Genomic DNA, 71225 nt, shown 5'->3' with positions numbered 1-71225 from the left:
CTTTTCTTTTGACAAAGCAAACACTTAGGGCTGGATCAGATGACCCTCCTCCCCTCACCCCAACCGGTCGTGTTCCTCCCTGAGTCTGTTTCTGCTCGAGGTTTCTTCCTGTTAAAAGGAAGTTTTTCCTTCCCACTGACCACAGGGCTTGGTCATAGGGGGTCATATGATTGTTGGGGTTTTCTCTATTTTCTATTATTGTAAGGTCTTCACCTTACATTATAGATCAGCTTGAAGCACCTGTTGTTGTGATTTGGTGCTGTATAATAACACTGAATTGAATTACAGATACAGAAAATTTGAAAACATTATATACTTATCCATATTCATTTATTGATACTGAAAAACTGGAACCTGAGACTTACTTGAGGGTCTTGTTAGAGGACCAGGACAGGTGTAGCTGCTGTCAGGATCCAGCCCACTGGAGATGAACTGCACAAATCCTGGCTTATCAAAGTGAATGCGGGACTTGATCCAGGACTGGTAACGGGACACTCTGGAGTAGACTCCTGGCAGATTGGGCTGAGCACAACCAAAACCAAAACTTACAATTCCAGACTGGACCCAAACAGAGCCCTGTTTACTCACCATTGGACCTCCGGAGTCTCCCTGTAGAGATAAAGAGGACACATCTGAGAATCTTTGAAACACCTGATTATGTAACCAAATGAGATGAGGAAGCCTACCTGGCATGAGTCTTTGCCTCCTGCCAGAACACCAGCACAGATCATGTTGTCTGTGACTGTGCCCACTCCATTCAGGCAGTTACACTGTCTGTTTCCCAAAACTGGCACCTCCACTTCTTGCAGCGTTTGAGGGAAGGGTAAGGCCACTGATGGGATGCAAGACAAGGAGCTGTTTACACACAAACCAATGAACCACAGACCACATGAACACTGAAACACCAACAACAGCCTCACCTCCCTCCTTGACTGCACCCCAGCCAGTCACCCAGCTATCAGTGCCATTGTTGAACACACTGCCACTCGCTGCCAGGCACACAGGTCTGATGTAGTCAGTGAATCTGACTGGTGAAGAGACTCTGAGCAGAGCGATGTCGTTGTTGTTGGTCATACTGTCATAGTGTGGGTGCAAAATTATTTTGGCAACATTTCTGGACACCTTATTTGGATTTGCACCCTGCAGACTCTGAAGACCAAGAGAAACCTTCAACCCAGAAGGACTTGAACTAAAGTTAAAAAAAAAGAAAAAGAAAATATAGAAGTTTTGATGAAAAAACAAAACAAAACATTGAACTGTAAACATTTGTATTCATGCATGAGCCAGTATTTTAACATTTATGTTGATGAAATGTTTCAGGAATGCTGGCAGTTTCAGTATTCCCAATGTGATATTTGCCTTCCTTGACAAATATTAGTCAAAGCCCAGTGTTCTGCGATACTGCAGATTTGGTATCAATCTGATATCAAGTAAATACAGGGCCAGTATTGCCGATACCAATACCGATGTCAGTACTTTTAACCTATATAGACAACTTTCTTAGGTTCAAGTTTCTTGGTGTGCACATCTCAGAAGATCTCTCCTGCTCAAAGAACACAGCATCCCTGGTCAGTAAAGCCTAGCAACAACTTTACTTCCCCACATACTGAGGAGAGCAAGAGCTTCAACCCCCATTATGAGTGCCTTCAACAAAGGCACTGTTAAGAGTATCCTCACCAGTTGCATCACTGTATCTAATGGCTCCTGATTGGGTCCTGCCAGAAAAAGCTATATTGAGTAGTGAGAGTAATAGAGAGGATTGTGAGTGATTCGTTTCCCTCCCTCCAGGACATCTATTGCACTCACCTCACCCAAAAACTCCTCTGCATTACAGATAACTCCCCTCATCTGTCAAACAGCTTTTCCAGTTTTCTGCTATCGGGAAGGAGACTAAAGAGCCTCTGCCCTGGACCTTTATTCACCTCTTCCCTCTGAAACACCCCCCCCCCCCCCCCCCCCCCCCCCCCCCCCAGACATAAAAATCTCTGAACCTCCACTTTTGCTATTCACTGATTCCCCCACCCCACCTGCACTTGAACTTGTGCCCACAAACACAAAGTATCGATTTGATATGAATGTCAGAGTTGATATCAGTACTATTGATATTTGGATCGATCTGCACACCTCTACCCTGTTCTAGCTGGATCAGTTTAGGCATAAAGATTAAACAGACGTTTGTGTTACACACCGAAAGAAGCAGTGAGCAGCAGACATCACCCACTCTTTGTTGACGAGGGAACCGCCACATAAATGTTTACCAAATAGCTGCACGCTGACCTGCCACGGCCAGTATCCAGGTGGAGCATCTTCACCTCCGACTATCCTGCTGCTGTGTGGAGCAGTGCCACATACTGAAACAAAGATCAGCAGGATCAAACTTAAGAAGCAACGTAAATCATTGTGAAATATGGAAAACATTTTTTTCCCTTTTTGTATTGGATAATAACATAAATAATTAAATGAAGCAGTTTATAACTTTTATGAATTTTTTTTTTTTACTCAGAGAAACTCTTATTTTTACCTACCATCAAGCTGAGCATTTGATTCTGGAAAGAAACACAACAGGATCAGTGATGTTCAAGAGAGGAGATCCTGAATTTATATTTGCATACAGTTATGTTACATGCAAATGTTGGTCTGACTTACCTGCAGACAGGAGGCTCACCAAAGCCAATAAATGAATCCACTTCCTTAACACCATTGTGTAACTGCACAGTTCTCGTGTGTCCCCCTTTTTATACTTGTGAGCCAGCTGTCAGTGAGTGGCAAATATATAAACCGTGTGTCACTTTTATATTTGCCCCTCCCACGTGCACACCCCACAGCCAGAACAATGAAACATTTCCTTCTTCCTTTAATTTCTGGGACAAAGGCTACAGAACTCCAGTGATTTCTTTTAATGTCCAGAGCTTAAAGACCAGAGTGCACCTTAAAAAAAAAATTATGTGATTTTTTATGTCATTTTCCATGACAGACTTCTGCCCTTTTCACAGTTCAGTAATTCTTGCTACATTAATATTAATTTCAAAGTCAATGAAAAACCTACCTGTGGACTTCTCACTTTTAAGATTGGGATGAAATTCTGTACATGTGTCAGTTGTCATTGATGTGTCAGTTGTGTGTTTCGGCACCATGATTTACTATTTAGACATAAAATTATATTTTAATTAAAAATATTTACTGGTACTGTCAAGTGTCTTAATGACTAGCTAGTATCATGTTGCCATGATTCGACAACTATTCGCACTGTATTCGGAAACCATTATGACTCATTCCCTTTACACCCTAAAACTAAAATTGTTTATTGTCAAATTTTTTTCCTCGTCATGAATCATTCCATACTTTATGGGTAAAAAACAGGAACATATAATCTTTAAATGTTTGTAAAGTATTCAGACTATTTAAAAAATCACCTTACTGACTTAAATTAAGTCACTGATATACTAAAACTACCTGAAATCAAAGATTTATACAGATAAAGGCATGTTAATTTATTTTGTAAGATAACCAAGCCACATGCAGGTGAAGAACAAATTACAAACCATGAGACCAAAGCTGCTGTCTGCAAAGCTCTGTAGACAGCAATAATAAAACAAACTTTTCTAATGAGGAATGCAATTAAATAACTGTACAGTTTACTTAAAATTTAAAATTCATAAATAACAACTATATTATATTTTAGCATTAAAAAAAGCTTGATTAAGAACTTGTAAATAGCAAAACTTCACAGAATTATTAATTATGTATTTAATGTCATTAAAAAAAAACTAAATATCATTATTGCATATTTTATAAAACAAAAATCTTGACATTTCTGTGATACAACTTGAAACTTTTATCCTGAGTAAACTGATTTACAATGTCAGTAAAATACATACCTCTGGGTACTGTATGGAGGCCTGTCTGTAGGCTGCAGGTTAAGCAATTCAACTGAATATTTATAAGAAATTTTAGAAAGATGTGTTAGATGAGAGAATATCTTTTGGAATACATGTCATCACTGCAGTAGAGCTTTAGAGAATTTGAAAATTAGTACTTTTAGTAAACTCTCTAATTAAACATGTGGACATATGTCATTGATAGAAATAAATAAAGATTAATATTAATATCTTTAGAGTACAACTCATCACTAATATGTTATCTGACAAAGATGGCATGCACAATAAACAAAACTACACATTCATCCAAGAGTTCATGTTGCACCTGTTACTTTTATTATTGAATAAAACGAATAATATCTTCTGTCTGCATGTCCAGATATGCTTTTCGACTTTTTCATGACATTTTAGAACAACTGAGCATACTCAAAGGAGCTTGCAAAGAAAAGCGTCTGGACTTCTTTAAGTTGCTTGAAGACGTTTCACCATTCGCATGAAAAGGTGGGGCCAGGTTTCACAATGAGCTCACCCGAAACCCTGGCTGATTGGGACCCACACCCAGTTTCACATCTTGGCTCAGGCGATTAGAGGATCATCAGGGGGTCCTTTTGTCCCTCTGTGGGGGGACACTCCCACTAGGTTTAAATCTGGGACTCTCCACCATTTGACCTTAGAACTGAAGAAGCTTCTCGGATGAGAGGTGAAACGTCTTCAAGCAACTTAAAGAAGTCCAGACGTTTTTCTTTGCAAGCTCCTTTGACTACGATGACCTGGATGACTGAGAACCTTCACAGACATACAACTGAGCATACTGTTTACTTTGTTAATATTTTTCTAGCTGGTTCTTGTTTAACTTCTGTTAACATTCCTGCTTGGAGAATAAGTAAAGTAGTTTGGTATTCATTCAGGTCAAAGCTGACTGACTCAACGGTCAAACATAAACTAACTGAGGAGGGCTGTTCTTAATATAGACAACCATTCTGAGATAGTTTTTTCAGGTCTATCTCATTTTGAGTTTTTGTGTGTATCCAGTTTAGTTGTATGTAGTGCAGTGTGTTCTGGCTCATTCAAGTGTAGTTTTGGTTTAGTTTTCATTTCTTTCAGTGTTTGTTTTTGTGAATTTGATTATTATAATGTGGAGAGTATTTGTCCGGGTCAAGCTTTAGGGAGTTAATTTTTTTTTTTTTATTACAAACACAGTAAATCTTCAGCGTCATCTTTTAATATAGTTTTTCATTTTAGTTAACTATAATAACCTATATTCTAAATAACTGTTTTGGATAAGAGAGAGTAAATGATTAAATGAGGTATTGATTCATGAGAAAATAGAGCTCACTTTCTTTGTTTTTGAGCTATCTAGTCAGCTGTTATGAACTGCCATCTTTTGAAACCTGGCGTAGGATGACACAGCAACATTATTTTAAATGACAATTTAAAGAGACAGTGATTTAAATTCTACAAAATTTAACACACTGAAAAGATATGCAGACAGTAAATGTTTAATATGAAACTTTGGCTTACAGTAAGTTGGAGAAGAAAGATCTGTGTTCTCATATCTGACAGCATAATAATGTGTTTTATCAGTTCTCAGCTAAATCAAGAAACAGAAACAATTAAACGTCAGAAACTGAGGTGTTTGTTTCATAATTATTCCATTCAATAACAGTAAAATTATTGGTAGATTTTCATAGTTTACCATATTAATTTCCTTTGATTGTGTGCAAGTGATGTGTTATATGAGGGAGGTGGGGGGAGGGAGGGCTGGTACATGTAAGACTGGAAAGTAGAGGACTGCTCCCTGAAGCAGAGAACAAGCAAACAACTGGCTCGTTAGGCACTCCCATTGGCCATTTTTAACTACTTTTGATTTTCCCTCCACATTTCACCTTTAAAAACTATTTACTTTGCCTTGTTTGGTATCATCCTTTTCAGCACAACCTCACATGTCTGAATTTACAGTTATGTTTTCATTTTGACATACTGTATTAACACAATTGATCTAAAATCAGACAAAAAACATAAAATCCGAGTAGAAAAAGTTATATTTTTTACTGTGACAACCACAAACATGTTTAATGAATCATATTTCATAACTCTAAATGCAAATATAAATTGTCAGTTTTAAAATCCTATGCACAAGTTTTGCAAAGAACAAAGTTATTTGCATCCATTTACCTTTTACCTTAAATTTTTAAATAACCATTTCAAAGTATTTACAGAACAATCAGCTGTTCTGCATTCAATAAGATGTCACACAAATTATTTGTGCCACTCCAAAAAAATACTTTCTGTCCACTATAAAGGAGAACATCACAGCCTGATACCTGCCGGTCATGACAGCAGGTGTATCACTCCTTTTTCTACCTGGAGACAGCAGTCGCCTCATTGTTCTGACACACAACACAAAACTATCCACAACACTACACACTAACTACACAAGACAACACATTAACTACACACTCCAAACATGCTAAACGTCACAAATCTCTCACGTCTCAAAACTCGCTCTCTCTCTTTTTCTGCTCTCTCTCTCTCTCTTTTTTCGGGGGGGGGGGGGGGGGGCTCATAAGCAGAGAGTGCTTACTAGCGCTGTCCTTAGACAGTAAACGTGACGAAACTATTGAGGAAAAAATGTCAAGTATATATTGTTTATCATGACTCTGGTTTACTGGCCTATCAACACAATTTAAAAACTGGTATTTATCACCTTGTTGCTTTGTCTTTAAGTGGTCATGTGATTGCCTTACCACGACTCCTTTATTCTTCCTCAGTCAAACAGCAGCACTTTTGCCCCCTTAGCTCCAGGTGTTGTGCTAGACAGTGATCGTGATTACCGTCCGCGGGAGCGCGCGCAGCTGCTTAAAGCTGTAGCGTCCACATTACTTACGTAGACAGCTACTTCCGTGCAACTGATATAAGATGCAGTAAGCTGAACACAGCTCCAACCGTCTGTTTGTTGAAAAATAGTAATGGGCTGCATTTTCTTGTTAGTAACTGTAAGGGCGTTGTAACGATAGATTAGATTACTCGTTACTGAAAAAAGTAACACCGTTACTTGTAACGCCGTTATTCCCATCACTGCCCCATGATATGATACCCAAGGCATAGATCGGGCATCTCAATGTGGGTTGACCCACCCTACCCTTTGAGGTGGCCAATGGGGCACAGACTACCCAAGGAGGGATCAGCCAGAGATCAGGAGACTCTTACTCCTGAAAAGAAAAATTTGCTTTATTGGATAAATGTTACACTTGATTCATTTCAGAGAAGTCCAGTGTGCAGGCTTTTAAAACTGCCTTATTTCTTCATATCACAGATTCGACAAAGTGCTGAAAACACTGAATTTCTTCTTTTTCACCTTTCATTTTTAAACAGTGGGAAAAGTGTATCCTGAACCAAATTTCACCAAGGAAATCATTGGTGGAGAGTTTGCTTTTCTGGTTTTACTCACAACATGCCTGCATAAGGTGAAATAGTCTGCATATATACAGTTGTGTGAAAAAGTGTTCACCCCTTTCCTGATTTCCTGTTTTTGTATGTTTGCCACACTTAAATGTTTCAGATCCATCCATCCATCCATTCACTTCCACTTATCCTTTTCAGGGTCGCGGGGGACGCTGGAGCCTATCCCAGCTGTCATAGGACGAGAGGCGGGGTACACCCTGGACAGGTCGCCAGTCTGTCGCAGGGCCAACACACAGGGACAGACAACCATTCGCACTCACATTCACTTGCACATTCACACCTAGTGACAATTTGGATTATCCAATTAACCTATCCCCACAAGCTGCATGTCTTTGGACGGTGGGAGGAAGCCGGAGTATCCGGAGGGAACCCACGCAAACACGGGGAGAACATGCAAACTCTACACAGAAAGACCCCGGCCTGATGGTGGAATTGAACTCAGGACCGTCTTGCTGTGCGGCAACAGTGCTGCCTATGTTTCAGATCATCAAACAAATTTAAATATTAGACAAAGATAACACATATAAACACAAATTGCAGTTGATAAATGAAGGTGTTTATTATTAAAGGGAAAAATTCCAAACCTGTGTGTTAAACTGACCTGAAAGACTTGCTGTGGTAAATGAACTAAATTTCTTGAAAAAAAATGTCTGGTTATTTGTTTTGGACCTCAAGCTGAAGCACATTTGGGTTCTGCAGCAGGACAATGATTCAAAACACGCCAACAAGTTGACTTCTTAATGGCTTAAGAGAAACAAAAAGGACTTTGGAGTGGCGTAGTCAAAGTCCACCAAAGGGAATTGAATTTAATCTGAGGAAATTTTCTGAAGAAGTTTTTCAATCTGAGTTAAGATTGGCTAAGGTTGGCCAATAAGCTAGGTCCTGAGCTGTGGTGCATGTGAGCCATGGCCAAGCATTGCAACAGCAAGGGAACCTTTTAGCTGTTGTAACATAAAGGAACTTAAATGAAATTAAGGTTGTTCGTGAATCACAAATGTGTTTATAATTCCAGGGACATGTTAACTGTCTACTTTTGGCATATTAAACACAATGAAGCTTGTTGAGTTTTGTGGGTTTTGTTGTAGCAGTGTATTACTTCTAAGTGCGTCATTTCTTTCTGGTTTAATGATTCAATATGTAAATCTGTCTGGCTTATTGTAGGTTGCTAACTGACTTTAGATCTTGAGTGTATCTTGCATTTTGGTTTATTTATTCAGTCTTTGTCTCCATGTTCAGTGTTTTTCTGTTACTTCCTGTTTTATTTTCCGAGTACCCTGTCTCATTAAATAAAACAAGAAGTTTTGTTATACTTAGTTGAGTTTTACTTCCTCACAGTTATTGTCTTGTTTCCACTGCTCCTCCTCACCTCCTGTGTGTACTCCAAGCCTCAGTTTACTCATGTTTTTTTAATTGGGTCACACTGTGTTCCTGTGCATTCTTCTTATCTCTGCAGTCTATATTTGTGTCCGTTTTTCCCTGAATATTATGACAGAAACTTACAAATATGTCATCGTCCTTTTACTTCATGTTTAACAGTGTTCAACAGAATAATTTATATTGGACCTTTTTTTTTAAAAAAAAATAAATCTTGATAAAACCATAAAGAGCTGCATTTTATTAAATTTCCATCTCTTAGATATGTCATTTAACACTCACACATGCACACACACACACACACACACACACACACACGCACACACACAGAAAGACTTACAAAAAACTGATGTGAAACTTACACTTTGGATGTGGTCAGATTATTGGGTGTTAGGCTGGGTTGACAAGTTAATTTTTATCAGTGGTGCACACTTGCAAAAGAGGTGACTTCCTGAAAAGCAGTTTGAACTAATAAGCATGCAGAGATGTAATAAGGCTTCAAAAGTACTAGAGCTGGCTGGTTAGTTATCCAGCAGCCAGGCAGCATTCAGAAATAAACTGCTGCTGAAGATGTTTTTCTTAATAAAGGAAAGAATTTGCAATCATCCACTTAGAGCAGAATAGAATGGAACTTTATTGTTTCTGTACACGTACAACAAATTGTTGTACTCTGTGGTCTTTTAGGCTTGTTGGTGTTGCTGAGCATTGATATGCACACTGATGCCTCATAGAAATGACAAAGTACACACATCACTTGAGCAAAACAACAGATACTTGTGTTTAAAAAAGTCACGTAAAAGGTTTTTATTGAAACAAAAGTGAAAAAAAGCAAGTAGCTCTGAAATGTCATAAAGTAAAAATGAAAAAGTAACTGTATGGACGCTGCTTGGACATTTACCATTTTTTGTGCAAAGTTAACTGAAAGTCTTTATTAATATTATAATAAAATAATATCTCCTACTACAGACTTTTTCATCATAAATTATAATGAGCGTAAACGGGCAGAGAAAAACAATGGCAATAAAAAAATTGATCTATTTGCTGTTGCCTACATTGCAGATGTTACTGCTCTAGCCAAATCTGACGTGTGTCGTCTGGTAGGATGTGAATAAGTTTCATGTAGCAGTGTCACTTGTGAACCAGGGTTAGAAATGCATGTAATCAAAGCAAAGAGAAAGCCACACAATTTATATGGTTGTTCTTACCAGATGTCACTTTGTGTATGAATTGTGTTTTTATCATTTAATTGTGGACTCGTCTTTTGTAGTTTTAAAAATCTGGATGACAACATGTTAAAAGTATTGAAGAATCACACTTTTTTCACCATAACAAGTTTGAAATTACTTCACTTCCCTCCTGTGAACTGTTTGATGGTTTGATATACACTACAGTCAGTATGCATCCACATCTACACAGGAAAATTAGGCTACATTCACACTGCAGGTCTTAATGCTCAATTCTGATTTTTTGATCAAATCCGATTTTTTTGTCTGCTTGTTCACACTACAAATAAAATGTGACAGCAAACGTGCTCTAGTATGAACGGTTTATGGCCCTCAGAAGACGTCACACACAACACGCTCTGTTTACGGAAGTAAAAATGGCGGCTACAGAGCTAGTAGGTGTTGTTGCAGCAGTCTATCAATTTCTGCACAGTCATAACCGACAGAATTTTGACAAATTAATTAGAGAAAGAAGGACACTGTGAAAAAAGAGAGCCCGTGCTTTAACAATGGCTTTGTTTGGAGCAGTGGCTGCTACCTCCATGCAGAGGTATATATGGACACGGAGTCGTTTAGCTTGAATAGAATTGTCTCCCCATATGCTAATCAAGTCCAAAACCTCCGTTTCTGTCCATATCGCTCCGTCTCCAGTTTCCGCCGCCATGCTTTCTCGTTTGTCTACTCCAGCGCTGATAATTGGCTTCTGTCTTGTGTCAGTGATGAAAAAGAGGGATTTAATGCGACATGACCATTCAAACAGCAGTCGCTGTTTGTTTTTTGAAACTGAATTTTATGTCAGTTTTGAGCAACAATAACTGCACACAAGAATCTTAAACCAAAAGCAACAAGCTTGAAAAAGTAAGGAGTAGAAACTACATTTGTGTTCAAATCGGTGGAGTAAAAGTAACTGATACTACTGATACCTGAAAATTCTGCTTGAGTACAGTAATCAAGGATTTGTACTTTGTTACTTTAACTGCTTAATGCTACAGTCTACCTGAGTCCATTCTGTTATTATGAAAATGTCCCTGTCTTCTGATGGCTGCTTCCAGCAGGATGACACACCATGTCAAGTCCAAATGATTTCAAAATGGCTCCTGGAACATAAAAACAAGTTCACTGTAGTCAAACGACTTCCACAGTCACCAAATGTCTCATGAATCTTACACGTTTGGGATGTAATGGAACAGGAGTTTCTCAACATGGATCTAAATCATCGATACAACACTAGCTTAGTTAAAGCATTAGTCAGACACAGGACATGATCTTGGGGCATCCTCCTGATAGGAGATGCCCAGAACACTTTGCCAAAGAGGCATCAGAATGCATCCAGATGTCTCAGCCCTCCTGTCAATATGGAGACCATAAGTCTAAGGGAGAGTCTAGACAAACTATAGAGGAAGCTTTTTTCCTCTGTATATATCTGTGATCTCAAACTTTCAGTCACTACACACTGCTCGTGGCCCTAGCTGATGTTAAAAATGCAGATGCTTTTGTGGTCAGCTCTCTCTACATCATAACAAACTGGTCCAGTCTGGTCAAATCAAATAACTTTATTGTCATTCTAACCATGTGCAGTGGTAAAGCACACAGTGAAATGAGACATTCCTCCAGGACCATGGTGCTATATATGATATGTAACAGACAATCAACACGGGACTACATAAAATGCAATGTGCAAAATTGCAAAAATACAAAACAAAGACAGTGCAACACCAGACAGAACAGAACGATGCAGACACAAGACAGTGCAGACACAACAATGCAACAGAAATGTGGAAAAAGTAACCTGGTGTATGAACGTGTTCATGTGTGTATGTATGAGATTGTGCAGATAAGTGCTTGGTAATGACGTGTATGAAGGTACGCGCGTGTGTGTGTGTGTATGTGTGTCATTCCAGTCACTGAGTGTTCAGGAGTCTGACGGCTTGGGGGGAAAAAACTATTTTGCTGTCTGGCAGTGAGGGGCTGAATGTCATGTCCAGACTGTCTGTGGTGTTGCCATCAGAAAGTCCAGGATCCAGTTGCAGAGAGAGGTGTTCAGGCCCAGCAGGTTTTCTCACCAACACGTCTGAGCCTCCCAGAAGCAATGGTATAGCATGGTATGATGCTATACATGGTATGATAGATGGTATGGTATCCACATTACTGCAAATGTTGTAAAAATCAGTCTGTCAATTTCTCGCAGAGAATACAAGATTCTTAAGAACTGCAGTAGGTGCAGCAACTCCTTTCTGACCCGGAGTTGGCACTTCACTTGTTTCAGTCTCTGTTAACCATCAGGCTTAGCAAAGGTTGCACATTCACAGAGTCAGGCTTTAGTGCACACGGCATCAGTTTCAGTTTCTCTCACTGAAATAGCTTATGAAAGAAAACACATTTGAAAAGATGTGAAATTTTGCACCTTGGATATGCTCAGAGCATCAGGTGTTATTTTGTGGTGACAGAAATATATGTTAACACTGGTGGGAAGTTGGCGCAAATGAGGATGACTTCATGTAGATTGCAACCTGATCAACTCAGTATACAACCGGAGTCAGCTGGTTAGTCCTCTACCAGTTAGGTGAGGTTTAGAAATTAATTATTTTTACATACCCAAAGTAATGCTGAACATTATAAATAAAATTACACTTTTGGTAACGTTTGCACGTCAACAAGATGTAGGTATATATTTAATCTCAGCATGGAGATCAGGTCATGCCTTCTTCAAAAGTGGCACATTAGCAAACTTACTCACAGATAGTATGAAACCATTCAGAGGAAGTCAGATAAAAAAGCAGAAACTGACTTTTTATTTTTAGATTTTTTTTCAAGAAGATAAACTTTTTACTAAATAATTTAGTTTTACACCAGCAAAGAAGAGCGGATTTGAGAGAGGTTTTATTTTTATTATTATTTTTTAAAAAAAAATAATATTCATGATTACACAGATTTTATCTTGTTGCCCTTAAACAAATAAACTATCTAATGTGTTTACTGTGAGTTTTACTATTGTTTATTTTTTTTAAAAAGTAGTTAATTCACATTAATGGATTGCATTTATATAGCACTTTTTCTAGGCACCCAAAGTGCTGTACAATTCCACATTCATTCACTCTCACATTCACACACTGGTGGAGGCAAGCTACAGTTGTAGCCACAGCTGCCCCGGGGCAGACTGACAAAAGCGAGGCTGCCATATTGTGCCATCACCAGTAGGCAAAGTGTCTTGGCCAAGGACACAGCAACAGTGACACAGAGAGAGCAGGGGGATCGAACCGGCAACCTTCCGGTTACAGATGAGCTTCCCAATACTCCGAGCCAAGGTTGCCCCCACATTAAACCATACCACCACAGTGTGGTGTAGCATCAAACAGACACTGCTGTCAGTATTGTAGCTCCTCCTACTTAAGAGTTCCTCTAAATGAACCTCTTACCTTTGAGCAACTGTCTCATGATTTCTGCTTTTTGCTTTCATCTCCTTCTCTGACACTATCAGCAGAAGTAATACTGAACTCATGTGTCATTTATGTTTTTTCATGGGAGTAACACAATGAACTGCATAATTAGTGCTACACTATTCTTGTCAGGTAAGACAACTTTGTGCATTCTGAATTTGTCTTTTGTTCTCTAATGATAAGTTTTTGTAAACAGTGAAAATATGATTTTAGTGTTTCTACTAAATAAAGCACAGTGACATTTTCAGTAAAAACAATATATATTTCTTCTGGTATTAACAACCAGCAGGTACTACATATTAGAAGTGAAACCATATCATTTAGATTTACATTTGCAATGGTCATTTCTTTATTTACATTTCTTATCTCTGAATCAAACTACCTGCTGAACTCTACAATCAGCTTAGTTTGGTTGTAAAAACAGCTTCTACATACTAAAGTTTTTCGTTTTACTATTGTTGAAGTGTACTGAGTAAAAAAAAGTGTTTCCTAAATAGTCATACTGAAAGTAACTGAAAGTAACTTTTTCATTATTCATCAAAAACAAACACAAAAATCCAACGACATAAAATCCAAAATGATTTTTATGATTTCATGTGTTCATTATACATATCTGTTTGTTTTGTTCAGTGCAACTGAGAATTGGAAGCTTTTCACAAAAAATGTCACATCATACTTTGATTCAAGTTAATCTGTCACTGCATCCACCTTTGCTACTGTTGGCTATTGTTTTATATTCTGGAGGTGTGTTTGGGGTCATTGACCTGTTGAAAAAAAAATGATGATCCAACTAAATGCAAACTGAATGGGATGGGATGGCGCTGTAGGATGCTTTGGTAGCCATGCTAGTTCAGTGAGCCTTTTATTTAGAATAAATCCCCAACAATATCACCATCAAACCTCCTCCTCCACACTTCATGGTGGGAACCATGCATGTAGAGACCATCCGTTCACCTTTTCTGTGTTGCACAAAGACACAGCAGATGAAATCAAAGATCTCAAATTTCGACTCATCAGACCAAAGCACAGCATGTTCATTCCTTGTGTTTCTTGGCCCAGAAAAATCTCTTCTGCTTGTTGCTTTTCCTTAGTCATGGTTTCTCAGCAGCTATTTGACCATAAAGGCCTGATTCACACAGTCTGCTCTGAACAGTTGATGTAGAGATGTGTCTGCTACTGGAACTCTGTGTGGCATTTATCTGGGCTCTAATCTGAGGTGCTGTTAACTTGCGATTTCTGAGGCTGGTGATTTGAATGTATCCTCAGTAGCAGAGGTGACTCTTGGTCTTCCTTTCATGGGGCAGTCCTCATCAGTGTTGGGTAAGTTACTTTAAATTAGTAACTTAGTTACATTACTAGTTACTTCTATCAAAAGTAACTCAGTTACTTCAAGTTACTCGTTACTTTCAGAGTAACTAGTTACTAGGGAAAGTAACTTTGGTTTTACTCAGAATTCTCTTGTTAATGTGTTGCTTCCGTAGCTGGATACCCAGCAAGATTGCCAGTCTTCTAGCTTGCTTACTTGCCACAAGTGCACTGTGCCACCTACCAATAGAAAGGAAAAAATAATGTGCACATTTCCACGAGAGAAATCCCACGCCTGATTCTATCCTAGCCTGCTTTTTACATCCAACACAAAAACTGCAATCGTGGTGCTTTCGATTGTACTCAGAACTCGGTAATTCTGCCTTCTGAATAGGAAGATGTAGGTAACACCAGACTGCAGACGAGCTGCATACAGAGCTGGACTGGGACAAAAAAATCGTCCCAGGCATTTTGACTAGAGACCGGCCCATCATTATAGGAAAAATCATAAAGCCTTTGAATGAAAATAAACACTGTTGTGACAGTGATGTACACTGTTCTGATGGTATATATGTATCAATCTATCAATTGTTTGTTGTAAGACTCAGATAATTATTTTTTTAAAAGTGAGACATTTTAAATGAGAATAAGAAAGTATTTCCTTGTGCCCCCCTTTCCCTTTTAATGCCCTACATGGACCCCTGGCAACACTTTGCTAGATCCGCCCCTGCACAGTTACCAGCTGTCAGCTACTTAGAAAAGGATCCTGGGTTTATTTGTCTCTCAGAAACAGTTCATAACTTCCCTTCAACTCATTCATGTTAACTAAAAGGTAAACCTGTTTCTCCATCACAGCTCTGATGATTCAGTAAGGACATCTCCTGGTTTCATCTTCATGTTTCCCTCTCACCACATAACCAAACCGATATCATGACCAGCAGGTTTACAGCTGTGGCTCCAGCAAACATCAGCTGATACTAGAAATTAATATTAAATAAATTCTAACAACAGCTGATCAAGCTTAAAAGTGCTGTTGTTGTTTACCGCGACAGCCGCTGGTTTCCTCTTTCTGGCGCAAAGTGGGCGATAAATAAACAAGAGAGAAAAGCTGATCAGCTGATCATTGATCAGTTTCATGATTGAAGTAGAAACAGAAGAGGAGAGAATGAGAGAAGAAGAGGAGAAGAGGCAGCTGACAGCATAAAGACGCAGAAAAACTCCAGCTTTGTGTCTTTTTCCATTCTAGCTGAAGTACGGGACAAACTGTGTTCCTTTTCACCTCAATACGAAACGCGTAATATTTTCTCTGAATACGAGACGATTCCGTTTTTTATGGGACGGTTGGCAACTCTAATAATTAACCGTATGAACAAAATAAAGTTCAACATTAACTTCATAGCACCCACCCAGCTGTATAGAAACTCCGTCATGCTAGTGTTACGGATTCAAATATTGGGAATGGATACAAGAGGAAAACCAAAATAACAACACTGGTCCGGCCGGGTCAAGTCAAACGATGATTTAATGAACACACGCGTGGGAGATGGACACCATACACAGACAGCATCAGATCTCAAAATGGTGGAGCCTTGATCAAACTCTTATAGCCTCTAGTGGCCCCCACCTAATCATCAGAGCCTAAACATTCTTTCTCACACAGCGCCTAAGCTACGACCTTGGCTCCCTGTTTATCTGCTCCTGATGAAATGGGGCAGTATGCTCTGTTCTCTTCTAATCAGACAAATGAGACGATGACTTTCTGTGAACAGTATTTCTTATAACTCAGCAGTATAATGCATCATAAAACAATATCATTCATTCACAATAAATCAACAGTCTAATGTAATGCAAATCAGTTTACCAAATGTAATAATTATCACCTTCTTCTAGTTCAGGAGCATAATGCAAACTGAAACTACATAATAATTCACAATCTTTAATTAGGGGTCTAACATGGCATAAAATAATATCATAATCCCACAATTCCCCCTGATGAGCTCTTTAGACATAAAGAGCTCACTTACACCCTGCAATCCAGTGTTGCCGGGTTCATTTCTCCTTACTCCTGAGGCCTTTTGTCCCCCTGTTGGGTGAACCATATGTGAGATGACCTCTGTGTTTACGCAGTTCAGATGCAAGAAAAACTTTTATTACAACAACAACAGTAGGTACAGATGATACTCCCATCACTCCCCAGTTCTCCCACAGCTTTATTTCGGTGCTACCTTATACCCTCCAAACGTACTCGGACTAGAACCTCTGTCTGAGGAGCTTTTAACCTTTATTTTATTGCTGTAGGCACCAGTGTCTTCCAGTCGGGTGATCCTCTGCTCTTGTTTCCTTCAACCTCAGGGGTTAGACAACCCTTCAGTCGTTGCACAGATCAGGGGATTATTCTGCCCCGATTTCAAACAATGATCTGTGTATTCTGGGATCACAGCTGTGTTCCCCAGGAAAAGGAACAGAAAGGTGTTCTCCTTATGACCAACAGCCTCTCGAACGTCGTTGGTGTGGTGTTCCTGGATTTCCGTCAACCCCTTCGTGGTTATCGCTGTGTTTATTTGATCCATCCTTTTTAGGTGACTAACTGGAGCCCAAAATGCCATGACACTTGAACCCAGTTGATGTTTCCGCAGTCACCGTAACTGTCTCTGCTGCCAAGGATCCTCGTATATCTGTGACCTCGTCTGGTGTCTGTTCCTTTCTCTGTAAGAGACAGAAAACCAAAACACCTCTCTTCCTAGCTCTAACAATCTAATGTTGCTGTCTACTGATCTTTTGGTGATTCAGAATTGGTTCAGAACATTCAGAATGTCCCAAGGACTTATCCTAATTTAGTGTATGTGTGTGTAAGCGTGTTTGCATTTAGCCTGCTGCACTCAAGGCATTTCTTACACTTTATCAGTCCGGACTATCGCCGAACGAAGCTTATGACCTTCAAAAGACCGAGTGCCAACTCATTATAAGCACATTTGCAAGATATATATAAAAATGATTAAAACCACTCATTCTAATAAAAGACATAAAAAACAAATTAGCCATTTCTAATTCTAACATGTGTCCATTCAATTAAGCTAGAAAATTAAAAAAAGGTTAGTGACCTCATATCTTAGAAAGTATCAGACTTTCTCCTATCCAGTGTCGTTGCTCCAGTCTTGTTATTCTGTGTTAGGGAATGAAATCAATTTAATTGTCATGTTAGATCTGTTCAACACCTGGCTCCGCCCAGAGCCTGCGTCTTCACAATCGTCTACAAACAAAACCTGTATTATTATGAACTTCACTTCAACATGAACTTGTTGACTACTTTTGACACCTGTAGATAGAAGATTAACATGGGGTTATAACAATCACTGTAATACAAATGTTAATATGTCAATAGCTTCAATAAATGTTCAATGCAATGCTTGTTATATGATTCTGATGTAACAATAATGCTGATGCTAAAATAACAGTAAAACACACCCTTTTTATCCCTTACTGACCACAGCAGGGGCCTCTATGTTTTGATTCAGCCATGAAGCTCACCTGATTCATCACTGAGCCCCACCGGCACTGGCATCTGACAGGGTGGTGCTGCATATTCTTCCTTTAATGTCACTATTTTCAATCTGTTAATTAGAGTGCTTAAACATGAAGTAGACTACATCCACTACAAGTCAATACAACTGTGAATGTGGCCAATTATCAATCTATTACCAATCAATAACAAAAAATAGCTTTTATTTTATGCATGCTTTTAGTCAACCACTCACCCACAGGATCTCCAATCCCAGAAAATTCCTTCTCCTCATTTAATAAGTCTGTCCTCCTTCCATGCCCTGGTAACTGGTCCATCCAGAGCTGTATCATTATGAAATATACATACAACAAGCCAAACCACACCTTGGTCACACCAACCCTTTTCCGCCCTGAAGATGTCCAACGCCATCTTAGTCTGGACTGTCAAAGGTGATTTTAACGCTGATTGTTCCGACAATCCATTTATAACATTTCCTGGTCAGATTAGCCAATCCCTGCACACTGGAATAAACATAATCAACATGATCAACATTTTTCCTGCGTGTTTTTTCACCATCTTATTAATTCCAACGCTCCATCCTTATGTGATTTGTTACATTATGTTTATCTAGAACTCCACTCTGTCTCTAAATGTTTGAAGAATTTTTCATGTTTGGGGTCAAGTTTTAAGAATTTGATCATACGTGAAATTAATGGTGTTATTGTAACATGGTAGACTAGTGTGCCTGTGTTAATTCAGCTCCATATTATTGTGTGAAGTTGCAATGGGTTGGGAGTGGTTTTTTGTGCGTGTGTCACATTTTTGGTTAGCCAATGGCTGGAATGGGGTTGGACTAATTAGAGGCAGGTGTACTTGATTGCACTGATACACTGGTCTACTTATAGCCCACACTACAAACACTGCTGTGTCATTTTGTCTCTCTGTGCAGGCCAGGGCCTATTATATGCCACAGCCTAAAGGCAGCATAGTTGCACAGGTTGGAGTGATCACTGGCTATATGCTTGCAGGGTAGTGGGTCTCCAAGGACAACTTCTACCCCTGTTAAAGGCAACATGTGGAGTGCAACTGGCCGTGTGGCATAGCTGGCTCTGGCCTTGGGACTGTGTGTTTTTATTTGATTCATGAATGGGACACTGGACTGTTTTATCTTTTATCTCTTGATATTTTTTGTCACTAAATTATCTTTTAGAATTTTATTGACTGTCATCGTTTTGCCCACGACTGAGATGGTTGGTCAGACCTAAAATCTTTCTTTGGGTGTGTTACATTATCACCCCCATCGGGGCTTACCTTTCCCACTTCTGATGATATTCCTCCCTATTCTTTGCAAGTACCCGCTTTTGGTGGCGAGAAACTGTTGGTGTGGTCAAGTGGGCGCTGTAAAAACAAAAGCTCAGGACAGAACAGTTATCAGTCATGTACTTCATACAAAATTAGCATATATTGAATTTCATATTGATCCTCTGAGTGTAATGGTACATTTTAATTTTAATTTATCAAAGCTAAACACAATAATTTTTCTTTATTTTGCTCTTGTTCTTGTGCAGCACCACATGCCCCTGTCGGTTCTATCTTACTTTTCTAAATTATTGACTATTTCAATGGAGAACCTAAATGACGTGGACCAAGGTTTGTCATTACATATCTCTATTTTGAATGTGACAAGTCTATCATTCCCCTATAGGTATCAATAGAGTTTTTCCTTGCTTTTTCTATCAAAATTGATTGACTTTTTACAGTGGCCCGCTATGGTTAATAATAACACGTTCAGTCATGAGTGAAATCAAAGCTTCTCTTCACTTTAGCATTTAACATTCCCAACAATATAATGTGCTGCATTAATCGAAACACAGCTAATAAAACACAATTTTCTTGATGGAAACATCAGTAGCTCAAAATTAGCAACCAAAGGGTTAAGTCTGCAGTTCACACTCATGTGAAGCTACAGCCTCCCCCCTAGTCTCTGTCCTCCTACTCCTGCAAAAACAAAACAAAGCGAGACAAAACATCCACCCTTCTTTTACAAGCTGGGTGAATTGTTTGTAGACATGTACTAATCCTAAAGTCGGTATCGTTTTTGTCTCAGTGTCAAGTCAGTTTAAACATTTAGTCGTCAGTCCATCACAGTCCAGTCACATGCATACATTCACACACATTCATACCAGATATTGCTGATAATGGAGTCTCACACGCAACCTATTCGAGGCTCCATCACCAGCAAGATGACGTCATCATTTTAAAGGAAAACAGTTCCTTGTTTTTTTGGACTGGATTGACTCGCTGCAATCCTTTTAGGCTCAGGACTTCTCATGTGATCAATGTCCCATATAAGTGAATTTCTCCAGAGCCCATTATAATTATGGAGAAAAATACTTTGCGACTGTTTCTAGTAATCATGTTTTATAGCGCTTTAAAGTTCAATCTCTCAGGCCTGGATTAAAGAGCTGATTTGTTAAATCAGGAACTCACAAAATACCAAAATATCACCACCGGTGGATCACTCCTCTCAGATGTTCTTATTTCAGTGCACTGTAACAAAAGCAAAGATAAACGTAACCAATAAAATACTCATATAATAACAAATACTGGGGCCCGTTGGAAACATGTCCAAGCATAAAACCATCTTTCTCTCTCTTAGAGAAAGAAAACAATCCAAACCTCACTGATAAAATCAACCTAGTGTTAAGCAAAACCCAAAATCAACCAAAACTTCACCAGAAAGTTTTTCTCCGTCCCGGGACAATATTGTGTAAGCATACAGGTACCGTAACTTCTTTTTGCACTGACAAAAACATGTTGGACTTATTTCAGTCAATAGTGGACACTAGTTGCACACAAATGTTTTGCTTTGGTAGAAACTTAAACAACTGAGTTAAATCAACACAACCTTTTCATATTCAGTAAACCTGTGCATTTTGAGTTCATATTACACGATTAAGACATGTTCAGATGGAGTAAGTTAAGCTCCTGGAATATTTTAATCCTTCACAATTCTGTCATTTTTTCAACACTATTCACTAACTTTTATCCAAATTCTACTTGGTCCCTTAAATACTACATGTTGTCTTCATATTGCCTACGGTTCAACAAAGTCTAAATTCTGATTACCATAAAAATTGAATGGGTCTACAACAACTACCATCCTCCTATCTTTATCCTAATTGCACGAGGGCTGGGAAATAACTCTAAAGTGATAGGTTACGAGGCAGGGTGCACCCCGAACAGGTCACCAGTCTATCACCTAAAAACAAACAACCATTTACACTTACATTCACGGATAATTTAGAATCATCAATTAACCTAGCTCTAATAGCTTCATGACTTTTCACTGTGGCAGGAAACCAGAATACCCAGAGAGAAACCACTGCAAACTAGCCAGACTGTGGACTTGCACCCAGGACCTTCTTACTATGGAGCAACAGCACTCACCAGCATGCCAACAATGTAGGAAATACAGGGAAGCTATGATTTCCTGTTGAATTTTATACAAATCTTTAAAGCCTGAGGCAATTGTGTTAAATACATGTGGGATGCTTACATAAATCCAAGGGCTGGCCCCCTTTTCTTTTTTTTCTTTTTTTTTTTTTCTTTTATTTATTTATTTATTTATTTTTTCTTCAGTGTGTTCCTCCTTCCATTAAATCTCAATCACAAACATGTGACTCTCCGAAATAAGGCTCACACCGTTAATTCATCATTTTCACTCTGTACCACTGCTCCTTATCAGGCTGTGTGAAGCACAGTAAACAATTCAGTTGAGGCCTTGAGCCATAAACAGACATCACTCACAGACATTGTTTTCATAACCAAACTGCTCTAGACCCTGTCCCCTAAATCTGCACAAATGCCCTCTGGGTGACATGAAATGCATTTAACCAATTAACAATCAATGGCTTCTTGTTGTTGTAACAAATTCTGTATTTGGACGTTTGTGTGCAGCATTTTGCGTATCAGCATAGCATTTGTTAGTAAAGCATTCTTCATTGCATCAGCGTGTGTGTATCACTCTTCATTGCACAAACATGTGTATGTGTGTGTGGATCACTTCTCCGTGAATTGAATCAGCATTTTGATTTGTGTGCGTGCGTGTGTGTCATTTCTCAGTCAATCAACAAGTGCATATGTGTTCATATGTGTGTTTCTCTTGATTCTGAGTCAGTGTATGTAGATGTGTGTGTTTGTGTTCATCACTTTCCTGTTCTGGTGTTCTGGGTAAACCATGGCCTGAAGCGTGCTCTGGGGTCCTGCTCTCCTCCTTTTCAGTCCGTTTGGGTCCATTGGTGCTGCTGCCCAAAGTTCTCTCCATACTGGTTCTGGCCCCAATTGAGGCAGTCCTTTTCTCCAGTGTCCTGCATCTTCTCCTTGTCCAGCTTCTCCTTAACTTGACCCTTTTTGCTTCTGTAGGTCCTTCAGGGTTTGCTCCTGCTGTTGGAGCTTCTCGTCAGGTTTGGCAACCTCCTGCTCCAGCAAGCTCCGGGCTGATTTCAAGTCCTGTATCTGGGACTCTAAGCCTGACTGATGGGTTCGATTAGCAGCCAGCTCCTCCTGAGCCATGCTCAGTTTCTGCTCTGATGTCTTGAGCTCTCACTGAGGGCAGAAACCTCAGAGTCTTTTCCGTACACGTCAGATTGAAGTTTATTGATGTTTTCCTTGCTTTGCTCCACGGCCTTCTGCAGCTCTGCTGTTCGGCTCTTCTCAGAGGTCAGCTCCTGACCGAGCCCCGACACCTGTGCCTTCAGCTTATGTTCTTCTGCTGCTTTTGTCCAATCTGAGGTGCCTTCTGACCTCAGTTACTCCTCGTGTCTCTGGCACGCCCTTTTTGCTGCCCGATCCTCCGTGTTGGTCCATCACTGTCCTGCACAGTTTTAATGCAGAGTTGTTAAGGTCAGCATTCTTTTGCTCGGCCTCACTTTTCATCCGGGCTTAATAGGCGTCTCGTCACAGCTCTGTCAGCTGAAGCTGTCTGGAAATCTCCCCCGTGTAGTGAAACGGGCCTTGGATTTAACGTTCTCCGTCTCCGCTGCATGAGATCTCTTTCCTGCAGCACTGTTGACATTCTCAGGCTGTTGTTGTGAGTCCAGCTGCTGTAGCATTTAGTCAGGGTCACATCAAAGATGGTAGAAGGGAGAGCAAAGATGGTAGAGGGGAGAGCAGGAGTCCAGGTCAGCCTCGGCTTTCCGGGCCGACAAAGCAGCCTGTAATTAAGCATAAAGAGAAAAAACAAAAACAAAACAAAAACAGACGAACAGGAAAATGATGTTGTTTTGGCTGTGTTATTCAGAGAGGGGCCAGGCCATGTGTCAGCCTTCTCCCCCCCTTTTTTTGTTTTTTCTCACTATATAATCAACTCATAACCCACCAAGTTGACAGGACAACACAGGTACACGTTAAAATTCTTAAGATCATGTTTAATAATTCAAAAAAGGAATTTTATTTCATTCAGTAATCTCTTGTATTATTCAATCAGAAAAAAAAACATGTCACAATTCGACTCTTTTAACCACTAAATTTATTATTTCATCACTGGTTTGTGATTTACCAGTGTCTGTCATTTTGAAGTCAAGTTGTTGTCCTGCAACCCAGAGAGTTTAATTGTTAGTAGTGGATAGACTTTATCATTTAACATCAGGTGTATGTTAAGTTTCGCTGCTTTAAACTTGCTGGAAAATTTTCACGTGTTCATGAGTGTAAGCTGTTTCTTCATTGCGTGTATGTGCGTTTGTGGGTGGGATATTTTAACTTTTTTCTCAAACAAGGCATTTCTCTAATTGTGTATGTTTTTAATTTTGTTTCCCAAATTTTGATTTCCCACCTTAAATAACAGCATTCCATGTCTTCAGCCAGGAATTAGAGCTTGCTTGTGAGATTCAGGGACACATGGTGCCAAAAACAATTCAGTGAAAAACTTGCCTGAAAATTTCCAGTGATGGTAGCCGATAACTGGAGGAGAAGATGTCCTTTAAGCTTCTTTTTCGGGTGGGGACAAAGTGATAGGTCAACCTGTAAAATTTTGAGCCAGAGCTTGGCATGTGTGTCGTCCCAATTTTATTAATCTATCCTTTTGCTGCTGTACTCAGGTCTCCTGGTTGAGAGAAATCCACCTGTATTAAGAGACTAAAACATTCATTTACTATTTTTCTTACAACATCCATTTAATTCATCCACCTAGATTTTACTCTCTCTCTTGGTGCATAGTTCACACAGTCAGGCAGTTGCCTTTTATGGGCATGCAAGTTTCCGGTCACTTACCCCCAGCAGCTGCGAAGCCGTCTCTCCCATATCAAAACTCAGCCAAACATCAAACATTCACCGTAGTCATTCAAAACTTTATTTGTAATATTATAATCAGCAAAATCAGCGTTTTAATTACAGGCATGTATCATTAGTTGCAAATTATACTTATAAAACTCAATAACACGCTAAACAGGAAGTCCTCTGTGGGCTTCACAGCAGCCACCTCATTTGCATGTTCACACACTATCTAAAAATAGCTTGCAGCGCTGCAGCGCGCTGTCGTCACACACAGCCTCGTTTCACACTCAACTCTCTATGTTATTTTACAAAGACGTCTTATATTTACAATCACTCTCAGGCCTGAAAGTTTTAGCGCCTACACAATTTTGACAAATTTAAGATAACGGGTCCAACCGAAGAAAGTCCAACTTTTTTGTAATCAATTAACCAGTATCAGACTCTAACTGTATCTGGCCTCATCTCTAAAGTCCCTAACTCAATTTAAAGTGTCCAAAAAAGCGCAGATAAGGAGACTCTAACTCCTAGCTTGTTCCAGGATGCCCTGTACCCCACAGTCAAGCCAACTGAACTAACCCTGTTCGCCGACAGGTCAAGGTCGCGCGTCCGCGGCCAGGAGGGAGCGTAACCTCCGGGCTATGCGCCTCTTAGTGGACTCTAACCACCGTTCTAACAAAATTTATAATACTTTTAAACAACAGACAACACCCAAAAACAAGAGTATGACTGAGGCAGATGCAACGTTATGGACATTGGAGACTCTAACTCGCAAAATGACCAACACAGATGCAATCTTTAGACCAATGGAGACTCTAACTCACAAAATGACCAATTCCCTATCCAACTACCTGAGACTCTAACTCAGTATTATTTTCCTTTACCTTGGGACTCTAACCCAGTATTATTACCTTTACCTGAGACTCTAACTCAGTATTTTTACTTGTAACCTTACTTCAAATTTCAACACTCATGAGATTTTTCTTCAAAATCAAAACAGACACCCGCCGGCAACTTTTACTGAATAGACATTTAATTTCATCGTCCAATTCAGCACACTTCGGATAAAATCAACAGGCCTGTGCCTACCTCTTTTATAAAGGCGCCTGTCCACTCAGTTCGATTGCCGGATAATGTCTGCCCGTCTGACCACCTCGGACCGTCCAAGCCTCCAAAACTTCCATCCCAATACCACAGGACGAGCCCCCAAAACTGTTACGGATTCAAATATTGGGAATGGATACAAGAGGAAAACCAAAATAACAACACTGGTCCGGCCGGGTCAAGTCAAACGATGATTTAATGAACACACGCGTGGGAGATGGACACCATACACAGACAGCATCAGATCTCAAAATGGTGGAGCCTTGATCAAACTCTTATAGCCTCTAGTGGCCCCCTCCTAATCATCAGAGCCTAAACATTCTTTCTCACACAGCGCCTAAGCTACGACCTTGGCTCCCTGTTTATCTGCTCCTGATGAAATGGGGCAGTATGCTCTGTTCTCTTCTAATCAGACAAATGAGACGATGACTTTCTGTGAACAGTATTTCTTATAACTCAGCAGTATAATGCATCATAAAACAATATCATTCATTCACAATAAATCAACAGTCTAATGTAATGCAAATCAGTTTACCAAATGTAATAATTATCACCTTCTTCTAGTTCAGGAGCATAATGCAAACTGAAACTACATAATAATTCACAATCTTTAATTAGGGGTCTAACATGGCATAAAATAATATCATAATCCCACACTAGCTAGCACGCAGTACGAAAAAGTCAGCATAACGAAAATAAACTCCATCTAAACTTGGTTCATATCTGACCCAGATAGACTGCAGGTCATAACTTCTTACCTGAAGTTCAGTTCACCTGACACTCTCGGACCAGCGGCCGCTTCGGGTCTCTCCTCTTGCCTCCCTTTTTCTTCATCCACTTGCTGGCTTCCACCACTTTCTAATGTTATTGAATCTGTGGAAGCTCCGCGATAGCCACCACACGAAGTAACGAATAACGAGCCCATCTAAATCCCAGTAACGAGTAACACGTTCCGGTTTTGGCATAATAACTAGTTACCGTGCTCGTTACCACAATAATACCGTAGTTACTGTAACGCGTCACTTAATAACGCGTTAGTCCCAACACTGGTCCTCATGTGAACCAGTTTGGTTTTTATGACAGCACTTGGGGACACCTTCAAAGTTTTAGACATTTTCCGGACTGACTGACCGTCAGCTCTTAAAGTAATGATGGACTGTTGTTTCTCTGTACTTAGCTGATTGGTTCTTGCCGTTATATGAATTTTAACAGTTGTCAGATAGAGCTGTCAGCTCTGTACCAACCTGACTTCTGCACAACACAACTGATGGTCCCAAGCAATGTTCCCTCTAATTTTTCATGTGTCTGAGCGAACACACAAACTCCCTGAGCGGTCCCTTGGACCACTGTGAGCAACAGCAGATGTGTGCAATGTGGTCACGCCAGCATCTAATCCATCCAAGTTACATGGTTTATTAAAATAATCAAATTACAGCATTTACATTTATGTTAGACCACTTTTAATTAAGTGCTTTAGCCCACTTACAATGAAAATGTAAAACAAAAATGTAATTATTGACCTGTGTAGTATGTTAACACTATTGGAAGTAAAAATAACTTGAACTCCAATTTCGAAAACACAACTTTCTTTTTTTTTTTTTTTTTTATAAAGCTCTGACTTGTATTATGAGTCTGTGGTCTGGGAGAGAGTCCTGTAACTCTGTGTCTGCAAAATACAGTATATAAAGACCAATGTTGGGCAATTAATTATATAGTTACTTCTTCAAAAAAGTAACTGAGTTTTGCAAACAACAAAGTTTTTTGCAACAATTTTTTTAATGCAGTTAACAATCAGCTGTTCTGCATCAAATCTGATGCCACACAAATTATTTGTGCCACTCCAAAAAATAATTTCTGTCCACTATGAGATAAAGCAGAACAACAGCCTGATACCTGCAGGCCTGACAACAGGAGATGTATCACTCCTGTAACACCTGTAACATTCAGCAGTCGCCTCATTGTTCTGACACACACAACAAAACTATTGACTACACTACACATTAACTACACAAGATCTGTGCTAAACGTCTCAAAATTTCACATCTCAAAACACTGCCATCACTCCTAAAACTTCCCCCCTTTTCTTAACAACTAGATGCCATGTTGCCATATCATGTTTTGACTGGTCGACATGGTACGTTTTCCGACAAATACGTAAGAGAAGGGAGGGGGGTTGTTTTCTTTTGCTCACAGGCGGAGAGCGCTTTTGAGCCTTTTTTCTTATAAAACGCAGTTTTTACCGTTTCTTCCCGCAGTAAATATAAACAAGGATAATATTCAGGAAGAAAACCAAACATTGCATATATTTTTTTCATAAGTCTGGTTTTACGTGGCCTATCAACACTATTTAAAAACTGGTATAAAGTCCACACTTTTTCCGTCAATTGTTCCGTCTGTCCTGCTCACATCTCCAATGGTTGTACACGGTGTCATTAACGTGGCTTCACTCTTCATCAGCCACGCCGCTTTGCTAGCTAAAACACCAACTTCGGCACATAAGGACGCTGTCATAGCCTGTCAACGACGTGGATTAGCTGCGTATATACGATTGTGAATCGCATTATTGGCTGGACTATGGGATAAGGTGGCATCGTTCTAATCCCATACGGGAGCAGCCAGTCACTTACTGACTAACACTGCAAAACAGAATTGTTAAAGTATTAATTTTAATTTCAATTCAGGTTACATTTTTTTTTGTGCGCAACGCAGATTTTCTGTGCGCAGAGGCCGTGCCAGCAGTGCGTAATTGCGCATGTGCGCAGCTTCGAGGGAACATTGGTCCCAATCCCATTAAGCATGCAAGAAATTCCACAAATGGACCCTGACAAGGCACAGCTGTGAAGTGAAAACCATTTCAGGTGACTACATCGTGAGCTCATTAAGGGAAGGACAAGGGTTTGCAGCGCTGTCAGCAAAGCAAAGGGTGGCTGCTTTCAGGAATCGAAATTATAAGACATATTTAGAGTTATATTTTTTTTTCTTTGCTACATAATTCCATATGCCTTACTTACTGTATTTGATGTCTTCAGTATGTATTTACAGTGTAGAAAGGACCAAAAAATAAAGACAAACCACTGAATGAGAAGACCTTTGACTGGTAGTGTATATCACAAGGTTTTTCTTTATTCCTTTTAAAGCCACAAAAAACAAGTTGAGAGTGTCATGCTGATGAGGTAGAGTATTAGATAACTTTATATTTCTGGAAACTAAGGCATCATGAAGCTGTCATTGTTGAACAAGTAACAGTGCTATATTACATATGTCATACTGACTGTTCTTAGCATGCCCCAAAAAAGGAAGGCTTTGTTTTTGTAACAAATATAAACAACAGGACAGTTTAGGTGTCGCTTTGTTTTCAACAAAGATTTTGTTATGTGTGGTTGTAGATTTTCACTATAGAATGATTATGTCAGAAAATATTTAACTACAGCGAAATTTAAATTTGAATTTTTATGGGGAAAATTGTTCTGAGCCACAGTGTTCAGAACTTTAAAATGTCTGGCTTTGGTGCTCTCTAGTGGTAACAACATAAACTTATGGTTATAAAAATAGATACAAATGAACGCAATGTCACGAAATTAATATATTGTTAGTGCTTATTTAGTGTTTATTGTTACTTGTTTTAATATAGTTTGCTTCCAGTCTAAAAAGGGCCAACTCTGAGTAGAATCTGAGCCAAAAGTACTGACAGGAAACTGCATGCTTTTGCAGAGAACAGGAAGCGCGCAGACAGAAAGTGAAACTAAGCAGAGTGTTTTGATCGAAATTGTGTGTGTGACGTATATCATATATATATATGTATGTATATATACGCATGTAGCTTGTAATACTCTCAGACCTGAGCTTGACTGAAGAAGTCACTTGGATGAGTGACGAAACGTTTCTCCCAGAAAACGCTACGTCCAGATGAACAGAATCAACTTTTGGAAACTGATATATTATACATGTATACTCATATACTATTTACAGTTTCCTATGTGTGATGATAATTAGAGGCCTATAACCACATTATCATCCTTTACAGTGGCTTTAAATAAAATTACTAATGTCCTTCTTAATTCTTTAATTCTCAGTGTTAAATGCTGCACTTTGTTTCAATATTGATCCCGTGGCTTGGAAGACCCTGAGTAACTCTGCTGCTGGTTTTGGCTACCAGGTGGTGCAAAGACAATCAGAGTAAGTCAGGACATGCATTGTTATGTTGATAGCCGGTTTACAGCTGCATGTTTAACATTACTGCTATTTATTTTTTATTTATTTACCATCTCTGTTATGCTATATGGACATATGGAGTTTATTTAATTAGAGTTTGCTTTCTAGACTTACATGATTGACTAGATTTATTTTGTTAGTTTGCTCGTCAGTGCTCCACTGGAACAGCATTCACAAAATGGAAGAGGGAAAATATACAGGTGCACCACTTCTCCCCAAAACTGCCAAGATTTACAATTTCAAAGTAGGTAACCATTCATTTCTAAATGTGCTAAAACTCAGATAGTATTTTGCCATAAAAATAGATATCCATAGATCCTGTCGCATACATTTGTTTAAATCAAATCACAGTTACAGTAGATTTCCATATTAGATATCTTAGTATGTAACGTTCAGCCTTAAAAATGAAATAAACTTTCCAACTGATGATAAAAACAAGAAAAAAATTCTTAAATTTTGACAATAGTGACGAAGAAAAGTAAAACTGAGTTTTGTTTTGCCTTCCTTCATTTTGAAAATAGTTATCATGCCAAATCATGAATTGTGGCACTTTGTAGTTCTCAATTTGAATATTGTTTTCTTCCTTCCACAAAGTGTATTTTAGGAGTGTTTTAACACATTTGTAATGGTTTCAATACAGCACCAGATTTTGCAGTGAACATGTCGCTTGGTTTGACAATGAAAAGTGATCCGACAGCACAAAACAGTGTGGTGAGTTACTTAACTGCAGACATTACCAGTGATTGTATCTCTCTATATCTATCCCTATATCTCTCTATCTCTCTGCCTCTCTCTCTCTTCTTTAAACAGACTAAAAGTCAGCAGATTTTAAAGAGTTGTGTAGGAACTTCTAATTAATAATTGTTTAAGTGACAAAAAATACTCAACCTGCTGTATTATGGCATCTTGGCTTTGTCTCCTCTCAGGTGTGTGGTCCAACCATTCCAAAGGACTGCAGAAGTATCACCATGTACAACGGTGTGTGCTTTCAGTTGGACCGTTATAATAGGCTTGGACCACCCATACCTTCTTCTCCTCCAGGTAACAGTAAATGGTCTTTGCCTCTCTGTCTCTGTCTGTCTCTCTCTTAAACACACACACACACACACACACACACACACACACACGCACACACACACGCACACACCATTACTCCTGGTGCGTGATTACAGTTAGTGATGCCCTCTAAAATGTTCTAAGGGGACACTTTAAAGGGACTATGTTTAAATGTGTGGTATTCACTGACCCTTTACCAAGGTACAAAATCCTTTTGCTTGCATGATATGAGTTTAAAAAAACATAATTCTGAATCCATCTCTTTGACAGAGTGCCCACCACAACCAGACATTGCCTTTCTGTTGGATGGTTCAGGCAGTGTACATAATACTGATTTTCAAACAATGAAGAAATTTGTGAAAAATCTAATCAAATCATTTCTCTCAAGTGACACACAGGTGAGCAACTGTTGTCCCTCTGTCAGTAAAATCATGACAAAGACATAAAATAGCTACATTTTTATTTCTATTAAGTATTTTTTCTCTCTTTTTCAGTTTTCTGTTTCCCAGTTCTCTACTTCACCTGAGGTTCACTTTTACTTTAAGAAATTTTCCTCATCTGGATCAGTGGAGACTGACATCAATAGAATTAGTCAACAGGGAGGAACTACTTACACAGCCGAGGCCATCAGACATGTTGTGTAAATAATGCAGTTATAATAGTGAAGAAGTGCAGTTACATTATTGTCCAGTTGATTTTTTTCCATAAATCTGATCACATTAAGTACTGTGTGGACTGTATGACTGAGGGAAGCCTTTTAAAAGACACACTGTACACAAACTTGTGCTTCAGAGTGTCATCTTCTACTGAGAAGATGATATGGCCCCAACTAAGGCTAAATTCAAATATTTGCTGAGTTTAATTTGAAAAAACAAGCAAAAAAAACCCCAAACAAGCAAACAAGCAAATAAACAAACTTGTATAACGTTGATCTGTGCAAAAGTTTAAAAAATTGCCAAAGAGAATGACATGCAGAAATAATAATAATAATGCAGTTTACCTGATTGTGTATAATTTACAAGATCAATTGTAAAACAATATTATAAAATGAGATTTTTTTTTTCATTTGACAGGAACAATGTTTTCACACCACAAAGAGGTTCCAGACAAAATGTGAAGAAGGTCTTGATAGTAATTACTGATGGACAATCTTATGATCGGGCCGATCTGGGAGGTGCAGCACAGCTAGCAGAGAGTAAAAACATTGTTCGATTTGCTATTGGGGTAAGTACTTCCATTATTTAAACCTGTAGTATGTTGAGTTTTACAGTAATAATGAGTTTTATTCAGTTGTCACACTACAGTCACATTATGCTGCACTATAGGGAGAAAAATCCTGAACCACTCACTCACTACAGCTCCTGAAGTTGCTTGGCCATAGAAACCAATGTTATGAAATTCCCGTCGCACAGTTTTTGTCTAAATGTTTCCACTTTGGAATAATACCACTTAAAGTCAATCATGGAATATACAGGCAGACCAAATAAAATTTGGTGACTTGTTGCAGCAGTGCGATCATATTACAGTACTACACTTAAATTCAGTGAGCTCTTTAGAATGACTCACTCATTCACAAATATTTGTAAATTCAGACTGCATGGCTAAGGGATTGCATTTTTTATGCCTGTAGTAATATGACTGAAAACACCCGAATTCAAAGATTAAGAGATTTAGTTACATGCTGGCCACACATTTGTATATGCACCATATAATGTACATGTAGTGCATTTATTTAAATCAAAGCCAGACTCACTGACCATGTAAAATTTAAATGAAGTCTCTTAAATAAAAGCTGAATTACTGATGGAAACATGAGATATGTGTGTAATACAAATACAGCTAGTAGAGGAAAAAATATGTGTAAAAACTATTTTATAGCATGACATAAATGTTATCATGGATTTAGGTTCTAAACCTGTTTGTAAATCAAGTGAAGTTTAACGAATGTATTTTAATAAAGTGAGCAAATAATTTTGCATAGTATGAGGACTCAAACATGTTTGTCAACAATCGTAGGTGGGGAATGCATTTGATACACCTGATGCCAGAAGAGAACTGGACACCATTGCATCGTCTCCCTCAAACAAACACGTCTTTCAAGTGGAAAACTTCAATGTACTTGAAGTAATAAGACAGAATCTGCAGGACAAAATTTTCTCAATCGAAGGTACAAACATAAATTTATTGTTGCAACTTTGTTAAAATTCCTGTAAATTTTTCAAAAATTAAAATAATTGCACTGTAATAAATGCTACTTTCAGCCGCTCACTTATTCACAAGGGATTTTTTTCACATTCATTATGAGGATCTGTGTCCTTCTGGAATTGAAGCAGTTAACTTTCATTTGTTGTGTAAACTGCTACAATAAGAAAAAACTAAAATTAGTACATTGTATTAACTTTATTGTACTGTATTCAGTAAAGTCACATGTAAAATCAAATGTAACTTTACATTTTGTGAAATGAGCAATAAATGTTGAGTAGTTTTAAAATAAACTGTAATATTTTTTTTTAATAATTACTTGAAGCATAATAAAAAAATGAACCTTCAAATTCAATTTGACTCATCGTGTCTCTCTTTTACCTTCTCATTTATTTTTCTGTTACAGGATCTCAAAGCAGTGGAGAGTCACTGGAAATGGAAATGTCTCAAGAGGGATTCATTGCAGTTATTGTGCCTGAGGTAATTAAAACTACCTGAAACTCACCAGACAGTCTAGTCATAGAAAGAAAGATTCACATGTGCCTTTTTGGCAGTTTTTAAGTTCTAATGGCAAATACAGTTTAAACACAGTCCAGATTTTAAATGCAAAATAAATTGTATATAAAATGTTTATTTGTCTGCACTGTAGGGAATTCAGACGTCTATTGTTGGTGCAAACGAGTGGAGGGGAGGCTACGTGCAATACACAACAGGAGGCCAGAAGCTGAAAACATATGAGGACGTGTATTTGGAGCCTGACAGCTATCTTGGTGAGAATAGTTTGCAAAACAGACATAATTTAAAAGGAGGAATCAGGAATCTTAATCTGTCATCTCCTTTTGAAAACCTAAATTCTAGGTTACTCCATGGCGATTGCTAAATCCTGGTATGGCTCTCTGACAGTTGTTGGTGCTCCAAGATATAAACACAGAGGAGTTGTGGTCGCTGTTAACAGAGAAAACTTGAAAAAACAAAAGATTGAGCCCTTTTCATCACAGGTATGCATTTGTAGCAAGACAGATATGAATTAAATTATAATTTCCATAGAAATTATTATCTCAGATACAAAAATAATAATATCTTCCTTACACAGTATCAGACTGGGGAATATTTCGGGGCAGAGGTGTGTACCATGGACATAAATAATGATGACATCACTGAGCTAATCTTCATATCAGCCCCAATGTACATGGAGCCTGATAGAGAGGGAAGAGTTTATGTTTGCAGACTAACTGGTTTGGTAAATCACGGTTTTATTTACTGCAGTTAAATTAATCGGTTTATTTGTCAACTTTCTTAATGATCATAAAAAATTCACTCTCCTCCTTTCAGTTTGTGGAGTGTAATTTTGATGATCCTGTAGTACTAAGAGGACATGCAGCTGTCAAAGGAAGGTTCGGCTCTTCTCTTGCTGTACTGCCTGATCTAAACTCAGATGGATTCAGGGATTTGGCAGTTGGAGCACCTTTGGAGAATAATGGTGAAGGCAGCATCTACATATTTAATGGCGAAGGAAGAGGAAGAATCAGTCCTACTTACTCACAGGTACACAACATCAAAGAACTCACAATGATGACTAACCTCAACTATCAAGTAAAGTCAATATTTTATGAAATCTGATTAATTAAAATATTTCAGAGAATTACTGGCTCTGAGGTCCAGTCAGGACTGAAGTTCTTTGGCCTGACAATCAGTCAGTCATCTTTTGATCAGAGTGGTGATGGACTGCTTGACTTAGCGGTGGGTTCAAAGGGCACAGTTGCCTTACTGAGGTAAGTCCAGGTAATGGTCAAATATTTAGGTACATTCTAAAGTTAAATATTATAAGTCTGGCACATTTACAAATATATTTTATTAAAAGCTTTAATGATTTATGTTCAATTATTACACAAATCATTAACAATAATTTACAGCATTTCTTTTTTGGGGGGTTTGGGGTATGATTTAGACCTTCTTCAATTTTTATTAATTTTTTAGTTTCTGACTTTCTAGTGCGCCCCAGTGTTTCCGTTTATACTCATACTTACCTCTCTTACCTCTCTACTTATTTATTAGTTTATTATTTTCAGTTGTGTTTTGTTTCATTGTTTCCTATCTCCATCATTATCTGATGTTTTATACTGTCTGAGTCTCCTTCTTTTCCCTCTAAATAAATCCTATGATTTCTGGTTTTGAATCCCTTGCTTTTTTTTTTTTTTTTGAAAGTATTCAGCATTAAAGCTGCCTTTTCAGTTTAGATATCATTTCTCAGGTCCATATTTTCCCTTTCACACAGCTTAACCCAGAGAATTAGATAAAATCAAAAGTTCTCTTTCAAAACGGAAATTCTCCCCTTTAAGAGTAAGAAACCTCTGTCTGAACACGGCTCAGGCAGGGGCAGCCATCTGCCATGCCGTTCACATGTATTTTCTTACTTTCCAGATCAAGACCCATAGTAATGGTGAGAGCTGAGGTATCGTTTAGCCCAAACAAAATCCCTACACAGAATGTAGACTGCTCAAAACCATCGGAGAACACAGCTCTTATCTGCTTTACTATGACCAGAGTGTCTACAGTCGACACAGGTTAATCATCCTTCTCTCTTTTTCTCAATTACTGCACATCATTTTATTTTTAATGTATTTAAACTTGCAACATTAAAATCAAATTCTATTTCTCTATTTTAGCTCGAGCAAGGATTGATTACACTATAACACTGGATGCCACTCGGAAGCCTCCAAACAACCGAGCTTACACCAGTGGGAAACAACGAGAGAAGTCTGGATCAGTTGATGTTGACTTAGGAAGACACCAATGTTCAACTGTAAAATTCCTCATTGAGGTAAGATCTAATAGCAATCTTAAAATAAAGTCCTTAAAAGTCATTAAACTTAAGATTTTATTTAATTAATTTTACTTTTAAGACTCCTCCAACATTGAATCTAAACCTCTTCTTGCAGGCTTGCCCCGAAGACGCTCTCAACCAACTTTCCAATGAGCTCAAATTCACGTTTAATAGTTTGGCCTCAAACACCAACCTCAGACCAAGTCTTGCCCCGCAGGCCCAAACAACAGCCATTCATCCTGTAAGTAAATTTTTAAAAAACCTATTAATTGACCAAATGAGGCTAGTCTTTATGAAGTTATGAGAAACCTTTAGGTTTGCCCTTACCTTTACTGAATCCATTTTATTAAAGGCATGCATCTGACTAATGCTGCTTTGAGAGACTTCTGTTGAAGTTTTTTTTACAAGTTTATAAGCAATTCTACACCCCGGTCAAAAACATAAATAAGAAATATACTCTACATATAAGTTATAATATAATATGAATAAATGTACTTGCCCACTGGTTAATTACAAAACCATGTGAGGGGAGGGAACTCACAGCACAAGCTCCCAACCTATTATATGACTGTGCTGTATGTTATTATATATAATGTTATTTTTTTCCATAATGTCTACAAATGTCAAGAAGTCACAAGCAAAGTGAGACCACATCATAGTGATGTGTTACAGACAAAAATAGTATTTTACGTATTAATCACAACTTTTTACTTTTACCTTTACTTTCTCTACTCTACTTTTGCCACTGACGAGAACTTGTGCAGTTCTCACCTGCTTCAACAGTAGCAGCAAATTTGAACTTTCAAAAAAAGAACAAGTTCAAAATACACAAACCTTCACCTTATTAAAAGTGCTTCAGTCTAAGATCAGTTTCTTGGCTGTGCAGGGGACTAAGATGTTTTCCAGAAGTGGATGAAGAATATTAACAAAAATGTTGTTCCTGGTATAAAGTACCACTACTTGGTAAAACACACAAACTGGTTGCTGCTTATTAGCAACCAGCCATTGTTCCTCTTGGCCATCGGGCATTAATTAATGACTGATTGATGCTTGTTTTATTTTTGAATGCGGGTGGTGTGAAGGCAACCCGTCTACCTGCTGAGAATATTTGCAGAGTTATCAGATGACTTGATATCACAGTTACAAATCTTCTAAATATTACTGTCTCTTATAATTTTCGTATTTTTTTTTTATTTTTTGTTCATCTGTCAAAACAAATACCAACCAAAATATCAAAAAGTATTATGTCAGTGCCATACATTATTATTTATTATTAATTTATTAGTGAATTTTCAAACTGTAAATTACCATTACTTTTATTTGTGATGAAATAACCATCTCTGTGGTACCATTTGTTAACACATCTATCATATTGTTCCTCTGAGAACTGTAAATACATGTAGTATAGCACCTTGGAGAAACAGCGAAAAGATAACAATGACAAAAAGAATCTGCCAGGGAGAAAATTTAAGCTACAAATTAAAGGAGATCTATAAAAACACACTTCACTGTTACAGCAATGATATAAAATTTGCCAGACAATCCTACATCTCCCAACTGTTTAACAGTGATCAGTCTGCTTTTTTATTTTTCTTTCTCCCATCAATAAAGCAAAGGATGAACAACTTCATCCTTCCAAAACGAGACCAAGTGAATCTTTACACAAATAAATTTATCAACTTTGCTTCTTACTTACTCCAGAATAACATTTCTAATTTTAGAGATAATCTCTTAGTCTCTTGTAGTAATTTATCTGGCACCGCCTCAAATTCAAAACACCCAGGAAGCAGATAGATGAGCAAGTACAGATTTTCCTTATTGAACTGATGCATAAGTGTCATTATATTAGCAACAGCTCTTCTCAGACTGGCATTTTCCTTGTTTTTCTCAAATGGGCTGAAGATCAACAGTAATTCACAGAGTTTCAGTCTTAGTCCTGCTCAATCTTGACACTGTTGATCATGGTATCTTAATTCAAACACTTCACTATTCAGTTGATTTACCAGGTCAGACTGTTGATTACTTTTCATACTTAATACACTGAAATTTGTTTTAGGTCTACAAAAATGAACTGCAGTCTGGGGCTCCCAAAACATCAATACTTGGTCCATTACTCTTTAACCTGTGTATACACCTGTTTGATACAATCACAAATAGTGATGGGAATTGAATTAAGTGATTCTGATTCCATTATCAATGTCAATTATTGATTCAGTTCCGTATCGATTCACACTGCAGCCTCATTGGTTCTGACTGCCATGTGTCAATGTGTGACTGGTAGAGAGCAGACCCAAAATGCAGACACGGTGACAGGAGTGAGCTCAGAACAGCTTTATTACTGGAGTTGGGGGGGAAAAAAACACAAAAATATAAAAAACCCAGACTAAACAGACGCCAATAACTTAGTGAACTGAATGAACAGAGTACACAGAGGAGAGAGAATGAGGACAACGTGACAGAGATCAGAGGGAGACTCAGACAATAAATACACAGGAGGGAATCACGGCTGAAAGGAATCAAAAACATGATGCACAGAAGATAAGCGACGATCAAAATAAGACAAGAAACGCATTACACAACACAACGCAACACACATAATGTTTTGTGTTTACACTCAGTCTTTCAAATAGATGCAAGTAAAATTCAGCAAAAAATAAATAAAATCAAAGATTCAGCAGCACTAAGACCTGTCGCTCTTAAACCTGTTGTCACCTGTTTAGCACATTGACTGTTGGTTTAGCAGGAGAGGGGCGGGTGGAGGTTTGCCTGGTGCCGTAGTGGTCATGTCAGTGGAGGGACCCAGGGGTTTCTCTGTGAATTTCACATTCCTGTGGCAGCGTGCTCGGTGTTTGCTCAAATTTAAAGGTTAGTTTCTTGCTGTAGAAAGAAGTTTTCTTCCCATACACAGTGTACTGCGGATGCTAATGTTATTGTCACTTTTTATGGGATAAAACTTAAAGTAATGTAAGTACGTCAACACTTTAAACGCTGCATGGTCGTACTCTCTCCTGCAATTCATATTATCCATTGAATTTATATATAATGAAATATGCTATATAAATAACAGTTAAAACTGTAAATAAAAAAATAAAATTGGATGACCATACAACCACTTATTTAGTCTTTAAATAATGTATAATGTGTACTTTTATAATGCTCTCTTCCACAGTTAGGGTTTGAGATCAACTGTGGCACTGACAACAAATGTGTTGATAACCTGAAACTGGATTTCAACTTCACCAGGTGAGGCACAGTTACAAAACTTAAGCTTTCCTTGTGTGTCTCGTTTTCTTCAAATGTGTTATTATTTACTTGTCATTTAACTTGTCCTTATACAACCATCATTAATATTTCGGAAACTGGTGACACTCAGTTGTTATTTGTGTTTTGTGCTAACCAGAAAATATTAGAATGTTAACTGATTAAAAAGGGATGGTAAAAATATGTTCTCATTATCTTAGAGCAGCCATTTTTACTGTACTGTGAGCTGAAAATTTGCATGGTTTATCAAAGCTCAAAGTACATTATATTTGGTATATTGTGACATTAGTATGGCTGTAGTTAGGGCTGGCAAAAATGATAATCACGATTATTTTCACTGAAATTGAGATCTTGATGATTTGACGATATTTATTTAACAATGACAAAGTACTGAATAATGGCTTTAAAGATTGTCAAAAAATAATATAAAATAGTGTGCAAATACTGATAACAGTGCAAATGTTTGCAATATAAAAAATAAATGAAAAATGTAAACATCTATGTTTAGTGAACTTCAAAATACTGCATAATATTTATGCATACAAATAACCAAACATCAAGGCAAGCTGTGCAATGTACAATGCACAATTGCATCAAACTGACAGTGAGGTATGTCAATTTGTAGTGTTGGTCTGTGGTGCAGCTACAACACCGTAGCAAAGTTTACACACTATGTCTACTTGATCCACGTCTGACCCCGCGAACCCATAATGTTTCCACACCACTGAAGTCGTTTTGCCTCTCTTTTCAACCAATGGCATTCTTTCTTCAGCAGCCATTATTCTCTCATCTGCAAATAACTTCTGCTTAGCTTTCCGAGCTCCCCTCGGGTCCTGTTGTGACATGTGTTCGAAACGCAGAGAGGTGCGCTCGATTTGCCACACGGAGCAGCGCGAGAGTAAAGCACGAGGGAGCACGGCTCAGTCATTTTTAATGATCGTTGAAAGCCCAGATCGTAATTTAGATTAAAATCTGATTAATTGAGCAGCCCTAGCTGTAGTCTTGTTTTGTTTTCCCTTTATTCTCATCCAGCTTCATATTCCACAGATCCTCAGAGGTTAAAGTGGGCATTGATGAGCTTTTGAATGTCACAGTCTCAGTGGAGAATAGAGGAGAAAACTCCTACAACAGTCGTGTTATTCTCACATACCCAGCTGGACTCTCCTACAGGAAGTTCACGAGTCAGCAGGTAAAGCATCAGATTCAAGTCTGTATCAGTTCATCACTGATCTGCTGCTCTTCCAAAGAATCCAGCAGTCATTTTGTTTTCTAATAAAGGGAAGAAGTGAGTGCATCTCTTTGGACAGTGAAGATGGTTTATCACGAGGAAGGACAGACTGCACTATCTACAAGCCAATTTTCAAGAGCAAAACTAAGGTTTGTTTTTTGTACACTTCTAAACAGTTTATAAAAAAGATACGAGACAATTTGATCTCTCTCTATTTCGATTAAGGTTTTCTTCATTATCACATATGGGATTGAAACAAACAGTCAACTTGAGAGGGAGATCTTTGTCACTGCAAATGCCACCAGGTACTGTTCCTTTGGCACAGATACTCTTAATTTATACTATGGCTCCACAGATACAGAACCCTTTTCTTTTCTTCTCTCTTGCAGTGGAAATCAGGAGCATGCACCTACAAGTGAACTCTACAAACAGAAATCGATTGATGTGAAATACAGCATTTTTCTCACATTTGAAAGGTATGAACTGTTTTACTTGATATAGGGTGAATTATTTGCAAAGTAATACAACTTTAAAATGTTATCAAAAATGTTTTATTCATTATTATTTTATTATCATGTAAAGCTCCTTCAGCAGCCATAATTTGACCCCTGGAATGAATAATTCACAGGAAGCAGTCCAACAAATAATCAAGGTAAAAACATGACTTCATCTAATATCAACATTCTTTAAAAGTTCATTGCACTGTGTCAGTCCTGAGCCTAATGCTTGGTTGTGTCTTTCTGGTTATATGTTTTAACTCTTATTATTAAGAGGGTAACTTTTAGCAAGGTTTAATACTAACAAGCAATGAAAGACACATTTTGTGATAAAGATTTCATTACTGATCAGTGAGCCCAGAGAGCGAAAGCTGCTGTTTAATCCAAGTTAATGTTGAACCACTGTGGACATGTTGTAGTCATGTGTATCCATTCATATGCTTGTGACAACTGGTTATATAACACCAAATTGGCAGCACTCAAAACACAAGTTACATCTTTTATACTGTCTGTAATTTACTCTTTATGAAACAAATATTATAACATTCACTTTCTACTTTATAACAGCTCTCCAAATAATTTTTAAATCTAAATTACAATTTGTTTATTAACCTTTTTATGTTTTTGAAACTCCATATCAACTTTAAATCAACTGTCAAGATAATTTTCAATACATCAATTATTAACCATTTAATTAATTTTTATTTTATTATTATTTCACAAAAAACAAACAAACTATTAGTTAAAGCTGATTTATAAAATCTTAATTTTAACAGTGGTTATTTTTATTTTTTCTTTCTTTTAGATTACAAACTATATCAGAGCATTTAATTTCACTGTGGTGATCAGGGTTCCAGTGAAGCTTGGTGAAAAAGACATTTGGGTGGATTTGAGCAGCCTACAGGTGATTTATGTGTCAGACGTTTTAGCTGCTGACTTCAAACTGCATGTGTTAACATTAGGATTAATCAAAAACACTTAAAATTATTTTCAGATTGCAAACTGTCAGAGAGGAAATGATGAAGAACCACTTAACAAAGAATTTGTTGCTGAAATACAAAAACATAAAGTCGTGGTAAGTATGCTTCCGCACTTTTCCTGCTGTAATTTAACCTAATTCTAAATACGTGTATATAAAATTATATTACTCTGAATCACAGCTTGGTTACATTCAGTCTTCTTTAAATCACCCACAGGACTGCTCTGTAGCCACGTGCAGAGTGTTCAAGTGCAACACATTTATGGGAATATGGGAGAGTAGGATGTATGAAATTTCTGCCAACTTCAGTTCAGGATGGATAGAGCAGGTAATTGATGTGTATTTTATGTTAAGTGTTGTATTAGTAAATATTTTTAGAATTAAAACAACTGACTCCATATATATCTCTTCTTAAATTAAACAGCAATGCATATCTATTTTAGGCTCATCTCATTCTATTTTTTTTTCTTAGATTGGATTTCAATCTGCGAAATTCCTCCTAACCAGCACAGCCAGTCTGGAGTATGACAAAAACCAGTACATCTACTTTTCAGCGTGGACGAAAAACAATCCTCCTGTCCACAAGGTGATTACACATTATTTTCTCTCATTTAAGTTAACAAAATGATGAATTTTATTAAAATATGTTACCTCATCTCTTAGATTGAGGCAGAGATAAAAGTGTATTCTGAACCAGATTACATTAAAGAGATAATTGGAGGATACATTGGAGGTTTGGCTGTTACTGCTTTATTCACTGTTTGCCTGTACAAGGTGAGAAAGTCTATACTTCTGTTTTTTCAGTCACTCACACAGCTTCATGAAATAAGAGAATGCATGATTTAAATTTCTTAAACGTTGATTATTTTTTTAGTTCTTTTCATTATTCATGGTGCGACTCTTAATATGTGAATACAATCATTTTACACAATACATTTTGTCTTCCCAGGCTGGATATTTCAAGAGTGATTACAAAGAGATGATAAAATAAAATCAGGAAGAGGCAGAGGGTCCAGGTACGGATGGAGGTCCAACCACAACAGAATAAAAAAATATTCATTCACTTTACTTTCCTCAGCCACCAGACCTTGTATTGCAGATTTTTTTTTCTTTAGCTTTTTGTAGAATTAGTGACGCCCATATAGTTGACTGACTAAAGAAAAAAACGTTTACTGTGTCTGACATCATTCCCTCATTTACGCATTTTCTACTGAATGATGAGGTTCACAGTCAGAACTCAACAGGAGGCCACAAAATAACCTGAAGACATCAAAGTTTTACTTTATTTTACTTTAAGGAAATATCATATGTAGTCCTTTAGACTTATAGTTTTTTAGGGTCTGTCTGAGCGGGAAAATCCAATTGTTAATTAACTACTTAGATCACACAGGTACCTGAAGGCAAAATATCACAAGTGGACACGGGTCTCTAGAAATCATGTAGAAAAACAGAAATCATCAGGAATTGATTTCTGATGTATTATTCTTATAATTTGGATGCCTAAATGAAATAGACTGAAGGTTTAATGTAACTATATGAGAAGATGGAGTGATTATGTCCTGTGAAGTATTATAGTGGGAAATGTAAAATAGCTTATCAAGAATATGCTCATGACTGCACATCTAAATTTAACATTTTCTATGTTTATCTTTTTACAAACATCATTTGAGTATGATGAATGTAAATTTGTGTGAAATTAAAAACATATGCTTAAAAAGATTTAGCTTGAGAAAGAAATCAGCTGTAATTTGTTAAAACTGTCACTCATTATGTAAATTGCTTTGTTCATCAATAAACAAAATATATAATAATTGCTTCTGAAATATCTCAAAACATCATTTTTATGCTTAATCAACGTTTAATATAGTCATGATGTAATTAGAATTACATTTTGATTTTGTGCTTAAATTTACACCATTTTTAATTAGACAACAGCTTCAGAATGCACAGAACAGACATATTTATGTATAATTAGCTCACAGAAACATACCAAAACACTTCAAAATAATGAAGTTTTCTAGTTAGAAATGTAAACTTCTTTTGAAATGTTTATGTGAATTAGTTTTTTTCATTTTGATCTGAGCATAATCAGTACATTAAATAAATATGAATGGGTGGACAACAGGAACATGGAGATAATGAGGACAGCAAAAGGCAGCAAAAAGGAAACTCTGTAATCTGGTGAAATCTTTTAAAAAGTGCTGCAGGAGGTGATGTTTCACTAACAATCTCCTGTAAGAATGACCCAACTATCGAAGTTTTGGTAAAGATGTCAACATCTGCATGGCTCAGTTTACATCCACTGATTGTTACGACGGCAACTTGGAACCATGAAGACTCTGCTCTTATCTCCATGTGGATGTAAAACAGGATTCATAATCAGTGAGATCCAAACACACCCAGTCTGAAAGCTTTATACGCACAGATATATATATATAATTTATTTTTATTTATTTATTTTCCCCATTCATATTCAGACTCACTTAAGAGTCTTGTTAGAAACCAGGACAGATGTAGTTGCTGTCAGAGTCCAGCCCGCTGGAGATGAACTGCACAAATCCTGGCCTATTAGAGCGAATGCGGGACTTGATCCAGGACTGGTAACGGGACACTCTGGAGTAGACTCCTGGCAGATTGGGCCGAGCACAACCAAAACCAAAACTTACAATTCCAGACTGGACCCAAACAGAGCCCTGTTTACTCACCATTGGACCTCCGGAGTCTCCCTGTAGAGATGAAGAGGACACATCTGAGAATCTTTGAAACACCTGATTATGTAACCAAATGAGATGAGGAAGCCTACCTGGCATGAGTCTTTGCCTCCTGCCAGAACACCAGCACAGATCATGTTGTCTGTGACTATGCCCACTCCATTCAGGCAGTTACACTGTCTGTTTCCCACAACTGGCACCTCCACTTCTTGCAGCGTTTGAGGGAAGGGTAAGGCCACTGATGGGAAGAAAGATGAGGAGCTGTTTACACACAAACCAATGAACCACAGAACACATGAACACTGAAACACCAACAACAGCCTCACCTCCCTCCTTGACTGTACCCCAGCCAGTCACCCAGCTATCAGTGCCATTGTTGAACACACTCCCACTCGCTGCCAGGCACACAGGTCTGATGTAGTCAGTGAATCTGACTGGTGAAGAGACTTTGAGCAGAGCAATGTCGTTGTCGTAGGACTCACTGTCATAGTTTGGGTGCAAAATGATTTTGACAACATTTCTGGACACCTTATTTGGATTTTCACCCTGCAGGCTCTGAAGACCAAGAGAAACCTTCAACCCAGAGGGACTTGAACTAAAGTTATAGAAATGAAAAGAAAATATAGAAGTTTTGACAAAAAAATGTACTGTAAACATTTGTCATTATGCTGCATTTGAGCTGGAAGAGTAAGAAAGCTTGGGTCAGTTTTTCAACATTTATGTTCACAAAATGTTTCAGGAATTACATAATTTTTAGAATTCCCAATCTGGTATTTGCCTTTTTAGACAAATATTAGTCAAAGTCCTGTTCTAGGTGGATCAGTTTAGGTATAAAGATTAAACAGATGTTTGTGTTACTCACCCAGAGAAGCAGTGAGCAGCAGACATCACCCACTCTTTGTTGATGAGGGAACCGCCACAAAAATGTTTACCAAATATCTGCACGCTGACCTGCCACGGCCAGTATCCAGGTGGAGCATCTTCACCTCCCACTATCCTGCCGTTGAGTGGAGCAGTGCCACATACTGAAACAAAGATCAGCAGGATCAAACTTCAGAAGCAACATAAATCATTGTAGGAACACGGAAAACATTTTTTCTGTTTTTATCTGGATCCCTGTTAATTTTTTTATTTTAAAATACATAATTAATATTAAAAAAATAATAACTTTTAATAAATGATTTGGTTTTTTAATCAGAGAAACTGTTGTTTTACCTACCATCAGGCTGAGCATTTGATTCTAGAAAGAAACACAACAGGATCAGTGTTGTTCATGAGAGGAGACAATTTTGAGATCCTATTTTAAAAGGTTTTATGTGAAAATATATATTTGCATTTATATTTTCATTTAAAACATTTATGTTGCATGCACATGTTGGCATAAGCCTGACTTACCTGCTGCCAGGAGGCTCACCAAAGCAAATAAATGAGTCCACTGCCTCAACGCCATTGTGTAAATTCACAGTTCTTGTGTGTCCCTCTTTTTGTACTTGTCACCCAGCTAGCAGTGAGTGGCAAATATATAAGCAGAGTGTCACCTGCCACTATGTTTGCCCCGCCCATGTGCACACCCCACAGCCAGAAAACTGAAGCATTTCCTTCTACCCTTAATTTCTGGGACAAAGATTTAAAGACCACAGTGCAATTTAAAAAATATATATAATTTTTTTTATATGTCATATTTGTAATAAACACGAATATTGGCAGTAGTTTTCGTTACAGACTTCTGCCCTTTTTACAGTTCTGTATTTCTTTCCACATTAATATTCTTCTCAAAGTCATCGAAAAACCTCCCTGTGGATTGTGAACCAAATAAGGAGATTAAATATGTAAAATATCCAAAGACTGAGTCAGCGTCATCTGCTGAGATTGTGGTAAAATTCTGTACAAGTCAGTCAGTTTACTATATTGACATAAAATTATATTTCAGTGACAAAATATTTACTGGTTTTGTCATGTGTCTTAATGACTATCCAGTATCATGTTGTCATGATGTGACAACTATTTACATCACATTCAGAAAACATTATGACTAATTCCCTTTACACCCTAACACTAAAATTGTTTCTGTTAATTTTTTGCCTTGTCATGAATCATTTCATACTTCATGGTTACAAAACAGAAACATAATATCTATAGATGGTTATAAAATATATTTTTTAAAAGTCACCTCTGATATTCTAAACTGCCTGAAACCAAAGATTTATACAGATATAACCATGTTAAAATATTTTGTAAGATAACCAAGACAAATGCACCATGAGACTGAAGCAACTTTCTGCAGAGCTCTGAGACATTCACAATATCACCCAACAGATCTGGGAAGGCTATAAAGAATGGCCATAATGGCCAATGAAAGTAGTCTGATAGGCTTCTCGAAGTAACAAAGAACCTGGTGATCATTCCAACTAAGCTTCAGAAATCCTGTAAACAATCTCAGTGCAACACTCCAGCATATCTTAGATTTATGGCAGTGGTCAGATGTTTGGTCTCACTTCTGCCATGATGAGTGTGGCATCAATAATCAGCTGCTCAATACAATTCAGCATAACAGTGAAAGCATTGTGTTATAGGAATGTTTTTCAACTAATTAAAACCTGTTAAGACTGATCAGAAACTGAATGTAGAAATGCATAGAGACATTGTTAAGGTAAAAATGGAGCTCTAAATGTACCACGGGCCCAGAATGAAGGTCTTAAACTAAAGAAATCTACCGTAAAAAAGAAAGTTTCTCAATTGCTGGTTTTTGTCAGCACTCAGTTTAATGGAACTAGTGACTTTCACATCTGGAAAAAACACAATTAATGCTGAAAAGTATATACACATATGCTCCCATCCAGATGGCATCTTTTTTTTTTAGAAAAGGCCTTTCATATTTTAGCAAAACAATGTTTAACCACAAACTGCACTGATTACAAAGGCATGCCTTTGCAGAAGACGAGTCGAAATGCTGAACTGCCCTAGCTGCAGGCCAGACCATTCACCAACCCAAAACTGAAAATTTGGCCTATCAACCATTCCTTTAACGTTAGCTAGTAATGACTTCATGTAGTTCTTCACAAATAAAATTTTAAGAGAATTTTAATTTTGTTATCTACAGATCCTTTCATTACCATTTATTTAGAGTCTTTTTCTCCAATTGATCTGTCTGAGTTAATTTCAGTAATTACTTCCTCCAAACCATCAACATGTCTTTTAGACCCCATTCCTACAAGACTGCTCTAAGAAGTCCCACCATTAATTACTCCAACCAGTCTCTAATAATTAGATATGTACCACAGGCCTTCAAGCTGGCAGTAGTTAAACTGGAACTTATAAGGCCATCTTATAAGGCCATCTCTTGGCCCAGCAGTCTTAGCTAATTATAGGCCAATCTCCAACCTTGCTTTTCTCAGAAATTCTTGAGAAAGTAGTTATAAAACAGCTAACAGATCATCTGCAGAAGACTGACCAATTTGAAGAGTTTAAGTCAGGTTTCAGAGCCCATCACAGCACAGAAACAGCTTTAGTGAAGGTTACAAATGTTACAAATCTTCTTCAGTGTTCGATACCATTAGATCCTGTCGACCATAATATTCCATTAGAGTGATTAGAGCATTACAGCAATAGAGTATTACAAGTACTGCACTGCAGTGGTTTGTATCATATCTATCTAATAGACTCTAATTTGTACATGTAAATGGAGAGTCCTCTTCACACACTAAGATTAATTATGGAGTTCCACAGGGTTCCGTGCTAGGACCAATTCTGTTTATATTATACATGCTTCCCCTGGGCAGTATCATCAGAAGTCATAGCATGCATTTTTATTGCTATGCAGATGATACTCAACTTTATCTATCCATGAAGCCAGATAACACACAGCAATTAGTTAAACTGCAGGACCTGGATGACCTCTAATTTTCTGCTTCTAAATTCAGATACAATTGAGATTATTGTACTGTCCCCTGGAAATCTTAGAAATATGGTTTCTAAACAGATTCTTACTCTGAATGGCATTACCTTGGCCTCCAGTAACACTGTGAGGAACCTTGGAGTTATTTTTGACCAGGATATGCACCTTCAATTAAACAAATATGTAGAACTGCTTTCTTCCATTTGTACAATCTCTCTAAAATTAGAAATATCCTGTCTCAGAATCACGCTGAAAAACGAATTCATGCAATTATTACTTCTAGGCTAGACTACTGTAATTCGTTATTATCAGGATGTCCTAAAAACTCCCTGAAAAGCCTTAATTAATCCAAAATAGTGAACACCATATCACCTAGAGCACTTTGCTCTCGCACTGCAGGCTTGTTGGTCCTCAGAGTATTTAAAAGTAGAGGCAGAGCCTTTAGTTTTCAGGCCTCTCTTCTGTGGAACCAGCATCCAGTTTGGATTCGGGAGACAGACACTATCTGTACTTTTAAGATTAGGCTTAAAACTTTCCTTTTTAAAAAGCATATAGTTAGGGCTGGATCAGGTGACCCTGAATCCTCCCTTAGTTATGCTGCAATAGGTCTAGGGTGCTGGGGCATTCCCATGATGCATTGAGTATTTCTTCTTCAGTCACCTTTCTCAGTCACTATATCTTAATAGACCTCTCTGCATTGAAACATACTTGTTATTAATCTCTTCCACAGCATGTCTTTTGTTCTGTCTTCCTTCTCTCACCCCAGTCGCTTGCGGCAGATGGCTGCCTCTCCCTGAGGCTGGTTCTGCTGGAGGTTTCTTCCTGTTAAAAGGGAGATGTTCCTCCCCACTGTCGCCAAGGTGCTTCCTCATAGTGGGTCATATGATTGTTGTTGTTTTTTTTGTCTGTATGTATTATTCTAGGGTCTACCTCACAATATAAAGTGCCTTGAGGTGACTGTTGTTGTGAATTGGTGCTGTATAAATAAATTGAATTGAAAATGGAAAATTGAATTTGTCCCTGGGGCATTCTAAGTGTAGAATGTAAAAAAGAATTTACACAATTGTATAATGAGCTTCCCATGACAAAATGTGACAAAATGTTAGGGGGAAAACACTTTCTGAGTGTACTGTGTGACTTATCTAAAAGAAAAGTCTAAAAAAAAACCCAAAACAAAACAAAAAACACTACAGTCTGGCATCAGCTAGTTGAGTTATTCATCTTGTTCCTGCAAAAGACAGCTCATGATACAAATCACTGGATTTGGTCATTATAATTAAAAATAGCAGTCACCAGATGATGGTTAGGGGGGTGGATTGTTATCATGTCCTCACACATGCAGACAGGCGATAAATGCGGGGATTAGGTGTCTTTGTAATGTTTTAGGGGTTTAATTCTGATTCTATGTATTTATATATATGTATGGATTAGTTTGCATACAATTTTGTGTGTTTCATTCGACATTTGTCCACACTAGACTCTGTTCAGGGAGGTTGCTGTGGTCTGCTAGTAGATCCACTAGCCACCAAGCATTGCTGTTCTGTCCTGCTTCCTTCTCCCTTATGCTCTTCCAGTATTGCTCAGTCTGGTCAGTCTGGTCAAGTCTGAGATGCTGTTCTCATATTGTTCCCCTGCCACTCAGAGTACACCTTCGATAGTTCTGTGAAGAACAGCCGGTTTATTCTCCTGCCTTCTATTTGACTGCATGTTGGCTGTTCACAGCAAAATCTTCCAAATACAAGCACCACACCTCCAATCAACTCAACTTTTTTTTTCCTTTTTCAGGCACAGTTTCTGTAGATCTTTATTCTGTGCTATTTTATCATCTATCTGAAGAAGCTTTGTGCTGCACTTTAAGTCTACACCTTTTAGACCTTACAACTTTTTGCGAGTTCTTCTCATTATTGTTTCTTTTCTGCTTGCTTTTTTAGCAGTTCTTTATATTTCTGTTATATTTCTTCATAAGTCACCATCAAGTGTGGGATCTACCAAGGAGATGCACTGTCCCCACTACTGTTCTGCAAAGGCCTGAGCCCCCTCAGTGATATCATCAAAAAGACTGTCTATGGATACCGACTTTGGAATGGAGCAGTCATCAGCCATGTTCTCTACATGGATGACATCAAGCTGTATGCCAAGAGTGAATGAGACAATCAATTTATTGATCCACACCACCAGGATATACAGCAGTGACATCGGAATGACTATTCAGATTGGAGAAGTGTAGTTGGATGGTACCAAAGAGAGGGAAAAACTGAGGGAGCTTGAACTACCAAAGACAACATTGCAGACATTGAGGACAGCTACAAGTACCTGGGAATCCCACAGGCAAATGGGAACAACGAGGAGCCCGCTAGGAAAGCTGCAACCACCAAGTACCTGAAGAGGGTCAGGCAAGTCTTGAGGAGTCAGCTGAACGGTAAGAATAAGGGCTATCAACACCCACACCCTGCCCATGGCCAGGTACCCTGCTGGCATAATAAGCTGGTCAAAGGAGGAGATAGAAGCCACTGAAATCAAGACAAAGAAGCTCCTGACCATACATGAAGGGTTTCACCCCAAGTCCAGCACCCTGAGGCAAATGGTAAGCAGAAGGAAGGAAGCCGGGGACTAGTGACTGTCAGCACCACAGTCCAGGATGAGACAACAAACATCCATGTATACATCAGTAAGATGGCCCCAACAGATCGTGTGATCAGTGAATACCTCAGGCAGCAGAAACCAAAGAAAAAGGAAGAGGAGGGGGAACCATCATGGAAGAACAGAGGAAGTAACTGACATACAGAAATCCTACCAGTGGTTGGACAAAGCTGGACTGAAAGACAGCATAGAGGCACTAATCATGGCAGCACAGAAACAAGCTCTGAACACAAGATCCATAGAGGCTGGGGTCTATCACACCAGGTAAGACCCCAGGTGCAGGCTGTGTAAAGATGCCCCTGAGACAATCCAGCACATAACAGCAGGGTGCAAGATGCTAGCAGGCAAGGCGTACATGGAACGCCATAACCAAGTGGCCAGAATAGTATACAGAAACATCTGTGCCGAATATGGCTTCGAAGTCCTGAGGTCAAAATGGGAGAAACTCCCTAGGGTGGCCGAAAATGACCGAGCTAAGATCCTGTGGGACTTCCAGATACAGACAGATGAAATGGTGATGGCTATCCAGCTGGACATAGTAATGTTGGAGATTGCTGTAGTGATTGACATAGCGATACTGAATGACAGCAACATCAGGAAGAAGTAACACAAGAAGCTGCAGAATTACCAAGGGCTCAGAGAAGAGCTCGAGAAGATGTGGAGGGTGAAGGTGACGGTGGTCCCACTGGTAATCAGAGCACTAGGTGCAGTGACTCCCAAGCTAGGTGAGTGGCTCCAGCAGATCCCATGAAGAACATCAGAGATCCCTGTCCAGAAGAGCGCATCTTAGCTGCGGCTAAGATGCAGCTAAGATACCTGCGTAGTATCTTAGCTGTTCCTAGGAACAGCTAAGATATATATATATGTATATATATATATATATATATATATATATATATATATATATATATATATATATACATATATATATATATATATATATACATTTGTGTGTGTGTGTGTGTGTGTTATTTTACTGCCTCATTGTGAAACACAATTTTCAACTCAGCAAAAGGCTGACTTATAATCACTTCATAAATATATTGTAACTGAATATGGGCTGTTGGCCATTGACAGATAAAATCTTTCTAATTTGTTCACTGGACGTCTGCTGTGCACAGCAAATGCAAAGAAAGCCCAGTTTAACCAGAATAGGAAAATAACTAAATATAGCCAGGATTAGCTAACATTTTTCGTGCTATTTGGAGAAAAAATGTACATAATCAGCACTTTTTTACATCACGGCAATGACCTTGTGTTATCAGAGCAATTTGCACTTTTGTGTGATTGTGTGTTTTGAGTCTTCACACCAGAACTGTGTCATGAATTTACTTTTTCATCTTCTTTCTGCTGTTTTACTTGTGTAAGCTCAGTGTGTGAGCACATTTGTGACATCAAGACATCAACACTGGAGCTGTTTTCATTGTAACCTGTACCGTTTCCAACAAGGTAGTCTGGAAAACAGAATTACAAGACAAGGTCACTTTTAGTAGTTCACGCAACTAATCAGTCATTAAAAACTGAAAGAGGTTTATAGGAGAGTTATTATGCACATGCCACAAGGACAAGCAGTGTATACTCTTTCACCTGCAGTAAAATGCAAAGCATCAACCTTCATATTTTTACCCCACTCCACTGTTTGAGCCAAAACAAAACATGCTAAAGTCAAACTTAGTTATCTCTGGTCAAAATTTGTTACAAAAGAGAAGTATAGGGAAGTGAAAAGTTCAAGATATGTAACTAGTGTTAAATTGGAAAACTATCAGGAAGTAAACTGTGGTGATTAAGAAAAAGAGGAAATAATGAAATGAGAAATTTTCATGAAAAATGATTGCGTAATTTAGTTGAGCTGTCCAGTCAGTCATGAACTGCCATTTTTTCGGAAGCTACATAAAAACAAAAAGTTTTCAGCCATGGAAAAGATATAAAAGCGAGAAATGTTCACATCAGAGAAGCTGTAATTACAGAACAGGCTTTTATTTTCTGAGAACAAAAACATGTTTCTCAGGTCACTTTGACATTAGAAACAGACAGAATCACTTCTCTTGCACTTCTACATGGACTGTACCTAATCTGCAGATCTAACCGTTAATCGTCTACTCATTAATCTATCTGTAATGTTGTCTGTAGTTGTGTTACACATGTTGTGGAAACATAAATCTGTCTACACTGTCACTGTGCACACTTGCCTTCCTTTTGCTGACTAAAATTACTTATTTGTTACTAAAAAATAATTCCCCACAACATACAGTGGGGCAAAAAAGTATTTAGTCAGCCACCGATTGTGCAAGTTCCCCCACTTAAAATGATGACAGAGGTCAGTAATTTGCACCAGAGGTACACTTCAACTGTGAGAGACAGAATGTGAAAAAAAAATCCATGAATTCACATGGTAGGATTTGTAAAGAATTTATTCGTAAATCAGGGTGGAAAATAAGTATTTGGTCAATAACAAAAATACAACTCAGTACTTTGTAACATAACCTTTGTTGGCAATAACAGAGGTCAAACATTTACTATAGGTCTTTACCAGGTTTGCACACACAGTAGCTGGTATTTTGGCCCATTCCTCCATGCAGATCTTCTCAAGAGCAGTGATGTTTTGGGGCTGTCGCCGAGCAACACGGACTTTCAACTCCCGCCACAGATTTTCTATGGGGTTGAGGTCTGGAGACTGGCTAGGCCACTCCAGGACTTTCAAATGCTTCTTACGGAGCCACTCCTTTGTTGCCCGGGCGGTGTGTTTTGGATCATTGTCATGTTGGAAGACCCAGCCTCGTTTCATCTTCAAAGTTCTCACTGATGGAAGGAGGTTTTGGCTCAAAATCTCACGATACTTGGCCCCATTCATTCTGTCCTTAACACGGATCAGTCGTCCTGTCCCCTTGGCAGAAAAACAGCCCCATAGCATGATGTTTCCACCCCCATGCTTCACAGTAGGTATGGTGTTCTTGGGATGCAACTCAGTATTCTTCTTCCTCCAAACACGACGAGTTGAGTTTATACCAAAAAGTTCTACTTTGGTTTCATCTGACCACATGACATTCTCCCAATCCTCTGCTGTATCATCCATGTGCTCTCTGGCAAACTTCAGACGGGCCTGGACATGCCCTGGCTTCAGCAGCGGAACACGTCTGGCACTGCGGGATTTGATTCCCTGCCGTTGTAGTGTGCTACTGATGGTGACCTTTGTTACTTTGGTCCCAGCTCTCTGCAGGTCATTCACCAGGTCCCCCCGTGTGGTTCTGGGATCTTTGCTCACCGTTCTCATGATCATTTTGACCCCACGGGATGAGATCTTGCGTGGAGCCCCAGATCAAGGGAGATTATCAGTGGTCTTGTATGTCTTCCATTTTCTGATGATTGCTCCCACAGTTGATTTTTTCACACCAAGCTGCTTGCCTATTGTAGATTCACTCTTCCCAGTCTGGTGCAGGTCTACAATTCTTTTCCTGGTGTCCTTCGAAAGCTCTTTGGTCTTGGCCATGGCGGAGTTTGGAGTCTGACTGGTTGAGGCTGTGGACAGGTGTCTTTTATACAGATGATGAGGTCAAACAGGTGCCATTCATACAGGTAACGAGTGGGGGACAGAAAAGCTTCTTACAGAAGACGTTACAGGTCTGTGAGAGCCAGGGATTTTCCTTGTTTGAGGTGACCAAATACTTATTTTCCACCCTGATTTACGAATAAATTCTTTACAAATCCTACCATGTGAATTCATGGATTTTTTTTTCACATTCTGTCTCTCACAGTTGAAGTGTACCTCTGGTGCAAATTACTGACCTCTGTCATCATTTTAAGTGGGGGAACTTGCACAATCGGTGGCTGACTAAATACTTTTTTGCCCCACTGTATAAACTGATATATTTTTTATAATAAGGTTAGTGTAATGTTGGTCAGTGTATATCTACAGAAATCACTTAAATTCGATATAATCTCACCATGTTTACAAGTTTGTCTGCTGGTGATGAATCCCAGGCTACCTTCTCAGGAAATTCTGACTAATTTTGGGTGAAAAAAAATGACAACAGTCATGTTATGGAAAGTTTTGATTACAGTCAAAGTTAGTGAAGTCATAGAGGATGACTTGACTAGCTGATTTGATGTGACTGAAACCCGGCCTAGGATGACACACCAACATTATTTAAACGACAGTTTAGAGGGCCAGTGATTTGAATTCTACAAACGTTACCACACTGAACAGATTTCCATACCCTCAAAGTTATTAAAAAGTGAAGCCAGGAAGCATAAAATGATTGTATTTTATAGATTTATATTTTCTTTTACTTTTGATTGATTATGCTACAGAAAGTTCAAGAAGTCTGTGCTCTCGTGTTTGCCTAGATTCCAGAGTGTTTACACTTTACATGTTCTATACTTATCTAAATTTAATTCTGTCATCATCACTCTGATTCCATTATCTTCTTGCCCACCTTCAGGAAGCCAATTAGTCTCTCTTCCTTATTATTTATTTATTTATTATGTGAACTTAGTGCTAGTCTGTCATTCTGCCCTTCTGGCTACAGGCCAAAGCCGGCCTGCAAATGAGACCAATCCAGAGGATGGTTTTGAAAAATGTGAAATCTGCAAAGGAGGGCATTAATGTGTTTTCAGTATGCATGGGAAGCGCCAAGATTCTATTTTCTTATGAACCAGAATCATTTGTAATTACTGAATTAATGTTTTTGATACTACCTCTTCTATTTATTACGCTCACATGTGTAAAAGAAAACAATACCACATCTTTCATTACTATTTTTGCTGTGAATTTTAAAGTCCAATATACACAATTTAATCACTTAAAGACTGGAATCAAAAGTGTAACTAGATAGATATTGTATAGATATATAAATAATGTATAAATATCTTATTCAGCGATTACTCTCATATAGACATGGCGAGAAAAACGGAGACTGGTGGGTGAGCTCAATAAAATATGTCAATAGTCAATATAATTTTGTTGAAGCACACTGTTTATTACGGTTACTGCCTGCTGTCTTTAACAGTCTCAATGTTTTTCTTGCCTTGGTTGGATTTGGATTTCTCCAAAAGATGTGCTCATCACCATTACTGACAGTCTGTTATAATAAGTCGTTTTGTTGGAATTGCGGGGCTTGTCTGCCTCATTTGTTTCACAGAGCAGCATTAAAAAGATGTGGCGATATTCACGTTGGCCAGCAGATGTCACTGTGGAGATTGTTTCAGATTGTTTCGAAGGCTCGGTACAATTCCTGAGCAAACGGTTCAAACTTGTTATCTTACTTATTATTTTCATCAGTTCTCGGGTAATTAAGAAATAGACAAAGCATTAAATGTAAGAAATTGAGGTGTTTGCACCATGAAATAACAATACAATTATTGGTAATTTTTCCACATTTTACCATATTAACTGTTTTTGTTCTTTTGAACCACGGTTGAAATAAATTTTATTTTAATAATAACAAGCAGTGGCAGCTAATGAGCTGCCACTGCTTGTTCTTTTTTTATGACATGTGATCTAATAAATTAGTTAAAAAACTGTACATATCGTAATGATGCACACTTTATTAGATATATTTGTTTATTTTTTTATCATCCTTTTTTCGTTTTTTGTAGGTCTGGTGACTTTCTTGGGGAGGACGGGTAACTTGAAAAGTCGTTCCAATAAAGTTTGTTTGAACTGCTATTAAATAGACATTTATCTCCATCTGCTGGTAGGACTGAGTAAATGTACTGTGGAGACAGGTATAGCTACTTTTAACACATTTGACCATATAACAGCCCAGAATTAAATCACAACAAAAGTCAGAATTCAAAAATGTGTTTTAATCATTACAAGTTAATAACAATATACAAAAGTAGCTGCTGCACAACAAAGTTTCTGCACTGAGAACCAACTTATAGATATTCTGAGTTAAATCTCCAGTTGTTTTTCTGTGAAAATACTGAATGTAAACTCATGTAAACACTGGCAAAATACTGTGAGATGAATCCAGCGGGGTTTCAGGATGGCAGGAAGGGAACATTTGTTACATTTCACAGGCAACACTTTCTATCTGGCTTTTTCCTTAATTTCCTGAACTGCTCTCCTCCGTTTCAGGTTGGTGTAGAGCAATGCAAAGTTGACAATATACGTGGAGACACAGACCATGCAGAAGTCTCCCAGAACAAATGCAAGAATAGATGCAAGATAGAGTGAACCGGCCACAGAGACCCAGGAGGAGAAGACCAAAAAAGCTGCTGCTTTTTTAGACACAGACAGTCCTGTAAAGAAAAAAGTCAAATAGAGAGGATATCAGGACCTCAGTCAAACATAGTACATCATTGTGAAATTTCACACAGTCTCACGTCCAGAGCGGAGTAAATGTATTGCTCCATATACATATTATGCAATCCTCAAATACCTGAAATACTGTGCTTGCCATGGATCACAAACACATTGGCTTGCAAATGATATTCTGAATAAAACGCTCTCAGCAATGCACTGTAATTTAAAGAAGACAATCACAGACTAACCAAGGCCCATCTGCAGAGTGTAAAATATGATGCCAAGAACACTGTTGGGCTGGTTTAGAGGACTATCTTTGGCCACAAAGTACTGGACCAAACCAAAACCACGTCCCCATCTGTCAGAAAGAAATAAGTAACAGTCAGGGCAGCAATTTCTTCAAAATAAAATGAACAATATTTTTTTTCTTTCTTTATTCCATTGAAATATAATCAGCCTTACAGAGATATGAAATGTGATATGACCATTTAAATGTACACAAAAGGTATCTATGGCCAAAATGCTTACTTTCAGTAACTTAATTACATGTAAATGTTCTATGTAATTTTGTTACATAAGTACAATGTTAAATGTTAAATATAAGCAAATGAAATTTACTTGAATTGTATACACAGTTTACAATCAACATATTTTCATTAATGATTATTTATTTTAATAAATAAACCTTCGATTTTATACATTACAGCTGAATTTTACTTAAACTCATTGCTTCATGTTTATGAGGGCAAAGAATCATTTCTTGAGTGTACAACATTAGTGTACAACATGTAATAAAGATTTATTCTCTTAAAAATGACAAGAAATGTCAAAATAAATGTATGCTTGTATGCTCACAATGTAAAACGGGAAGCTACTTGATGTAAAGTTTTTTCAGATAAATTAAGAACACGTGGCAATTCAATGGGGGGTAGAAAGGCTAGAAAAATATGCTAAAGGTTAGGATCAGATATGGATCAGTGGTCACTTGAAAACAGATCGAGGTAAGCTGATTCTGCACAAAAAGCGCAGGTATGAGGAAAAACAAAAAGCAGGAGTCAAATCATACCTTGAGGTAAAAACTCTGGAGCAGCTTACAGACTCCCCCAGGTCGCACAGAGCTCTGTAATCTGGGTTTCTCTCCCTGGATACCTCGACGTGAAGGGCATAAACAGACAAAACCAAACCGAAAAGGCACAAAAACATGCGTACCTTTCGCTCCCATTTGGGGAACCCCTGAATGGCACCCATTAGGACACTAAAAGATCAAGTTATTGCACTAATGTGTTGAAACTGCACGGTCCAGTCTGGTTTCCTTTCAAGCGTCACCGTCCTCCTAGTCAAGACGACGTGTTCGTGCTCAGATTGTCGCTTTTGATTGGTCTGTGCTAGTTTTGCGACTGCTTTTCATTGGACGGTGGAGTCCAGATGTTGGCAAATGGGTGTTTGCACTGTATTTTTCTGTGGACTTCAGTCTGTTTGAGCTTTGAGGAATGTTAATAACCACCCTCGCTGTTCATCTCACGCCACTGGAATATTCCACTGCTAAACTATTATACCTGAAAGAGTTTGTTTGTTTCTTTGTTTTTACTTAACCAAAAGTGTCTGATTTTTTTTTTTTTAACATATCCACTCGGAAATGCGTCATTAAAATTGAGCTTAACTAGAGGTAACAACTGCTTAATCCTTTAAATAAAGTAACACAACGTGCTTAGTAAGCTGTGAATTATACTATCAGGATAGTTTGGAAGATTTCAGTAATATAATTTTATATGATTAGTAGTTAGTATATTCTCCAGCTTTGCCATTTGTCATCTGTTTGAGCCTATAATCGCAGTCTTCGGGCTTAGTTGGATATATGTTATTATATATTATATATAAAGTTAATATAAAGCGCCAGCACGAACAGGTATCTTTGCACAAATCTGACTCCTCCTAAAGCAATTGAACTGTGGGGAAAACAGAAAGAACAGAAACAGAAAAAAATCACAAAGATAAATAATTATATTTACATAAATAAAGTGGAGACTGTCCAGTAATGTGCCGCCTCCCAACGCGTCCTCTGTTCCTATTGGACGAGCTACTTGACGTCAGCGCATGTGGTTGGTCCGCAACATGGCACTCAACCCCTACGCGGAACTATATGAGGAAGCGGCAGACAAAAACAAAAGATGGTCGTGCTACTACGGGGTTAAAACGTCAATGCGGGTGTTGTGGGTGACTCACAAGGTGAGCGCACATTCCTTTAACAGAAAAACGTGTCAGTGTTTGTCCGTTTTGTTATATAATCTACAGAAATGCGGTTTAACGGTTTCTGTGTCTAGAGTGCTCCAGCTTCAGGTAACGTTATTAGCCTACGCCCCTGCGACTAGTGGCGATCACGGTTACGTCTTTGTCGTGCGGTTAGTTTATAACTATGTAGTACAGAAATGAATGCGTTCTTATAGACAGCCTCTGCTGGGTTTGGCCTTCAGCTTCTCGCATGAAGACTCCAGCTTCATTGTGGAGACGTTAGTAGAGAGCTACAGGTTTGGTTTTGGCCACTTTCACTGCCAGGCCTAACGGGTGTGGAGTTACTGATCACACCTAGTTTGAGCCCTACCAGGTCACTCTCACACAGTTTATCAGCGTTTAAAAGTGTGTTTTTATTTATCAGAAGCAGCAGTTTCTTTTTATTTAAGATTTTCTCCTAAATCTCAATTGAGCAAAACTTTGGCATGTGGTGGTGCAGTCTCTATTGTTCCTCAGTACCCACATTAACAGAGGCACTCCTGGGATGGCTTCCATGCGCCCAAGTGTTCAAAGAAAATGCTTTTATATGAGCTTAATTTTAGCTTTCAGTAAAATTGATTTTAATGGTGACAGAAACACTGCATAGTGTTGCTGCTACAGACTCCAGCATAACACACGGGGGCTAGAATCGGCCTAGCAGAGACTTGTAAAACTCGAAAATGTAAAGGAGAACATACATTTTGTCTGTTTACATTTATTTTAATAAATGTTACAGCTTTGTCTTGTTGACTCTCCCATGATCACTCATACTACCCCCCAAATAATTAAGTAAATAAATAAACTGACATAAAAGTTTGTTCTTTAAATATCACTATAGAAAGCTCTGTTTTACAACAGTGACATTTTCTGTGAAGTAATAGAAAGTTTTTTGTTTACAAATATAGGACAGTCCAGGACAGGGGTCTCAAACTCGTGGCCCAGGGGCCATTTGCAGCCCACATCACCCCTACTTGTGGCCTGTATTTTGACGTGAAGAAATATAATGCGATTTGGCCCTTGAAGTTACTTTTTTCGTTAGGAAGGATTTGTTTGTTGTTGAGTGCAATGTTAAAAAGAACTTCTTTAAAAACAAAACAAAATTAATATGAAGGACATATGAGTACAAACATGTTAAGGGATTGGCTGTGTTAGTCCAGTGAGAGTTATTTGTAAAGAAAACAATTTTCACTAGCAGTCATACTTGGTACACTTGGTAGTTCAGTGAAAGGCTTTGGTTAGTTAAGAGTTAAAAAAATACAATATTAGAAATGAAAAAAAAAAAAAAAACATGAAAATGAACACTAAAGTGGTACTACAGTACCAGTAGTGGCCCACAGCTCATCTAAGTTTGAGACCCCTCGTCTGGACAAATGAGCTACCAGAACCTTTTTTTTCTGTAATTTTATACCGACCCTGAAAAGGATAAGCGAATGAATGGATGGATGGAATTTTAAACATTTACTTCTTACCATTTTAACAAAGAGAGTCATGTTAACACATTTCTTTTATTTACTACAGAAGCTTTCTTTAACATGTAGACAAACTAATAAATACTTGTTGAAATTCCATGTCTTTTTGCTACAGTAAGACGTGTAGGTACATTTCTTTTTACTGACAGAAAGGGCAGTTTCACTGGTCAGGCCCACTTAAGATCAAACGGGGCTATATGTGGTCCAGCATGTAGAATGACCTTGACATCCCTGAGCTAATAGCAGGTTTTTGATGCATTCATAAGATACAACTCCTGTGTAAATAATATAAGAAAAAAATATTATAAATTTTGAACATGTTATCCAGTAGATAGATAGATAGATAGATAGATAGGTAGATATTCCAACAATTGTGTTAAAGTCAGATAAAGAATGCAAATAGTACGGTCAACAATAGAAAAAACAAAGTTAAAGTGCCACCGGCGCATATTGATGGTCTCAAGTGATAAAAAGAAAAATCAAAATGAAGCTTGTTAAAAAGCAGTAAATGTAAGACTGACATTGTATAAGAGACTAGTGCAGATTGCATTAATAAATAATATGTAGTTGATGTAATTATTCACTAAAATTACACACTATAAGACTTGAAATCCCAGAAATCCCTGTCAGCAACTGCAACTTCATCAGAAATTTGAACTTAATTCTCAAAAAGAGTAGTAGAGCTGTGCAGCTTGCCTTTAGTGGATCTGCGCTCGACAGTGCAGCCTAGGCGGAGTAGTCGAACGCAGATCCACTGAGCACTCAACGTAGACAGCATCGTCAGAAGAAAAGTTGATAAAATAAATATTTGTATTGTTCGATACACATGCGTACCGAACCGAAAGCACTGTATCGAACGGTTCAATATCGATACATGTATTGTTGCACCCCTACTATATATATATATATATATATATATATATATATATATATATATATATATATATATATATATATATATTCAGCTTTGTAAAACAGCTAGAATTAAATCAGCATTCCTACTATCTGTGTATTCAGGTCACGTAAACCTTCTATATTTTCTCAAATATTATTTTTTTAAGGATTTTGAGGTTAAGCATTTTGATTTTTTATAACACCAAACCAGATGACTTATTGGCACACGGGTACCCTCGGTTGTTGGAGAAGATGTGGGGCACAGGAGGCAAGGCACTGGCACATATTCTGGGATTGCTCGAAGATTAAGCCCTTTTGGCACGAGTTCCACAAAGCCTTAATCACCATATTTAAGGCAAATAATATACCTTTACAATTCTCTACTATATTCCTAACTAATCTTGATCATCTGCAGGGCATGAGAAATAAATATCTTTTTATGATTCTTGTGACAGCTGCCAAAAAAGCAGTTACAAGATGCCGGCTCCTTCCCGCGCCCCCCACTATGTCAGATTGCAGGGACATTGTGAATGAGATTTATGCAATGGAAAAAATTACATTCTCAATATGTCTTAAGAAGAATGTTTTGGCCAAGTTATGGTGTGAGTGGGTCAATTTTATTAAGCCTATTCAACCGGACTTTGTTGAAATCTCATCTGTTTAGAGACTTGAGTGCTGTGTTCTATTTCCTGTTGAGTTCTATGTATGACATTGTTGCCTTCTCTCCCTATACTTTTTTTTGTTTTGTTTTGGTTTTTTTGTTCCCAAAATGTAAAAAGTTTAAAGTGGGGTATATCTGGATATTTTGTTTTTGATGTACTAAGTGTTATACTCCATTTGTTTTTTTGAAAATTAAAAATAAATAAATAAATAACTTTTTCAACTTTTCTGTTTTTTATTCTTTACAGAAAAATGTCACTTAAGGAGGGCGGAGAGAGTAAAAATGGTCAACTTGTGGCGTCCCCTGAAAGAATGGCTACGGACAAAACCAGAGAAAACCAGAACCCACGGGGAGTTGAGGTACCGAGCAGCAACGCAGACACCAGCACGGCAGCTAAAAACCTGGCTTTGCTTAAAGCACACTCTCTAGATGTGAAGTTTGATGTCGGAGAGGAGTATGACATCATAGAAACCATTGGCACCGGGGCCTATGGTGTTGTTTCCTCTGCCAGGAGGAGGGACAATGGTAGGGCTAATTTAGTTTAAAATATATATGTAATTAATTCTGTCTTTAGTACAGTGCCGAATAAATGATCAAATGTGGCTCTCCCTTAATTCTGTTCTGCATTTACACTTTGCAGGCCAGCAGGTGGCAATAAAGAAAATCTCCAACGCTTTTGAAGTGGTGACAAATGCCAAACGCACACTGAGAGAACTGAAGATTCTTAAACACTTCAAACATGACAACATTATCGCCATCAAAGACATCCTGCAGCCGAACCTCCCTCATTCTGCCTTCAAGTCTGTGTATGTACTTTTCTTTTTTCTAACTTTGGCTAATAACACGTCCACAGATAGATCTGTAGATTATTAATAAATGCAAGAGCTGGAAACATAGTCATCAAATTGGATGTTGTTCTGTTATGTCCAGCCTTCTTCCTGCAGGGAGGAATTTTGGCAGTTTTTTCAAAGAGATTTTAATCAGAGCTGAGGAATGCATGACATGCAACCCCTTTACTGTACAAGGGCATGCTTACTGTCCTGCCCCTGCCCCCTACAAAAGGGCTACCTGATCTAGAAACAAACAAATAAAAAAAAGAACATGCACAATGTTTTTTGTACATTTAAATAAAACTAAAACAGTTTATAAAATGTGAAAAACAATCAATCAAAATTGTTGACCTGACATCTTTGTGCACACAAGATCAGTAATAAGTTTTAGTAAATTTATTTGAAGTCTATTTCATTGGGTAAGAATGACGTGCCACTAGTCTCCTGTCTGCCCTGGGCAACAGTTTATAAATAAAAAGTATTTAAATATATATTGCCAAGTGCGCATGTTGTTCACCTTACTTTTGCTTTTCCTGTGTGTGCAGGTATGTGGTGTTGGACCTCATGGAGAGTGACCTGCACCAGATTATCCATTCTGCCCAGACGCTGACACCAGAGCACACACGCTACTTTCTGTACCAGCTGCTTCGTGGCCTTAAGTATGTGCACTCTGCCAACGTCATCCACCGTGACCTCAAACCTTCCAACTTGCTGGTGAACGAAAACTGTGAACTAAAAATCGGTGACTTCGGCATGGCAAGGGGTCTCAGTTCACACCCTGAGGAGTCTCATTCCTTCATGACTGAATATGTGGCGACTCGATGGTACCGTGCTCCTGAACTCCTGCTGTCTCTGAATCACTATAGCTTGGCCATTGACTTGTGGTCCGTGGGCTGCATCTTTGCTGAGATGTTGGGCCGTAAGCAGCTGTTTCCTGGAAAGCACTATGTACACCAGCTCCAGCTTATTTTGAATGTGTTAGGCACTCCTCCCGAGGGTCTTATTGGTGCTATTAGGGCTGACAGGGTCCGCGCATATGTTCAGAGTCTTCCATCACGATCGCCCATACCTTTGGCCAAACTATATCCACAAGCTGAACCGGAAGCTTTAGACCTGCTGGCGGCCATGCTGCGCTTTGACCCTCGCCAGCGAATAAGCGTGACAGAAGCTCTGGAGCATCCTTACCTGGCTAAATACCATGACCCAGATGACGAGCCAATTTGCGTGCCAGCTTTTGACTTTGAGTTTGACAAGCTTCAGATGAACAAAGAACAAATTAAAGAGGCAATTCTGATGGAGATCCAGGACTTTCACAGAAACAAACAAAGCTCTCGTCAGAGGCTGCAGTTCAGGCCTTTGGTGAGGGTGAAAGGTGGAGCTGCAGCACAAAGCAGTAACCACTGCAGTGCTCAGCCTGCAACTGTCAACCTGAACGAATCATCAGTGGTTCCCTTGGCGCAGCACCCACAAGCAGCACAGCAAATGAGAGAGGTGAAATCTCAGCGGCAACAAGACCACACACCAGCAGAAGGGAGCCACACATTTAGAAATCACATGACGACCTTCAGTAAGCCTGCATCCGCTTTAGAAGTCGCCCCACCCCATGTAACCCACAATTTACCTCTCCTCGCTAAAAGTGAAAGTGGCCCGGTTGACGTGGACATGCCAAGTGCCAACTCGGAGAACGGTCAGCCAGAGACTATAGATTTAACAACACCGGTGTCTAGTCAGGACGCTCCACCAGAGACGATGAGAGACAGCGAGACACAAGGGCAGCTAGCAAGCAGTCAGGCTCCTCTAGCTCAAAACACCCAGAGCCAGAGCATGGCCCAGCCTGCAAACTCTATTCCTACAAAGCCAGCACAGGCAGTGACAACACTCCCCACCGCTGTGCCTTCCCTCTCTCTCTCTGCAGCACAGGCCCAGTCACTTTCTCAATCCCTTTCACAGTCCCTGTCCAAGAACGCCAGACCTGCTTCATGTGCAGCAGAAGGAACCAGAAAAGAAGGTGCTATTTCAGAAGATACTAAAGCTGCACTTAAAGCAGCTTTATTGAAATCAGCTCTCAGAAATAGAGCCAGGGGTGGTAAGTTGGTTCTTTCCCATAATCTGCTTTTAATCGCTTAAAATTTTAGACCGCCTTCATCTGAATGGAATATTTTCTTTGCAGATGGAAGCACCTCGGCTCTGGGCACCGACACGGGCGCAGGAGGAGTTGCGCCGTCCTCCCTGTCTTCTGTTCCGGAGTCGCGTCGGCCTGTCACAGCCCAGGAGCGTCAACGAGAAAGAGAGGAGAAAAGAAGGAAGAGGCAGGAGCGCGCGCGAGAGAGGGAGAGGAAAATGAGAGAAAAAGAAAAAAGAGAGGGAAAACAAGGGGATTTGCTGGGCGGGGTTCTGCTGACTGACAACGATAAAAGTCTTCTGCAGCGCTGGACAAAGATGATGGACAGCCGCAATGAGAAATCTCAGCCTTCTAATAACGACGGTGCAAAGAATAAGGACTGCAATGTACAGAGAGGTGTAGTTATGGGTGACAACACTCAAGGAGCACTGAACAACAAAACAGATAAGGAAGCGAGGAAGGTTCAGTCTCATGAACAGTTAATGTCTCAAGTTAAACCTAACCAGCCGGGCTTGTTTCAGGCTCCCAGCACCCAGCAACCATCGTTAGTTTTCTCCATGAGCCAGACGAAGCCACCAGCAGATATAGTTGTCGCTGTAAGCGGAGGCATAGATATAATGACTGTCACTAGTGGCTTTGTTAAAAATGACACACTCAAACCTCACAGTGAGAGCAATGGGCAGAGTGGATTCAACTGTTTGGGGAATTGGAATGGGCAGCAATTAGAGGCGAGGGCGCAGCCAGACAGGACATCACAGCCGCTGCCGTCGAGCTTTCTCCAGCCACAGCTCCAGCCTCAGAATCAAACCCAGCTCGACCCTCAACCTCAGTCACAGCTGCTCGCCCTGGAGGGTTTTTTGTCGAAAGCTCCGCCACTGAGCACCAGAGATACAAACAGGAATGTGGATATCAGGGGGCAGAATAATCACAACTCCCACCACAACTCGCTGACTGCAAGTGCTGGACAAATGGAGAAGATCTGTCCCTCTGTAGGAGAGAAAACTGCACCACAGACCACAAATCCTCTCTGTGGGTCTTTAGGAGTCCCCTCTCAGCCAAAGTCCAGCTTGGGGTTCACAGATACTGGACAGCAAGGACCTTCCATTGCCCCTGACATTCATATGGTGACACTGCAGCTCTCAAAGTCCCAGGTGTGCATTCTTATTTTACTGTAGCTTTTCCCTGCTTTTCCCCAAGTGCATTTTGCTACAAAGAAGTTACACCAATGTTTTTTTCCCCTTAAAAATGTTGTCTTCTTTAGATAAATACCAGGGTTAAACGTCACAGTTTCCTGCTTGTCTTAAAGCGATTTAAAGGGTCCAAAGTTCAATTGACCCAATCTTTTCTTTTCTGGTGTCAGGTAGAGGATCTTTTACCCCCTGCATTCTCAGTCACCCCTAAGGGCAGCGGGGCTGGCTACGGCTTGGGCTTTGACCTGGATGACCTTCTCAACCAGTCTCTTACTGACTTGCAACACAGTGACAGAGAAAGGTGAGGTCTGACGCAGCTCTTATAGAAAGAAAAAATAAACACTTCCTGCTCATTTCTATGAAAACATTATGTGCATCTGCTTTGTTGTACTATTTATTTGCTATTTAAATTAAATAGTCTCAGAAAAGAGACTAAAAGAAACCCCATGAACTGAATATAAAGAACTGACATCCGGTTCTGAAAAGTGAAGATATTTAATATTAAGTCCCTCAGACGTGCATTCTTTCTAGTAGCCTGCAGGGTCGACTTCTCTGGTCTCAAAAAAAGAAGTCGGGTCATATTTGAGAACATGACCCTATTTTTCCACTGGATTTGTGGCATAAGTACACACTGACCTGAATAGTTTATGGCTACTAGTAGTGTAAGTATGTCAGCTAATCAACTACATCCTCATAAGGGTCATAACAATCCTCTATAAAGCTACTTGTAAACAGCTATCAGCACAGCAAAGGAGCAGAGTGAAGTTGGATGAGTCATGCGTACAAACAACCTAACTAGCCCTCATTTTGAAAGTATAGTGTAATCAAATGTGTCAGCTTCCTTGGTTTGGTTTTTGAGTCGTTTAGTTTTAGTTAATGATCTAGCTAATGTGTGTTTAGTGTCACTTTTACAATAAGCACCAGTGTAAATGATTACTTAAAAGAGGAAGAGCTGCATATTTTAAAGAAACTTTGACCAAGTGCTGAAAATGGTCTTGGTCACACTTGGGTTTTTTTTGTTAAAATACTGCTGAAAGAGCTGCATGCAAAGGCTATGTGGCCTTATCTTATTCAGTTTCATATCAGTTTTCATATTTTCTGCATTTTCCTTTTTGTGTTCAGTTACGACTCAGCCCCCCTCTCGGCTTCATTGTTATCTGACTGGAGCGAGGTCCACCGCATGACTCCAGCTGACCTGGAATCTTTGCAGCAGGAGTTACAGCTCGGCTCTCCCATGATTCTCTCTGATACCATCCCTCCTGACGCCTGACACGCCCTTTCCTGAGACAACACCTCGATTTGTGTGAATAATGTTTGGTTTTTTTAACAATGAAAACCCATTAAATTAATTTAAAAGCTAGCTTTTCAAACAGGCACTACTACAAAGTAATTTTTTTTTACCATTATGACATGCTGTGCTTTCTTAATAATAAAGAAAACTGTATCATCACCTCCATCTTAGCTCTGTGTAATCTACTATAAATGTTGACAAGGCCATTTGAAAATTATTTTAATATCCGTGCCAACAATTTTTTTCTTGATCAAGTTTAAAGTACTTACCAAAGAACCGCTGTGTATTGGAATCCGATATGGGGCCCTTGAGGTTTTAAAGAACTTTTTGAAAGAACACAATTGAAGATTGAATCCATACACGCATCACCGGGCACATTGTTATGTTAAACCACTTGTTCATGTAGATATTTAATCAGCAAATCGCATGGCAGCAACTCAAATGCATTTAGGCATGTATGCGTGGTAAAGACAACCTGCAGAAGTTTAAACTGAGCACCAGACTCGGGAAGAAAGGTGATTTAGGTGACTTTGAATGTGGCATGGCCGTCAAAAACTACAGATCTACTGGGATTTTTCTTCAGTTTAGAGAGGATGGTCGGCAGAAGAGAAAATCCAGTGAGCAGCAGTTCTAAGGGTAGACAATGGCAAAGGAGAATGGCCTGATTGCTTCGAGTGAACAGAAAAGCAACAGTAATTAAAATTGCACAACACACTAAACCTTGAAGTAAATGGGCTACTGCAGCAGCACATCTAACAACAAAAAGCTGAAACTACAGTTTTCATAGGCTCACCAAAATCGGACAATAGAAGATTAGAAAAATGTTACCTGGTCTGCATTTGAATGGTAAGGTCAGAATTTGGTATTTAAAAAGCACATAAAAAGCTTTTTAATCAAAGGTTTAGACTGGTGGTGGAATAACCTCGTGTGATTATCTTAACACACTTGGTGCACTTTAGTACTGAACTACTGGTTGCTGTTGTTCCCTTCATGACCATAACATACCGTCTTCTGGTGGTTGCTTCCAGCAGGACAATCTGCCAAGTCACAAAGCTCAAATCATACTGGTTTGTTGACCATGAGTTCACTGTACTCAAATCGCCTCCACAGTCATCAGATCACAATCCAAAAGAGCACCATTGTGCTGGAACAGAAGTTTCTCATTGCTGTGCAGCCGACAAACCTGAAGCAACTGTGATGCCGTTCTGTCAACATGGACCAAACTGTGAAGAATGTTTCCAAGACCTTGTTGAATCTGTGACCTGAAAAATGAAGGCAGTGCTGATGAAAAGATGAGGTCCAACCTTGTAACTAATAAACTGGCCAGTGATGAGGTTGGGCGATTGGACAAACATATCGACTATCGTCGATTGTTTTTACAAGACCAATTTATTTATTTATTTGCCCAAGAGTAAGTTTGTTAATAATGTTGGTTGAAGCTAATAGAAGCAGTCAACAGAAAAAAAATAAAAATAATAGCGCTGTTTTAACAACACCCTTTTAGCTGTGAGCAAATGCACCCTCCTCAGAGTGCGCCAAAAAGGAGCAGCAGCGATTCATTTACTCAGACTCATAACAGAAAGAAAGAAAGGCAGTAGACTATGTTCAGAAAAAAAAACAAAACATTTAAATAAAAAAACCAAAACAAAGGTGGGGAGGGAAACAAAGCCAAACTACCTTCTTTTTTGCACTACAACTGTGTTTACAGACTGTTCCAGTGTTTATCTGTCTTACACATTCGACCAAACAACAAATACAAAATGAAAAAGTTAAAAATCAAAATGTCTCTTCCAGCGAACATAAAAAGAAAATCTCTGTCGTTAAGTCATTTGTGCGATCTGGCGAATAAATAAATAAGTAAATGAATAATCCAAAAAGTAGCTATATTAACACTGAAACAAACAAGAAAAGAAGGTCAAACATTCCCTCCAAACAAAACTTAGGAAAACAATCATGTTTACCTTATCAGGTTTTAGCAGTGTGCACAGATGGTTTACAATATTACCAGCGGTGCTGAAGACACGTTCTGAAGGTGTACTTGTGGCTGGTATACACAGATATTTCCATGCCATGTGTGACATCAATGGATGAAATGTTTTTCATGCATTTTCTACCAAGTCAGTAGATCGTTTTCAGTCCATTTCTATCTGTGCCTTCTCCTCCAGTGTGCAATTTGGCAAGTAGTTCATCCGTAATTCTGTGTTCTAAACGCACATATCAGTCCATGATTACATTGCTCCACCCATCAAAAAGTATGGACATATACCAGGCAGTCGTTGGTTATTGGACTGACAATTCTCTTTTTCTCCAATCGATCTTTCTGAGTTAACTTCAATAATTACTTCCTCCAAACCATCAACGTGTCTTTTAGACCCCATTCCTACAAAACTGCTCAAAGAAGTCCTGCCATTGATTAATTCTTCGATCTTATATATGATCAACCTATCTCTAATAATCGGCTATGTACCACAGGCCTTCAAGATGGCTGCAGTTAAACCTTTACTCAAAAAGCCATCTCTAGACCCAGCAGTCTTAGCTAATTATAGGCCAATCTCCAACCTTCCTTTCATATCAAAAATCCTTGAAAGAGTAGTTGTGAAACAGCTAACAGATCATCTGCAGAGGAATGGTTTATTTGAAGAGTTTCAGTCAGGTTTCAGAGTTCATCACAGCACAGAAACAGCTTTAGTGAAGGTTACAAATGATCTTCTTATGGCCTCTGACAGTGGACTCATCTCTGTGCTTGTCCTTCTTGACCTTAGTGCAGCATTCGATACTGTTGACCATAATATCCTATTAGAGCGATTAGAACATGCTGTAGGTATTACAGGTACTGCACTGCAGTGGTTTGTATCATATCTATCTAATAGACTCCAATTTGTGCATGTAAATGGAGAGTCCTCTTCACACACTGAGGTTAATTATGGAGTTCCACAGGGTTCAGTGCTAGGACCAATTCTGTTTACATTATACATGCTTCCCCTAGGCAGCATCATTAGAAGACATAGCATACATTTTCACTGCTATGCAGATGACACCCAGCTCTATCTGTCCATGAAGCCAGATAACACACACCAATTAGTTAAACTGCAGGAATGTCTTAAAGACATAAAGACTTGGATGGCCACTAACTTTCTGCTTCTTAACTCAGATAAAACTGAGGTCATTGTACTCGGCGCTGAAAAGCTTA

General features: G+C 38.6%; 5 protein-coding genes and 1 pseudogene across 6 annotated transcripts in view; 3 read left to right on the top strand and 3 right to left on the bottom strand.

Moving 5' to 3' along the window:
• Positions 1-2738, bottom strand: part of LOC102792723 (polyserase-2-like) — a 5660-nt gene extending 2922 nt beyond the window's left edge. Inside the window, exons 1-6 of the mRNA XM_087845447.1 lie at positions 2647-2738; positions 2526-2546; positions 2189-2351; positions 921-1189; positions 687-832; positions 366-609 (exon numbers count right to left, since the gene is read on the bottom strand). Of these exons, the coding sequence (XP_087701573.1) occupies positions 366-609; positions 687-832; positions 921-1189; positions 2189-2351; positions 2526-2546; positions 2647-2701 (898 nt within the window). The 5' untranslated portion in view covers positions 2702-2738. The remainder of the gene's footprint in view (positions 1-365; positions 610-686; positions 833-920; positions 1190-2188; positions 2352-2525; positions 2547-2646) is intronic.
• Positions 2739-13414: 10676 nt separating this feature from the next.
• On the top strand, positions 13415-42808 carry LOC102793022 (integrin alpha-M-like). The gene is made up of 30 exons (XM_087845444.1): positions 13415-13509; positions 29632-29734; positions 29911-30014; positions 30411-30481; positions 30697-30811; positions 31097-31224; positions 31321-31466; positions 31900-32050; positions 32843-32993; positions 33435-33508; positions 33678-33798; positions 33887-34026; positions 34122-34268; positions 34361-34573; positions 34667-34800; positions 35450-35592; positions 35695-35849; positions 35968-36093; positions 39022-39095; positions 40161-40302; positions 40392-40490; positions 40567-40646; positions 40731-40817; positions 40924-40993; positions 41644-41742; positions 41833-41913; positions 42035-42145; positions 42290-42403; positions 42481-42591; positions 42767-42808. The coding sequence occupies exons 1-30, from the start codon at positions 13449-13451 to the stop codon at positions 42806-42808; spliced, it is 3393 nt and encodes a 1130-aa protein (XP_087701570.1). The 5' UTR covers positions 13415-13448.
• A 1504-nt stretch (positions 42809-44312) lies between these two features.
• Positions 44313-45978, bottom strand: LOC102793315 (serine protease 33-like). The gene is made up of 6 exons (XM_087845181.1): positions 45924-45978; positions 45748-45768; positions 45391-45553; positions 44855-45123; positions 44621-44766; positions 44313-44543 (listed from the first exon to the last, which is right to left on the bottom strand). Exons 1-6 carry the CDS (start codon positions 45976-45978, stop codon positions 44313-44315), a joined length of 885 nt encoding a protein of 294 aa, XP_087701307.1.
• Positions 45979-51096: 5118 nt separating this feature from the next.
• On the top strand, positions 51097-51853 carry LOC148101754 (uncharacterized; annotated as a pseudogene).
• A 5017-nt stretch (positions 51854-56870) lies between these two features.
• On the bottom strand, positions 56871-58685 carry vkorc1 (vitamin K epoxide reductase complex, subunit 1). The gene is made up of 3 exons (XM_006805722.3): positions 58377-58685; positions 57559-57668; positions 56871-57306 (listed from the first exon to the last, which is right to left on the bottom strand). The coding sequence occupies exons 1-3, from the start codon at positions 58556-58558 to the stop codon at positions 57095-57097; spliced, it is 504 nt and encodes a 167-aa protein (XP_006805785.1). The 5' UTR covers positions 58559-58685; the 3' UTR covers positions 56871-57094.
• Positions 58686-59423: 738 nt separating this feature from the next.
• On the top strand, positions 59424-68190 carry mapk7 (mitogen-activated protein kinase 7). 2 transcript variants are annotated; one of them, XM_006805723.2, is made up of 7 exons: positions 59424-59536; positions 62850-63127; positions 63243-63408; positions 63978-65518; positions 65603-66705; positions 66915-67045; positions 67867-68190. In XM_006805723.2, the coding sequence occupies exons 2-7, from the start codon at positions 62854-62856 to the stop codon at positions 68012-68014; spliced, it is 3363 nt and encodes a 1120-aa protein (XP_006805786.2). In that variant the 5' UTR covers positions 59424-59536; positions 62850-62853; the 3' UTR covers positions 68015-68190. The 2 variants fall into 2 exon arrangements, with proteins under 2 accessions (XP_006805786.2, XP_035770201.1); XM_035914308.1 differs by lacking the exon at positions 59424-59536 and having other exon boundaries at positions 62894-62961.
• The last annotated feature ends 3035 nt before the right edge of the window (positions 68191-71225 follow it).

This window comes from Neolamprologus brichardi, chromosome 8, assembly GCF_056152115.1.
Source record: "Neolamprologus brichardi isolate AB-2024 chromosome 8, ASM5615211v1, whole genome shotgun sequence".
NCBI lineage: Eukaryota > Metazoa > Chordata > Actinopteri > Cichliformes > Cichlidae > Neolamprologus > Neolamprologus brichardi.
This window is presented reverse-complemented; position numbering and strand designations above follow the sequence as displayed.

What these genes read in the sequence shown, in the direction of transcription:
- LOC102793022 (XM_087845444.1), top strand. Translation starts at nt 13,449, where the DNA reads ATGTTTTTTCATGGGAGTAACACAATGAACTGCATAATTAGTGCTACA. An exon ending in TGCTACACTATTCTTGTCAG is followed by an intron (nt 13,510 to 29,631) that starts GTAAGACAACTT and finishes TTTAATTCTCAG; the next exon opens with TGTTAAATGCTGCACTTTGT. An exon ending in GGCACAGTTGCCTTACTGAG is followed by an intron (nt 34,801 to 35,449) that starts GTAAGTCCAGGT and finishes CTTACTTTCCAG; the next exon opens with ATCAAGACCCATAGTAATGG.
- LOC102793315 (XM_087845181.1), bottom strand. Translation starts at nt 45,978, where the DNA reads ATGGCGTTGAGGCAGTGGACTCATTTATTTGCTTTGGTGAGCCTCCTG. An exon ending in ATCAAATGCTCAGCCTGATG is followed by an intron (nt 45,554 to 45,747) that starts GTAGGTAAAACA and finishes TCTTTGTTTCAG; the next exon opens with TATGTGGCACTGCTCCACTC. An exon ending in GAGGCAAAGACTCATGCCAG is followed by an intron (nt 44,544 to 44,620) that starts GTAGGCTTCCTC and finishes TCATCTCTACAG; the next exon opens with GGAGACTCCGGAGGTCCAAT.
- vkorc1 (XM_006805722.3), bottom strand. Translation starts at nt 58,558, where the DNA reads ATGGGTGCCATTCAGGGGTTCCCCAAATGGGAGCGAAAGGTACGCATG. An exon ending in TCCAGAGTTTTTACCTCAAG is followed by an intron (nt 57,669 to 58,376) that starts GTATGATTTGAC and finishes TCTTTCTGACAG; the next exon opens with ATGGGGACGTGGTTTTGGTT. An exon ending in CACTCTGCAGATGGGCCTTG is followed by an intron (nt 57,307 to 57,558) that starts GTTAGTCTGTGA and finishes TTTTCTTTACAG; the next exon opens with GACTGTCTGTGTCTAAAAAA.
- mapk7 (XM_006805723.2), top strand. Translation starts at nt 62,854, where the DNA reads ATGTCACTTAAGGAGGGCGGAGAGAGTAAAAATGGTCAACTTGTGGCG. An exon ending in TGCCAGGAGGAGGGACAATG is followed by an intron (nt 63,128 to 63,242) that starts GTAGGGCTAATT and finishes TACACTTTGCAG; the next exon opens with GCCAGCAGGTGGCAATAAAG. An exon ending in CATTCTGCCTTCAAGTCTGT is followed by an intron (nt 63,409 to 63,977) that starts GTATGTACTTTT and finishes CTGTGTGTGCAG; the next exon opens with GTATGTGGTGTTGGACCTCA.